The sequence below is a fragment of the Balearica regulorum genome, chromosome 15, assembly GCF_011004875.1.
Source record: "Balearica regulorum gibbericeps isolate bBalReg1 chromosome 15, bBalReg1.pri, whole genome shotgun sequence".
Lineage (NCBI taxonomy): Eukaryota > Metazoa > Chordata > Aves > Gruiformes > Gruidae > Balearica > Balearica regulorum.
The window spans coordinates 5,947,272-6,019,360 of record NC_046198.1 but is presented as its reverse complement, the minus strand read 5'-3'; the positions used below and the strand labels follow the sequence as shown (position 1 = coordinate 6,019,360).

General features: G+C 43.8%; 1 long non-coding RNA gene across 2 annotated transcripts; it reads right to left on the bottom strand.

Moving 5' to 3' along the window:
• Positions 1–22,574: 22,574 nt before the first annotated feature.
• On the bottom strand, positions 22,575–56,626 carry LOC142604041 (uncharacterized). 2 transcript variants are annotated; one of them, XR_012837935.1, is made up of 5 exons: positions 56,361–56,626; positions 48,057–48,269; positions 45,873–46,005; positions 27,818–27,997; positions 22,575–26,133 (listed from the first exon to the last, which is right to left on the bottom strand). It is a non-coding gene; the product is annotated as an uncharacterized LOC142604041 (long non-coding RNA). The 2 variants fall into 2 exon arrangements; XR_012837936.1 differs by lacking the exons at positions 45,873–46,005; positions 48,057–48,269; positions 56,361–56,626 and adding an exon at positions 35,597–40,066.
• Positions 56,627–72,089: the final 15,463 nt, after the last annotated feature.

The window sequence follows — 72,089 nt, the reverse complement described above, 5'->3', positions numbered from 1 at the left end:
CACTAGCACCAAAGGTTGACAACACGAAAGTAACAGGTCAGGGGGAAAAAAAACCGCTTCAGAGCACATTGTAGGGGCTGATTTGCTTCATCCCGCCATCCCATTGGAGTACTCACAGCAGGACACCTAGCAATAAGCTAAGTTTCCACCCACTTTCCTTCCTTAAAGTACCCCTATACAACCTTAAATAATACCAATTTACCTACTACTTCTTGGTAGAAACTCGTTCTGAGTTCACCATAGCAGCTGGCTGTCTTGACTTCCTTCTTTATAAGCCCCACATGAGCTCATATTGCTCGTGTGCTCCCTCCCTTTCCCTCCAGTAAGGCAAGGTTTGCCCCCAAGCAGGTTCAGCTGTGCTCACCCTTACCTCACCCACAGCTAGGAAGAGACCAAACAGAAACACATCTCAAGCCTGACCTTACACGACTGAAATCAATAGAAGTCTTCATACCAGCTGCCCTGCATAAAGCATTGGGTCAGAGACTTAGCCTTAAGAATAATTGGGATGCAACAGTATGATTTGGGGAAATAACTGCTCCCAACTACAATCAAAGTTGAAATTACACTAAATTTAAGTAGAACGAGCAAGAGACGTAAAGCTGTATCTCAGCGGTCTCCACTCAGTTGTTCCCACCACCACCCAGAGCAGGGAACAGCAGAGCAGGTCCCACTCACTGGCCCTGTGGTTTTGAGAGGTTAGAGGGAAACCCCCACAGCTGCACTCTGCTGCATACCAGTCCAAAGAAAGCCACAGTCACCATTTGCTGCTTTGCAGCTCCTTTGGGTTTTAAACCTAAGTTCTGGAAAACAAACACAAAATCTATGAGAATTTTCATATTGAGGAGAATACTTTCTATGTTAGCTCATACCTTCTGGAAAAATGTGCTGTTCCAGCTCAAGAACATGACTGCTTTCTTCTCACTTTGAAGTGGATAATATTGTGGGAATATTTAAGGCTCCCTTCTTCAGGAGGTCACAGATATCACTAAATCCATCAGGTGGTGTTGAGATGAGACACCTGTGGCAGTACACTGAGAAGAAGCAAGGGCTCACAGCTGGTTAAAATCTTATCCATTGTTTTGGAATTTGCTTTGGAGCTTTACTTAGCTCTGACTCAGATACTGTTCCTTAGCACTTCAATGAAGTCAAAGAAAGAAATTCTGAAAGGTTCCTGTGTACTCTGTGCTACAGGCATTGAAGGAAAGGTTGTGTAGCCCAAAGACTGCAACATTCCCAGCCCCTGGAAGGGTTTCTAGGGAGGGAACAGAAACTCCTTGGGATGACAAGAGAGACATATCTACCAGTTGGACTCTATGCTCCAGGAGATGTGCTTCCTCCCAGGACCATGCTCCAACACAGCAATGAACAGCTGCTGTGCTTAGTCCAGAAATGAACACTGCCTCAAGCTCTTCATCAGCACAGCCACCACTGGTATTGTCAGGGGACACCTTCGTATGTAACAAGGCTTCAGGATTCAGGCAATGTCCTCATGCTCTTTCCTGGCAAGAGACAAGGTTCAGGCACAGATAGGTGCACCCTTGATAAACGCATGGCTCCAGAGGGTAATTTTGACCTCCTTGATCATAGGGTGAGGTATCCTGAGCTGATGGTCAAAGCTGAAGTGGACTTCATAAAATAAAAGAAATCTTTGCCTATTGCTGCTCTAGTGAAGGGCTTAGCAATAATGAAGTAGGATAACCAGGAAGGGAAGAAATTCTACAAGCAGCTACAAATGATGGTGGACTCGGCAAGAACCTAAAAATCTGGGGGATAGATTTGTCCCTAACAGCAATAAGAAGCGAGTGAATAGCCTGTTCCCTAAGCATCCTTGATGTCTGTTTACTAATGTAAGAATTAATAAACAGCCAAAATTCTGATTACATTAGGAAAGCAGAGGGTAGTGATTCAATTAGGAGAGGTATAGTGCTTAGATGCGTGTTTTAAAATTAGCTAGCCCTGTTAACAGAAAAGCTGAAGAAACTTCAGGATCATTAGTGATTGCTTTGGAGCCGGGAGATGAACCAGATGGTCTCTTCACTTTGTCCATGAATATGGCTGTTTTATGTAGGGTCTGGACTGAGATACTGTGCGTTTGCAGCTAGGTAGATTCTGCTCCTGCAGAGAAAGTTAAGGTGTCAAGGAAGCTAGGAGTTGTTGTATGTACACAGCCTGCTGTAGGATCGTCCCTTACAGGGCACCTTAATGCTGAGAAGTAACATTCACAGAAAAGACTATTATTTGCAGCAGATACCTGCAGTTGTCCATCAAAATCCCAAAGAAATGTCTTTTCCAAACTTCCCAGTAAGAACAACAGAAATACAAAAAAACATTTATAAAGAAACACTTCAGGGAAGCTTACTTTTTTTGATTTTATTTAACAGACAGGCATGAGGCTAGATTCCTTGAAATTGTTCTGTTTTTTGTTTTTTTTAAATTCTGCTTCAATTCAGTTGAAACCATTTCCTCCTCAAGTAAACAAGAATTTATTGGATAGTACCATCCAAAAGAAAACAGTGCAAAAAGCCCACAATTTAGGGGTATTCCATGGGTTTTATGGAATTTGCACACAGAGAGGTTTATTTCAGCATTTCTTTCAATTTGGGAACATTTACACTCTAGCCTGAGACTTGGATATGTTCAGTGCCGCTTTTGTCACTTCTGTCTGTTCTTGCTATTCATACAATAGTCTCAAATCTTACTAAATTTGCTTTCCCTTTTATGAGTTTGAACTTGTAAATTTTTTTTAACAAATATATTCCCACTCTTGTATAAAAACACAATTAAAGATTTCTGATATACCTTACATAAAGCAGTCATTATTTTTATCATGACCCCTCCTTCCCAAAACAAGCGTGGCTAATCTTTCCAAAGTAAGTGTGCCTAATCTTTACAGTCTCTCTTGGAGTGCCTTATCATGACCCAATTATTCCTGAAAAAGATAGCTGGGAAATTTCTGTCAGGATGGTTTGCTCACAGAAAATGCAGTTATCACAAAACCAGGAAAGCTTTCATACCACTTAGAATGGTTTTCTGTTAAGAAAAGTCAGATCAAATATTCCCTTGTCCATCAGCTTAATGAGATTTTGTTTGTTGCCCCATTCTGTTCCTAATTGGATAAATGCAGAACCGCATTAACCCACGGTGCGCGGGTGTTGCATGGGAATTGCAGGTCATGTATTTCATTTCAAAAGGGCAGAATACTGGTTTAGTTTACATTTTCTGACTTTTACTTTGAATTCCTCCGATAAACAAAAGTAAATCTCATTGAATTTCTTGAAGTAATATGAAGATAAAAAGGAGTGATCCATGCTGTTCATCCCCACACTTTTCCACCATGCTGGATCTTCTAGGATGAGGATGGGATCCCATCTCACTGGTCTGTCCCAGGAAATCAAGGTGTTAGCCACTGACAGGCTGTCTGCTTGGACAGAAGGATTTACTAGATCTCAGCAGAGCTTTGACTAACTCTGTCTGCTAGGAAATATTTGAAAGATTTTCAAATTGCATTGAGTAAATTTGGGATTATAGCTGGGAAGTTTCTCAGTTGTCTGACTTTAAACTAGGCATGTTGCACAAAATCCAATAAAAGCCACAAACAAACAGATGCTCTTCACAAGTCATATAACTGCCATCGAATTGCTGTGACATTAATGAAACTGCCTCCTGGAGAGACTAGAAAGTTTGACATAAACCTGGCCAATCTCAAAACAATATCAGAGTATTTTAAAGATAATTTTTCCCATTTACAATCCAGCAGCACAGCCTTCTGTGAGAGATTCAGCTCCACGCTCACCCCCAGGGACCAGAACTGAGCTCTCTATCCATGAAAAATGAATGTACGTTTCAGCCAGCTTCTGAACACGGAATGACCATGCACTTTACTGAAATATTATTTCTTTTTATAACTATGTAACAGCTTAAGGCAGAAGAAAAAGAAGAAGGAACCCAATGCTGTCACTTTGGAAAGCTTTTATTGTAATCAACCTTACATTGCTTTTTGTTGTACAATAGAAAGAATGTTTAATCTCTCTTGGCTGGCACATTCCCTCCAGGGTTTTACTGCTTACAATGGGAGCTTTTGCTTTGACTGTGCCAAAAATAGTGTCAAACCCCATTGCGAGGCACTGCTTTTACTCTGGATTCATCTGGGAAGTTCTGAAGAATCAGCGACTTCATGAGATGTAGGAAAAAATAGGATTCCTTTTGAAGAAGGTTCTTATATTTCCTATATGTTTCGCTTCCCATGAATACAACCACCTCTAAAACGTGTTTCATTTGGCTGTCACAAATCCTTGCATAGTTTGTGGTTCGAATTATTTAAAAAAAAAAAAATTAAAATGATGAACTAAGGTTTCCATAACAGTTGTTCTTCATAAAATTTCCCCAAACACTTTCTGGACGTGCAGTGTCAAGGCGTTCCAGGTAGGAAGGGAGGAGGCAACAGAGGTCTTGGAGCAGAGCCTCTGAGCTGGTGTTCAGAAGTGCTGAGCTGTTTGTAGAACTGAAACTTCAGCTTTTTCTTCATGTTGGTTTAAAGGGAAGCGAAACAGTTTGTACATAATGAGCTCTGGCCTGAATATTTTCTAAAGCTCTGGCCAAATTCAACCTCTGAGTTTTTGAAAAGGTTATTAGAAAGTTAGAATGCAAGAAATTCTCTTGTACTTCCAAATTTGTGCCAGGCCTACAGACTGACGGATGGAAACTTCCCAAGAGGATTTAGTTTTGTTCACAGAGAGCCAAACAAGCGATTTTCATCCAGATGACTCCATTGCGACTGGGAGAAGTAAACAGCAAAGAAGCAGCAGCGTAGCTCTCGTTTGAAGCTCGCACAGAGTGAAGAACCACGTAGTGAGCAACGTCTATGTCCTGCACCAGGAACCACAGACACCTCTTCCATTTAGAGAAGTCCTATGAAAGAGAATAAATTCATTTATCTTGTTACAGTATTTGCTCTACTCACATCAGCACTTTCCAGACTAAAGAGGACATTTCAGATAAACATCTAGATTGAATCTCTGTATCCAGCTGAAGCCAAACAAAGCTTGTAGCTTGTATTTTCAGTCTCTGCCACAGTGGCATATAAAGGGGTATCATAAATAGAAAAATGAATGTGTTGAGTTGCGTTAACAGCCAGGTCCCCACCATGAAGATGTATTGCTGGGACTTAATGCCTTCGTTCTGTTTGAGGACTTGACAGTGACAACAGTGCTTTGTTTATGGTTTGGCTTTCACAGATAAATTTCTTCTCTTTGCCTAAGAATGAGAAGATGTTTTTTCTTTATTTATTGCTCAGGAAGAAATATTTAGTTTATAATAAGTGGATTTAACTGCTATCTTAACAGTTGTTGTACCTAACATAAAATGCATCCAGAATAGATTGCCAGTAATAGAGCTACCAGGACTGTATTTTAATATCAACTAGAAACCAATAGAAATGGTGTACTTCTTTTGCTAGGCATATTTATGAATTGCTGAAATATAAAATTAAAGGGTCACAATGTCTCTGCAGCTTTCTCAGCTGTATATTGTGCAACTCCATCAGTGGACCCCAACTCCAGTACAAGGTGATGAGCCTTGGACCCTGGGCTGAAGAGGCTGTGGTTAGTGATGGGTTAGGAAAAAATGTCTTGTTATTCCAAATAGAATAGAAATGAAAATACTTCAGTCAAATAACAGAAGTATTTCCACAAAAATTTGCTAAAAAAGGTGAGGTTTTCAAAGGAATCCAAAGAGTTACTTGTCTGGTTTTCCTGACTTTCTGTCCAGGCTGAGGCTCATAACCCCTGTGGTGCCTCTAACTGCCCAAATCAAGGTTGCTGTGCTCTCACCGCTGGGTTGGACAACAGTCGTTCATTTGTGCAGCTCCCAACAGGTCCTGTGGAAGGACTGCCATCTTCATGAGACTGTCCTGCAGGTCGGGGAGAAACTGGGACACTTGTCTGCCTTGTGTGGGTGAGTCCTGCACTGTGAATAGCAAATAACCAGAGTGAACGTGTATTTGACATCCCGGTGGCTGAAAGGTTTTGACATATACTAGTCAGGAAACATTTCTGCATGTGTCACATACAGGGCGTCAAAACCAAGCATGAAATTTTCTAGCAGTTTACAAATGAAAAAATAGGTCATAAAATAGGTCAAAAATAAATTCCCTACGCTGGCTAGTTTCTCATTTCATATTTTTATCAATCCTGATGGAGACCCTTATGGATTAAAGGAGAAAGGATAAGAAGTGGACATAAAAGAGACTGAGTTGGATGAGCTCTCATTTCTCTGATAGGTGCTAGATAGTATATATTCCATCTTGGAGAAGCTTTAGGGGGCTGGAGAGCTTTTCAGTCTGATAGAGATGTTTCTTAGTCTTGTGTTAGATACAAATGCAGAAGGCAGTTCACATTTATCCTGCTGCTCTGTAACTTACAGATGAGAGGTAATTACTCATAAGTGTGTCCTACAGATGCTCCAGGGATCCATCTGCACACATCTGACTGAGAGTAGATGGTTCTGGATGGGTTCAGAAGAGACCAGAACTGTGTGAAGAGTGGTGGAGTCAGGGGATGCTTAGTAATTCAATTTTGCAGTCTCTGAATGGAAAATAATAAAGCAATGATAATAAGGCTAGTGACATAACGACAGTTCCTTTGGAAACCAAACAATTGTACAGCCATGGAAAGCAAGGAACTGGCCAAGGAGGGGGGGAGCAGCCAGCCCACCCTTCAGCTCCAAGACAGCATCACCTATGGCCTTAGCGGGTTTGAGACACGCTCGCAACCTGTAAAAAATTCCACCACCTCTTACCGATATATCCCTGGGCTTCACTATCTTTTTTACTGAAAGATGTACTTTTCTGAACACCCATCCTCAGCTCAGCTGGCTTTGTTACAACTGAAGTCCACCATTTCTTGTCCATCCCCTACGGCAATGGTGACCACACCGATCAGTGTCGAAATGAAACCCAGCTCTCCACGGTGGCAGGCGCAGGCTGCAGCCTCCTCAGCGGATGGGCCAGCCTGGCACAGCCTGCGGAGAGCGCGGGGAGCAAGAGCGGTGAAGTGAGATGCGCAAGACGTGCAAGGTGGGAGTACAGAGCATGTGAGCTTCTATTTTGACTGACTGGAGACAACCAAAGAAAGAAACAAACCCCAAAATCATCCAGGATAAGTTAGGGCACTATACTGCTTTCTCTAAAATTAATAGTGAGGCTTCCCATTAATTCGACACAAAGAGACTTTTGCACTGACCATCACTCTTCTGCTGCTGGAGAGAATTGCTCTGCAGCTTTCTGGAGAAGGAAAACTCCATAGCTGAGACAAAGCACATCGGTGGGCAGCCAGATGTGATAAAACTGCAGGGAGCCAGCACAGGGAAAATAAGAACTTAGAAATGGAATAAACAGGTTATTTTTACAAGCTGGAAATGAATATATAACTCTGGGGATGAGGAATAATGCAGCAAGTAACAGCATTTGCAGCTCAGCATATTCCATTGCTATTAAAATTTAAAAAAAAAAAAAAAAAAGGCAATGAAAGCAGATGGGAATAGCACAACCAAAGCACCTCAGAGTTTTATTTAACCACAGGAGTATTTTGAGAAGCAGAGAAGACAGCAACCATGCTATCACAGTTATGTATCCTGCCTTCTACACGCCCCACCGTAATGGGAGTTGTGACCCTGTACTCTGCTGCAGAAGTGCTGGTCATTTTGTGCTGCCATTAAGATGCAGAATGAGAGCTGCTCTTGCTCTCTCATGGGCGCTTCTATGATTTTCCTTTCTTTGCAGTTTTGGCCAAGCCACACTAACAGTCAATCGGACTGGAGTTTTCTCTGTCCTTCAGGGTAGAAAAATTGGACTGATTCCTCTGAGAAGTAAGAGAGCCAGGTATTAATTACCATAGGGTGGATTTGCAAAGTACCAGCTGGCTCAGCTCTTTTCCTTCATTTTTCGGCTCACACTAAATCCTTGAATCTGTTGCTGCTTATCCCATTGCATGGAACAGCACATCATTCAACATTATTAAGCATGGCCAAAAAGATTCTTAATATTAAAAATAGGCAGCAAAAAGTGAGTGATCGCTTGAGAAAGCATTTCTTCACTTGTGTTTTATGATCTGCAACAGAAAATTTTGTGATGAACCACAGCTCTTTGTCACTTGGACCAGTTCAACAAAGGTTGCTCTTATCGCATTGTACTTTTCCACTACAGTGAAGTCACTGGTATTACCCTTAAAGCAAGTAAACAGCTCAGGGCAGGGGACCAGACTTTCTGCAGGAGCAAAGTCCTATATCTACACCAATTTTAATACATCCACAGTACCGGTCTGATCCCATGGTCGTACTTGAAGGAACACTTTCCTGCAATATGTAAACAGCTATGGATGGACACCGGATGGTCAATGTGCTGGAGGGTGGCAGTCAGGAACGCACACCAATTGTCACCGACGTGCGTGAAGCAGCTGCAGGTACAAGAGATGAGCACTAGGACATTGGCAGGAGGTACTGGCATAGGGCTCTAAATTAGAACCTTGGAGAATCATTTGGCTTTTCCCATCCCCTTGTAAAGAAACATTTATTTTGTTTTTGAATACATGGAAGAAGTTCAAATGAGCGCACACCACTCTTTTCTGAGAAGAGAGCCAGAGCCAAGCCTTTCTCCACAGACTAGGTCTCGGTGAAAAATAAGCTGTGAGGTCAGAAGCAGCGCAGCAAGGCACTGCAGTAGCTGGGGCCACTCCGAGCCTTCTGAAGGACTCCACGATGCCAAGCCTTTGGAAGTTGTCTCTCCTGATAAGCAGAGGCAGCAGGCTGCATTATTGTACCCTGTCTCAGCCACAGGCAAGTGTTGGCAATCGAAAATTACTATCCAAAAAATAAGACAAGATGTCGTTAAGCCTCACATGCACTTGCTCTTCAGATTCACGCTATCAATTATTCCACTTTCCTGTAATCGCTTCAGACTCTTTTATGTTTCTCTCAGTGGATTTCTCTGCTGCTTTGCATTTAAATTCACCTTGCCTTCATAAAAGCACAGCCAAACTGTAAGCAATAAATGAGCCAGACAAAAACAAACAAGCTGTTGTTTTCTTGGCTTTCTCTACAGTCCCAAGCAAAGGATGTTTTTTACACACTTTTGAGAAAGCCAACCCACTCTGCCCCCATGCTGAATAACTATTTGAAAACAAACAGGTAGGATTGTACTAGCCACCTACTCCTCAGCCTTAGAAACAGTAGGAAAATCCCACCTATCCATAAATATTTGTTACAATGATAGTTCTGAAAATAAAGTAGGCTGGAACATTCCCTATCAGGCCAGACTGCAGTATCCAGCTTTCTTATACCAATTACTGCCTATTTGGCATGCTTCAGGCTCTCTTAATTAATGGGATGAAAGGTTTTATGGGATAATCATAGAATGGTTTGGGTTGGAAGGGACGTTAAAGCCCATCTAGTTCCAACCCCCTGCCATGGGCAGGGACACCCTCCACCAGCCCAGGTTGCCCAAAGCCCCATCCAGCCTGGCCTTGAACACTGCCAGGGAGCCAGGGGCAGCCACAGCTTCTCTGGGCAACCTGTTCCAGTGCCTCACCACCCTCACGGGGAAGAATTTCTTTCTAACATCTAATCTAAATCTACCTTCTTTTAGCTTAAACCCATTACCCCTTGTCCTGGCACTACACTCCCTGATAAACAGTCCTTCTCCAGTGAGCAAGTGTATTTATGGACCAAAGGCTAAGTCATTTGTCCTTGCAGAAGAAGCCTTGAGGCTGTAGTGATTGGCACTGGTCTTGGATGGAGCAAGAGCAAAACATCTGTCCCGTACAACATAGATCCATCCATGAATCACTGAGGACACAGGGGTTCTCACTGCAGGAAAGCTGAGAGAGCAGAGATCATCTTGGTGATGACATTGCTATGGGACAAAGGTAGGAGGACAGCCATTGGCTTCACTCAAATATCAAAGATGCTGTAATTAGAGTTACTCCCATGTTAAATGGTCCCTAATGGGTTTCTCAGCTGAATCAAGGTTTGGCCGAAAACTTGTGACTGCAAATGTGGTCATTACACAATTACAACAAAAGATTGGTTTTCTCCCTCTTCAGACAGTAGGCGGATGCCAATAGCTTCCTAAAACATTCCTCAGCTGAACAGCAGTGACAAACACTCTTCTTACCTCAGAAAATCCCAAAGCACTTTACAAACTACCTGGACCAAAAGGACAAATGAGTTTTCCTCAGTTCTGGTAGGAGCCATGCAATAGCCCCTCTCATCAGGGACGAGGCATGTTTGGCTAATGGACAATAATCACGCCTGGCTTCCCACCCCAGCCATCCCATACTATCCATCTCATTACACCTGTGCCCACATCATCAGTAGGGCTCATCTTCCCCTACTCCATCAACTAGTTATATGTGAAATCTGCCATCCTGACACAACCGGAGGAGACTGTAAGTAAGAATGGAGGAGCGCTGCAGTAAGGCATTGCTAACAAGAGGCAAACTCTGTTTTTTCTCCCAATTGGCCCATTCCTTCAATGGGGCCAGTTGTGTTAGCACCCGGCTTGTGTGATCCCTCTGGGAGCTTGATTTCTGCTGGGTGAAACCAGCACCATCGCCTCTGATCGTTATTTCGGGCCGTGTGGGACAGTGACTGCACGTCAGGTTCTTGCTGCAGGCCCTTTTTCAGTTCACACAATCCATACACAGACATCTACCATAAAAGGAAAAAAATCCATACTGATCAAATGTTATCACATAGTGGCATCAATGTATCACACTGTACAGTCCTAATCTATGTGCTGTACAAAAACGTGGTATTCAGAACACGAGCTTGAGGAAACTGTTGACTTTACTGGCAGGCATTGTACAATAGAAGCTGACAAGAATTTGTAATAAGGACTCTAGAGGGGTCTGTACTTGTGGCAGGTAAAATCAAATTGGCAGCACAGAAATATCTGCTTTAAGCTCAGACCATGAGTTGAAGTTAGAGCCCTAAAACAGTGATCTTCTAGTTGAGGGACAGGTTCTTATGTGGGAGCATTTACTACAAAAACCAAAGATCTTTATCCAAATGAATGAGTGTAATAATTTGAATTATGGCTGTAAGAGAAAGTCTTTGGTTTCCATCAGCTCCTTAATCAATGCTAATTCTAGCAAGGTATCAATGAGTTAGCATTGGTCCCAAAAATTCTCGTTGTGTTCGGCCCTGAAACACCTCCTCTAGCAGCCTGTGATGTGCAAAGAGGGCCACCCTCTCCCCAGCACACATAGCCTTTGGAGACAGTCTCCTTTTAGACAGTCTCACAAATCCCAGATGAAAAATCTGTCCTCAGATGATGGAAGACAGGTTAATAACTTGCAGGGCATTTCTTTTCAGAAGGAGAATACATAGCTACAACAAAAAGACTGAAGAAAGATTCACCGTGGGGACACACTAAATGTTCCTGCTAATCTGCTCCAGAGCAACACTGAAGGGTGACATCCATGCCAAGCACAGCAAAGGAACAGCCTTTCATGAGATATGAATAGCCTGTGGACCTCACCGGCAGGAGATTTGGGCGATATGACGTCATTCTGACCATGGGTGGTGAGAACTGCACAGCTACCTCAGGTAGGGTGAATATTAACTTACTGAGGCACTTGTTAGATGAGGCAGTCTTTACTAACACGCATATTTTTTCAATTTTCCAGTCTGCGTTATTTTGTGCAGAGACTGGCGTCTAACTAGAAGCTTCTACCTGAAGAATCTTCTTTAGCATCTCTCAGAATTGTGATATGTTACACTGGCATAGCAAACACATTAATAATCATTTGGGAGCAATTTATTTCCCACAGCTCTACACTAGCAAATGCTCAATTTCATACCACCTACAGATATGTGTATATCTTTTTGTTCTAATATTGAGGGGAAAGAGATATTTGCATTCTTTCAATACGAGCAATCCTTGGCATGAATTTTTTGCTGGTCAAGTAATGCTAAAGAAGCAAACACATTGGAGTTTCTGTCTGCACCGCTGGGACTCTGCAGGCAGGCAAACTCTGTTACGGCCACAGTATTATCAAAGGAAAGCTAAATCTCCTCATTAAATCTTGGTTGTTGCTATTTTCAGGAAGAAAGACTCTCTACTGCAGGCAAAATTATGGAGAAATGTGCAAATGAGTGGTGAAGGATTGCCGAGGGCGGCGGCGCTGCACCGCTGCAGTCCCTGCCTGGGAGCAGTTGCACTGCTCAGCTGATGGCTGCAGCCAGGATTGGCTCTGGATTAATGGGTTTCAGCCATCAACCCCAATATTGGGCATTTGTACACCAGCTGGCATCACCCCATCTTACCTAAAAAAAACCCAAAAAACACCCAAACAAAAAACCCCACATGTAATTTTTCCTCCTGCATATGGCTAACATCTGTCTGGACAGGAATAGTTCATTCAGGAAGGCTTTGTTTGATAAGGACATATGCCAAAGCTCACCTTACAGAAAAGTGTCCAAGATTTGAACAGCTAAATTAAAACTAAGCAATTAAGAGTACACTCCGATGGAAGTGGCATTGAACCTGAATTTCTGTATTCATTTTTAATTATTCTTTGCATCTTTGGGCAAAATACTTAAGCCTGGATTCAGCAGAGCACCTAACCACCTAAGTAACATGTGTAAATCCTACAAGATTTGTGGTGCAATGCTAAAACAGAGCCCTCGTTGCTCTCTCTACCCCTTTTACTAGTTTGCAGTCTTTTAAAATGGATATAAAATTTGTCCTGCTTTCCTACTGTCTTACCTGTTTTTGGAGGAAGGGGAAAAGCAGAAAAGAGGGAGAGGGGATGAGGTAAAAGAAGGAAGACTGTGACATAAGGATAATTATGCCTATCTTTTTTTTTTTTTTCCTTAGAATATTATCTTGTGGGGATGCAGTTTGAAAGGAGTGTAAGAGGTGTCCAGTGATTATGTTTAAAGTACATAGAAGTAATCTAATTGGTTGGTAAAATGTTGACTGAACACTAAATATGTTTATGTTATATTAAACTAGATATTAAAATTGCTTTTTTGGTACTTCAACTGCAAGAAACTGCCTAGTGCTTTAACTAGCACTCTTAAGAAATGTTAATAAGACCTTTTTCCTGCTACATTTTAAATGGAAGATAAGCAATATAAACAAAACTGCAGACTTATTTCTTTATTCTGCTGGGATATCCAGCTATGCTCCAACTGATCAGAGAGGCTTTTGTTTACGTGTTCTGCATAAAGCTGTCCAGCAAACTTGGAATGAACTCCTGCCAGGGTCCAAAATTCAGTGTGTTCAATGGGCAATGAGAGCTTTCCCTTGACACCTGCCCCCCTGCTCTAAGCCAGCTGGGAGATGCTAATTCAAATATCAGCTTTAGACGAGTTTAGCATTCAGGAATCTAGTAAATTGACTGAAGGATACTGTAGGCCAGATTTTTATCTCAGTTCAGGCCACATGAACTGAACTCTAGCTCCCTTTCCTGGAGGCACTAACCTCTGATAAGAAGCTGTGATCGCTGCCTGGCCAGGCTGGGAGGAACAAACCAGCTGCACCCAGCTGCAGATATTTGTGCAACACATCTGTCTTTAGCTTATGATACGTTGCAAAAAAAGGTAAACCTGGGATCAGTCAGGTCTTACTGAAAGCTCACTTCAAAGGAAGCTTTAGATGTATTCTGAACTGTTTGAAATAAACCCCCCAAAAAAGCTGAAGTCTCCACTGTCCCTACATAGGCTCAACTGCCAGAATATTTAGCTATATGTAAACAGAAGGCACAATCACCACTATGCCTTTAATTCTTAAAATAAACTACTAGGCAAACATTAATGTTTTTGCAAAATAAGTTGGATTGGGGTTGGTTTTCGTTGTTTGGTTGCTTTTTTCTGAGAACAGACTGGATTGATTACAAAAAGGAAGGCAAGTTGGAAGTACAAAGTCTATAAAAAAACTAGTGTTCCAAGGAGCAAGTGCATGCACCTAGGAAATCTTTGTTGATTGTTGCTAATATCTATGATAATTAAGCTAAAAATACCCACAAAGCAATAGCATTTGCAGAGATGACTCTATTGTCTTAAGCAAATAATGAAGCAGGGAACAGTTAAATTGATCCCATGACTCTCATTTCAATAACAAAGCAGCAACAACCGTTAATCTATAGCACTCCGTTTAGATTACAAACCTAACACTGAATGGGCAATTTCATTAGAGAGAATATAGCAAAGAGAGAAATGCTGGCAGGGAAAAAAAAAAAAAGTCATCCCCCTTGAAATCAAACCATCCTGAGAATTTCTTGCTGCTCTGTACCCAGAACCGTGACCAGGGAAGAGTTCTCACAAATACCAGGTACATCGGGTACACCCTGATGTTGCTGTCGGAGAGGCTCCAATACACGAGACACGTGTGCGTCCCTAAGGACAAGAGGAGCCAAATGAGCAGATGGGGAACTGTCTTTTTTTCCTCTTTTTATTTTTGGCCCCCAAATCAACACATGGTCTGAAAGCTAACCAAACTCACCCACAGATACCAGCACTGCCTGGAAGAGACAGTTCTCTTTTTAAATTAGATCCTTTCAGACACTTACACAAATCCATAGATATCACAGGGCCTGTAGAGCTGGAGCCAATGAACATCCACAGAGTGATGCTGTAGGAGAAGGAAGGAAAGGCTTTCACCATCTCTGCTGGCAGCTGCATGGAGCTTATTGGAGTAAGAACTTTCTGTTCTCACTGAAGGTAGCAGGCAGGGCTATAAATATCCACATGGAACATATTTACTGAAGGATTGAGTGCCATACTAAGAGCCTTTTTCTTATGGTAGGACCATATTTCACAGGTACTAGCAACTTTCTGAAATAAAATTAGAGAATCAAAGAATAATTGAGGTGAGGAGTGACCTCTGAAAGCCTCTAGTTCAGCCTCCTGCTCAAAGCAAGGACAACTTCAATGCTACGGGAGGTTCCTAGGGGATTGGCCAGCTCAGTTCTGACAAATTTCAAGGATGGAGAGCCCATAGCCTCTTCAGGGAATCTGTTCCTGTGCTGCACAACTCTTATTCTGATGAATTTTTTCTGTATATCAAAGGATGGAATGTCCCTTGCTGCAGTGCATGACCACTGCACACTGCTGCAGAGAGTCTTGACTCTTATCTTCTATACAATCCCCTTTCGTTAGTGGAAGACAGTAATTAGATGCACCCTTAGTTTACCTTCCCCAGGCTAACTAAACCCATCACTCTTAGCCTCTTCTGATATACCATGTGCTCCAGTCTCCTGAACATCCCATTGACCATCTGCTGGACTTGCTTCCGCTTGACTTCTCTCTGGCACTGGGGTACACCAAAACCACAGTCTTCCAACTGTGAGACGCAACCTCACAAGTGCTGAGTTGAGGGGAATGGTTGATCTGTTGCACATGCTCTTACCCGAACAGCCCGATACGCAGTCAGGCTTCATCACCTTAAACACACTGTTCGTATTCAACTTAAGGTCCACCAGGAGCCTCAGGTCCTTCCTGCAGAGCTTCTCCCAGCCTGTCAGTGCCCAGCCCGTATTGCTGATGTTTCCCAGAGGCAGGACTTGCTGCGTTTGTCCTCGCTGAATGTCATGAGGTTCTTGTTAACCTGTTCTTCAAGCTTGTCGGGGTCTTTGCCTATCTTTGAAAACAGATCCTGGAAGTTTTGGTAACATCTTCTGTGTGCCTTCATGAAAAAAGGAGCAAATGTCTCCTAAGATTTCTGTATATATATGCAAGCTCCCAGGTGTCATGCAGCTTTACACCAACACTCTACGTTCTTTACTGCACTAATAAAGGACAAGGAAACCCCAAATCCCAACTGACATCAACATGAGTTTTTATTGACTGCAATGACCTTGAAAATACTCCAGTCATGTCAGTGCAACAGCAGGAATCGGGATGTCAGCATTAGTGCTGGAATGAAATCGTTTTAACGAGACTTTACTGAAAAGGAAGGAAGATTTAGTTGCTGCTCAAGAGGGGGGGGGCTTGAAATCTGTAACCAGTATCCCTGCTTAAAATTCTGTTAGCAGAATTTATGACACACACTGGAGTCCCATTTTTCCTCTAGTAAGAATATTTCTTTCAGCCATTCATTTTGCATTTCATGAGACACTTCTGCAGATGCAGTGAGCTATATCACTCTATTCTGCTTATATAGCATTCTGAGATCTAGACACTTCAAAACCTGTGTGTATTGTGATGACTGTATTGAATACCTCAGTGAAAGTCTACTTTCTGCATCCTTGATAATTCATTTGTATCCAAGTGGAAATATTCATCGCAGCATTTGCAAAGGCTGTTCTAAACCATGGGGTGGGTGTTCACAAAACTTAACCTTCTGTGCCTAGATTCTTGCAAGAATTCATCCTATACATGGAATCTGCTTTACCACAGGAGTTTTACAAAACATTCCCTCTCCCTTATGAAATTTCCATTTTTCCCCTCCCATCTTACAATTACATATGCATTTTACAAGTACATCATGACTGTGCTGCTTTAATTTCGTTATAATACTCAGGGAATAATTAGTTCTGTATCTTCTAACGAAGAACAAATGTATGCATTCAAAAATTAAATATTTACTTTCCAAAGAGCCATCATGAGTTGTTGTGAGTGCTTGTTTTCATTATGTGTGGAAAATTAAATGCACTCTGTATAATAATTCTGCTGGTATAATAAAGGATTATGCATGACAAGGGAAAAGTGACCCAGTTCAGTAGGAAAAAAACACACACCCTTCTCATGAAATCTTAGTTCAAATTGCAATAGGCTCAAGTCTTATCAAATATAAGAAGTTAGGACTTCTTTTACTGTATTGAGATACACTGATTGCTAAGGAGGTACAATACTAACTCAGTTTACAGATTTGAGGGAAACATTGGGTGGTACCAAATGTCACGGGTGCTATGTGAAATCTATGTAGTCAGAAGTACTCTCATTCCCTTTCCAGGTGCTAACACAGACTCAATTGAGTGGGAACTCCCCAGATAAATAAATAAATAAATAAATAGAATTTTAAAGCCCCAAAGAGTCAGGATTTACTGAATATCTAACTTCTATAGAGTGCGTGAATTGAGAACATCACAAATGAGTGAAAATCTATACCTCAGCATAGGTGGGATGGGAACTCCAGGAAGACAGCTCAAGATCAGTGAGAAAACATTAAAGAGCCTGTTTTGGATCTTACTTTAACAGATCGTAATTGTGCACAACTCATTGACACCACTCTAGATGAAATCAGCACCAGGGCTGTTTTTGTAACAGAGATGCATTAGGTAAACACATTTCCTTGGCACTTGACCTAAAACCTGAAACTCTCCTCATTTCTCTTTCACGGGACACATCAGTGGTACGTGAAACAACCCGATGCCTCTGGTAGCCGAGGCATGCAGTTTACGCGCCTGTGCAGCAAGTTCTGTTGTCCTCCACATTTGTTTGCTGGCACTGGGGAATCTGTTTTTTCATCATCTTCTTTGGAAACTTAATAATACTGGAGTGTTTGAATTTTGGCCCTTGTCTTCAGGCTATTAAACAGTTGTTTTAGCCTCTTTAGATTAGATATCCTAACTTCCAACTTGCTTTAGAAGGTTAAAATGCATAGAGAAGACCTTTAGCTTTTTGCATCAACTAATCTATTGCTAAACCACTGGCAATTTCTCTCTCTCTGCAGATATGCTAACCTCCTGTCACCACGTGAAAGGGGTTTAACAGTTTCTAGGGCACAGAATATACACGAGCACAGAATTTTGAACTGCTTTTCACCATGGATTTCACGTATAATTTGAGGCTTGCAAGGCATTACCCAAACAGAGTCACGACAGTTTTGCTTTTTCAACAAAACTAGCAATAATCACAAACACAGCATGACCTGTTGGCCAAACTCAAGTCGCAGTAAAACCCCCCGTGGTCTGGTAAATAAGGTGCGTACATCTCGCAGAGCCGCCTGGTTTAACCCCACGCCTGAGGTTCTGCCCGGCCACGCGCTGACTCAAAGGCACGGGCACAGCTGCCTGAGGGCACAAACCACCAGCCACAGGACTGGGCAGTGTGAGAAGCTGCTGTGTCCCCCCGCCTCCCTACGTAGCACTGCAACCTTTCCAAATCCCTTCCACTGCTGCCTTACACCTTCCAGTGTCCCTTCCAGGGACAACTCTTACACCATCTTCTAATCCTAGCTCTTCTTCTTCTACTAGTGGGCTGTCTCATAGCAGTGTATTTGGCTGTCTTGAGTACACTTTTCAAAACAACTTAAAATATTCAGCAGCTATGTTCCAAAATAACCTACAGTGAAATTACAAAATTATAGAATAGTGAAAAAAACCATAGAGGCTTGTCGGGGGATTTTTAAGAGCAGGCAGGGCACCTGGTGAAACACCACCACCTGGGTTAACCACCCATCTGCATCTCCACCTTCCTCAGTACTCGCCAGCCCCCCCGGCACCAAGATGCCTCAGTCCCAGCCTCTCTCAAACAAACTTGGGTTTGTAAATCGTTTTGGCAGTTTTGAAAATCAGTCAGTTTAATTAGGCTTAATATAAGAGAATTAAACAGGGATGTAAAATGTCATGAGCAGACACTTCACCAGCAGAAACTCTTACAGCTCCATTAAAGTCAAAGGAACAACAACAATTTACACCAGCTGAAAACATTCCCCAGCACACGTGGAGGCAAAAGAGTTTGTAACCTGAGAAAACAGTACGTAACTGTATAATTAGGTACCTGGGGCCTAATCCTCTTTATGCACCCTCATTTTCTTACACACCCACATACATTGTCAGAGCAGCATTGATTGGTGAGAAGACAAACACAAATCAAATTTAACAAAACAATGTGCACGCTGGGGAGAGAAGAACTGTGAGGCCACGTGTGATGATAGAGTACTCAATGCCATATACAGCAACAGTATTTTGCTTTAAAGCTCACCAATTTCCAGGAGTATAGGCTGCATTCATACACTTGATTACTCAAGCAATCTGCACCCCTCTGCTATACATCTACCTACTTATGCAAACACACATAGGTGCAAAACCCACCCATTTTCTTGTTTTATGCAGCACCTCAGTGTTTAATAGATCTGTTATCACCCCAAGCTAAACATATCCACAAGGCAATAAATGAATTAAACTAGAAAACGAGCTGTAGTTTCCCTAGTGGCAGCTGACCTTGCTTTCCGAGAGCACGTCGGCATGGGGAGCACCATCAGGCAGAGCAGCATCAATCACAGGCTGTCTGAATGGCTCCCTGCAGAGCACTGGCTTCATGAGGCTGCAAATTCAGCTGCAGGTGGGACCTTTGGGTAATCAAAGGCTCACCCAGGGATCCACAAAGGAGACCAGACCTACTTACCAACAGGGAAACTGAGGCACAGAGCAATGTAGAAATTGCCAAGCAGCAGCTGAGCACGTCCGTCCACAAAGTCCTGTAAGACTCTTTTCCCAACTCTAATAGAGCTGGTGCAAGTGTGTGCTTTGCTTTGCTTAGCTTATACTAAGTCAAATGTTCTTAGAGCTGCTAATACTGCCTTCTGGGTCTTAATGGTGTTATGCAGAGCTAGAGAACAAAGCTTGACACAGCACGGGAACCATCCTGCGTGCAGCTGCACTGCTCTCGCTGGCGTGCGCTGGGCAGGAGCACAGCCTGGTCCAGATTACTGCCCAGGACATCCTACCAACAAGTGAAGAAGCTTCCTAAGCTGCCTTCAACCATGTGGCATTGGGTTTTACGCCCAAATTTTCAGACAAGTGTATTTCTAGACGTGATCACAGTCCTGAAACACAGAGTTGTCTGAAAATCTCACCTTGATAATCTGTGGCGGGTTAATGAGTTAAGGACTGCACCGTGGCTCTGTACAGGACGCACAGGGAGCCTTTCCAGGAGCAGGGAACAGCCACACTGCCAGGTTTTGTTCCTTGGACACACATCTAGGAACTACATCATCTGCCTTGATCTTACAAAGTTAAGAGGTGCCATGGCCTCCTTACCTTTCACTGCCCAGCTATGGATTTGGTGTCTTTAATGCTTAAAAGGGAGCACATGCAAGAACTTTTTGATCTAGGATGGTGTCCTGGTTTTGGATGGGATAGATTTAATTTTCTTCCTGGTAGCAGATTTGGGATGAGAACAGTGTTGACAACACACTGATGTTTTGGTTGTTGCTGGGCAATGTTTACCCCAAGTCAAGGACTTTTCAGCTTCTCACACTGCCCTGCCAGTGAGGAGGCTGGGGGTGCACAGGAAGCAGGGAGGGGACACGGTCAGGACAGCTGACCCAAACTGGCCAAAGGGATGTTCCATACCATATGACATCATGTTCGGTATAGGAGAAGCTGGCCAGGGGTTTAGATCATGGCTTGGGAACTAGCTGGGCATCAGTAGTCTGCAGGTGGTGAGCAATTGTGCTGTGCATCACTTGTTTTGTATATTTACTATAATTATTGTTGTGATTATTATTATTATCATCATCTTCCTTTTTGATCCTATTAAACAGTCTTTATCTCAAACTACGAATTTTACCTTTTCTTTCCAATTCCCTCCTCCATCCCACTGGGGTGGGGCAGCGAGCGAACGGCTGTGTGGTTGTTTTAGCTGCCTGCTGGGTTAAACCACAACCACTGGCTAGCTCGTAACTACGAGCTGGACCCTCCTGTTATGGTGTCCAGCAGTGATTTCCTGGAAGAACAGGCAAATTTTGAAAATTAGACCCAAGACAATATCTGAAGAGCAATTATTACACCAAAGAACAGCCGGTGCCCAGATTACTCATAAAAACAAACCTGACAGTTTGTGCTCATGTTGCTTTGGCCCTGAACAGATACAAACCTGCAGCCACAGAACAAACAGTGTGGAGCAGTAATTCTCCCTCTTCCAGACTGAGTAGAAAACACCCATTTCTGTCCAATATGCTTCACACTGAGCAACAGATACTTTCAAATAGCCTTTCTGGCCAGTACCCTTCACCAGGCAGTTAATTTCTGCCTCTTGGTCCTGCAGAATAGTTCTGTTGTGAAGGGATCGAGCTGCTCGCTCACTTTCTCATACATCATCTCCAGAAGCACCATGACTGTCCCAGAACATTTCTATTATCTGGCTGTCAGTGATAAAATGAAGAACAGAAAGAATATGGCATGTTCTGTAAATTACTTTTTACTGAAAGGGTAAGGAATGGTTTGAATGGTGTCTTGAACAGCACGGCACTTTTTCCACATCAGGATAACTTTTTTTTATCTCAAGGCTTTCATTTAGGAAGAAACCAGAAAGATAGCACCAGATCTGAAAGCCTTAATTTATTCACAGAATAACTATAATAAAACTAGACATTGGATTATGTTCAAGATACAGCATCTTTTGATTTCCTGGTAACCAAACACTGCTACAACCAATGCACCGATGATGACTGGACTACCTTTTCAATAGTGGTTTCACCCTCATCTTGGAGGCAGTACCATCACAATTAAATTCCTTTTCAGCAGGTAGATGTAATTGCGTGACACCTTTGCTCATCCTCTTCACCTCCACGTGTTGTCTCAAGACTGCAAACTGTACACGGAGGTGGGCTGTGCTGCCACAGGGATGCATCATGGTTCCTCTTGGACAAAAGCACCTGCTTAGCTGTTTCATGCAGCCCTACACATGCATATGTGAATTATCTGATGTCTGCACGGCGCTTGAATCTGTCAGGAGAGCTGTTCAAATTAATTAGAATTATAATTAGAAGGCAGCTGAATTTTTTAGGAAGCCCTGAAAATTCTGCTTGCAATGTGTTATAGTGAGCTAGAGACTGGGCTGACACCCAAGGAGGGTAACTGCTTCCTTTCAGACAAACCTAACCCTAGAAATACCTTCACATTTCAGGATCTGGCCTTTGGAAACCCATAACAACAATATATATTCCAAGTATGCAGCGGGACTTAAACAGCTTGTTCGGGAATGGACTCTAATGAAACACTGCATCTCAATGCTGACAGCCCCTCAGGGAAGAATAAGTAGGAGTTAGGATTTAACCTTTTGGGCTGACAGTATGTGGCATATGTTTACGATAATCAGTGGAATTTCTGAGTGAAAAACTGAATTATCTTAAAACAAATGTGGTTCACCAAAAAATGTATTCAAACTCAGCTGCGTGTAATATGAGCCATTGTTCATATCCTGTAACATGCAACTGTTAGTGGTTACTACAACAAAAAGGGATTCAGTGCCTCTAATTGTTGTTATTATTGTTCAAACATTTTATTATCAGTGTCGTAAATAATCATGACATGAGTACAGCTATCACATTTACTGTTACTAGCTGAGCTTTTTCTGATTAAGGGCTAGAGTTTTTTTTCCAGTAAATACACCTATCCCTCTCTAAGCAGTGAAGGATGAACGAAAACTGAAAATTTGAGAGAAAAAGAAAGGGTTATCACATGAGCTTCATTCTTTCCTCAGAATTTCATGTTTCTGTACGTATAAAAGCTAGAGGCTGCAGAGTCCCTAGCCACACCGCAGATGGCTGCTGGTCTCCAGAGCAGTCCAGCTTGCTTGGTGTTACCCATCAGCCAGGGATGAGCCTGTACCTTCTCCTTTAGGCTGGAGAGCAGCTTAGTGCTGCGACTTAACGGTGCGTTCCTGCGCTGGCACAGGAGACAGGGCAGTATGTCCGAGAGATTTTGAGCTATTTAAGCAATCCTTCTGGTCTTTTCAATGCTGCTTTTAAACACCTGTAAAAGAAGCTGAGTTACTTAAAGCTACCCTGATGCTTAATCTTACAGCTGAACTTTCCAAAATAGGTTTTACGTCCCTTCAGAGCCAGACACTTAACACAGTTGTTTTATGTTTACTCAACTTCCCCCATTTTTATTTCGGTTCATCAGCAATTTCTGGTCAAGTTCCCAGATCAAGTCTGTAAATGTTTACTCTTTCTTAGTGAACAGGACTAGAAACAATCAAGTAAGAACTACTCTCTTAGGTAAAATTTTGTAAACTCTAGACATGACAAGATACAAGTAGGTAAATTAGGTTGGTGTTCACCTCATGCTTTTTTTTTTTCTTTTTTCCCCCCAAGTTGTTCCAGCTTCCTCTGAGGGTTTTCCGCACTATTTTTCCCCTTGATTCTTCCTCAAAAATATGGTGATGAAACAGAAAGAGAAAAAATACTCCCATTCTCTTCTGGCATGTCCCTCTTGCCCTCCAGCGCGCTGTTTCCAGCAGGACGCATGCAATCTGCTGTGCCCACGCAGAGGCTGGGCAGGGGCTTTCCCCTCCTGCGTTTCACTTTTGGGTCTGTTCCTCCCAGCTCAGGGTGGGGACAACATCAGCATTTCCTACGAATTAAAATGCTGTTGCCTGACCACTGCCTGGGACCTAACTACCTAATTACACCACTTCACCTCAGAGCCCTGCTTTGAGCCATTTTCACTCTCACCCCATTGACAAGCGTTCTTTTTTTATCAATTATAAAAGTTTCCTTGCCGTACTCCAGCATTTCCCTTGCTGCTGCCCTCACTCCCGCTCAGCATCTCGCCTCTTGCCGGGGAGCTGCCCCCTTCACCCACCCATTACTTCCACGGGTCTTCCACAGAGGCCAGTAAAGCCCATATTGACTTCATTTGGACATCACACAGTGTTTCTGAAATCTGCATAATAACTAGAAGCAGCAGCCCTTGTCATCCATATCTGGAGCTCCACCGAATTCCCTGGGGTCTGGGAAGATACAAACTTGAGCGGCAGCTTTCCCTGTGCCTGGGGTGCTGGCAAAGTCCACCTGGATTCTCCAGCATCAAATGAGAACGGGCTCTGTGCCATCTTTTCCTCCCCTTAGGCGGGAGGAGGGGTTGCACGGTCCATCTATTGCGGTGAATCTTGTTGGAACCTTTGAGCCCCGGCTCCTCTCTGCCAGATGTTGTTGAAATTGGCTGACTGTTTCAGAAGCTGCTAGGAGGGATGAGGAGGGATGGACAGACACACACACAGACTAGACAAAGTCCAAACCTGTACTTTGGACCTGAACTCTTGAAATTCCACTCTTTTTGGGGTATAGAAAGAGGTCTCATGGGGTTTCACCTCTTATTCTCTAGGAATCAGCAAGCCTGAGCTGGTTTGTAAAAGTTCTTGTTTGCTGTTTGCTCCTTCAAAAAAACTTTTGCTTCCTTCCTACACCATGGTAATCTACCTCTGGCAAATAAAGTGGCCTCTGATGATCTCACCTCAGGGCTACTTCTTGCTGTTGTAACAATCAGTGCAGGAGCAGCAGGAGGGCTGCTCAGACAGCTTGTTCTCAGCACACAGCCCAGAGGAGGAGAATGGAAAGAGAGGAGGAGAGAAAGAGGGGAAGAGAAGCAATAGAAAGCCTAGAGAAAAAAGAAGAGAAGAAAAAAAAGATTACCAGGCTTCTCATTTCTCCTAGATGCTCGCAATTTGCCCGGAAGGATGAAAGCATGTTATCCCAGCTTCCCTCTGGTAAACACAGCACAGTACAGACGCAGGGATGCCAGGCCCCTCTCCCGCTGGGGAGAGCAGTGCTAAAGGCAGCTGTTTCTTGACGACCCACAAGAAGCCGTGGGGCTCTTCCTCCTAGTAGCTGCAAAGGACTCTCAGCGATCAGAAAGGAGGCATTTCAAGTCCCATCTCACTTTGATTTTGCCGTCAAGCTCCCTGAAGTATCCAACAGCAGTACACAAAACCTCCTTCCTCGTAGCCAGAACAGAACAAAGCACACAGACCTTTCAGAGAGGCAGGAGACAGTCGAGGGGAAGGAAGGCTTGGGAGAAAGTGTAGTTACTTTTCTTGCTGGAGTTTTCTATCCTGTAATTTTACCTACAGAACTGTGCAGATGTGCAGTAATGGCTAGGAGGCCCATTGTGAACTACTGAACCTTGTGAATTACAAAGTAATTGGAAAAGCACAATGAAAACAAGGATTTGCACCATAAAGCATTCCTCATTCATTTATTGGGATGGCTACAGGCTTGGTTATTTAAGAGAACATTTTGCAACATGCTGCCATACTTACGAGGGGATGCTTAGCGAAGGAAACAAACAAATGATGAAGTTCTAATAAAGGGAGGTTTCATTGTAAGCAATAAGGGCAACATTATTACGGTGGTAAAGATTGAGTCTGTGAAGAAATACCCAGAGGCAACTGAATTGTACTTAGTTTTTATAAGAGGACAGATTAATGAGATGACATTTGAGGCTGTTGCACAAATCCCCACCTAGTCCTCTCTGTCTCGGGGAAGCCACCTCCTCCACGTGCAGGTGGCACACGGCAGAGCTCAGGCCCCGCTGCAGCTACCTGCACGAGCAAGGAGCCTCCTCTGCAGCCCCTCTTGGCTTTCTGCAATCCATTAGCATCCTTTTTTCCTTCCAGGCCTGATAGCCTTTGGTCTCTTGCCGTATGGACGCGGACATCTGGGGTCTAGCAGGAGATACATCACTGGGCGCTGGATAAGACCATTCAAATAATACGGTTGTTAATAATGGCAACACCTCCATGGAGTCAGTGGCAGGAGCGAGGCTTTCATCTGGGAGGAATGTGTTTTCCAGATGAGGTATTCTGTCATGGTTCACCCCTCGGCAGAGTTACAGCCGCGGTGCTCACTGCCCCCGTGCTGGTGTGTGCTGTGCAGGGTAAGCAGCGCAAGAGCTGCCGGCGTTGGCTCTGCTTCTGAGAGATGGAGGTTGCTGAGGATGCATGGTACAAAATAATTCAGAGAAGACAAAATCTTCTGCTGAAACACTGTGAGACCTCAAAATAAGTAGAGATGTTGTGAAAGCATAGCAACTGGCAGAGTTCGACCCACCGGCTCTCTGTTGGAGACCGTGGGGCTGCACAGAGCCGGCTGCAGCACCCGCCACATCCCGAGTTCCCTGACAAACGCCAGATCCATTTCAAAAAGTGAAAAAGATTGTCCTTTGCTTTGTCATTTCTCTCTAGTTCCAAATGTGATACTGATGCTCACTCTTCACACGCTCAGTAATAAACGAGGAACAAGATGATAAAAATGTTTATCTTCTCCCTTTTTTTTTTCTTTTCTTTCTATGGATTTGCTACAGATGTGTGTGTTAGTGATGGATGAGTTTAATCCTTGCCCTTTTTCTAAGGTCTGTTGATTATTTACTGGTGTTCTTGTAGTTTGCTGATCTGTATCTACAAAGGGAATCCTGTAATATGTAATGTCTGCGTTAATGGGATTTCAGGCCTGTATAAATCATCCGACCCTGATAGTCATTGTTGAATACATATTTCTGAGGCAGATAAGTTCTCACAGCCCTTTTTAAAATCCCACAAGATGCTTTTTAACCTTTTTTTTTTTTTTAAACCCTCTATGAGAATCCTCCCTCCTACTGTCTTCCCCTGAAAACTGTGAATGTTTTTGACACTTGAAGAAACCAAATCCTTCTAATGGCTTTGCTGTTGATTTGATTTGTGTTGTAGTTCATCTGCTGCATTTTAAATGTTTAGGTCATTTGTGTTTCTGCTACATTGGTCAGAAAAGACAGGCTGGCCTTTCCCCTACAGATATCTGACTCCACAAGGGTGGGTTTTTGCTTTGCAGTTGTTAAAAACTGCTGTAAGACTATAACTATTGAAGATGTGCCCATTTTTCCTACTAAATTTTCCTTTTATTACAGGGTTATATATAATAGGAGGTTCACTATTTGCAAAGATAGAATACTTTCTGCAGCCTTATTAGTATTTGGACACAATCCTGGTCCACATAAATTTTCTGAGGCAGACAGCCACTCTCAACCCTATTGTGCAAATATGGCAGGCCGACCTTTAAATCAACACTGCAGTAATTGTATTTCACATTTGTAGATCTCTACTCATCCCGAAGGATCCCACACCACCACAAGACATACTTGTGGGGTGGGAAGCAAGGATCTCCAGCGTGCAAGCTAATGGGCACGCAGCGCCCTGCACAGCACAAGGGAGAAGCGAGATCTGGAGCACGGAAACCAACTCAGCCGGAGAAATCAGCTTGGCAGCTAGACACAGCTATCCTACAATCCTGAGAAATACTTGTGCACCTAGATGTTTGCTTGTTCTTTCTAAATGTGGCAACAAAAGATAGAACCTCTTCCCACACATCTTACTCCAAATAGAAATTAACTGAAATTGCGTGATAGGAGATTTGGTTTTCTTACAACATCAAATTTGCTACCTGACTCATGAAGTGGCAATACAACTTGCATAAAAACATTGAGGAGAACCACTTTCTGTCAGATGGAGAAAATTCTCGCTTGGGAGTCAGTGATACTTCTGTGGAAGCTCTTTTATCATTTAGCAAATAATTCCTGTTTAAATACTTTGAGTGGGGATGACCTCGGACATAACAAGAGAAGATCTCTTCTCATTTCTAGTTAAGTTTGTTAACTTCTCAGAAAGTCCATTGAACGTTCAGAGACTTCTCATTTACATAGAGAAGACGTTCCCCATCATGCAGAGGAATAATGGATGCTGTAAGTGTAAGAAAACATCTTTCCCAGTCACCCACAGTGAGAGTTTACTCAAGACGCCCACACAACAGAAAGCAAACGAAGGGTTTCCATGTTTCTATTGGTAGTGCATCTGAGGGAAGCATAATGAAAAGCTATGATAAAGGCAGGCTCAGCTGGCTTTCTAAAGTGGCAGAGTGCCATTACAATAAACACTTCCTTAGGAAGCCCCATGATGCACCACGGGTTTTGTACGAAAGAACAAACAGAATTAACCCTTGTTAAGGTGTGGGTATAAAACCATAGAAACCAGTGACGAATGGCACTTTCTCCTTCAGGACTGCCATTCTAATCCATGAGGCTGTAAGCACAGTCCCATCCAACACACTTACCTGAATGTGCATGTTCCTGATACTCCAGGTGTTCCTGGAGATCCTGATGTTCCAGAGGTCCTTATCTCTCCTGGTGAACTAGTGTTGGTCCAGCCAGACAAACCATGCAAAGTGCAGTTGACAGCACCATCGCACAGATCAAGCCATAGCAGGTTCCAAACAGCTTAGAAGTGATCCAAGCTGTAGAAAAGAAGTAATACAAATAGTGCTGCCTGTTGGATGTGATTTGGGTGGAATATATGTATATCTCAACATCAAGCATATAGCAATTTGATTATGTCTGACTGGAAAATGTAGCCTTCAGAATAGATTATAAGGAAAAAACATGGCAAAGTAGGATACATCATGAAGCATTTCCCTAGTATTAAAAAACTGTTTGAGGGTTGTTATTTTCATAGATTTAGACTCCAACACAAAACATAGTGGGTTTCTACCCTGAGAGACCAGCATGGCTGTACGAGACAGGCACGTCCTTTCAATTCAGAAGCAGGAATGCATTGATTTTCACCAAAGTAACATTAATAGCACGTATCTTCACTACCCAATGAATATAAGGAGAAAATAAACTTGACTCAGGCTTTTCAAGCAACAATGGAAACATTATTGGTCTTGAAAAATCTTTTGAATGCTTATACATAGAATTTTGTTCATGTGAACAGGCAGAAGAACTGCGGGAGTCAGTGTCTGTATATACACACGCATCGAGAAAGCTTTGCAAGATTTGGGTTTATTCTTCCCAGCTCTTATAAATTCATATAGATTAGGAGGCAGAGGCTATTTCTGACCCAACAGCTAGAAAAAGTTTCTTAACTTTGACTGAATCATATACATACATTTTTTTGGTGAGAAACAAGCTTCACTGATAACAGAACCACTTGTAAATTATTCAGGCCTGACATTCACCCATGAGACAAACTAAAACTTCATTTTTTATGCTGAACTACCACGGAAGACACAGAAATGACAATAACTCCTGTTTGTTAAGATCACACCTGCTTTTGAGATGCACAACTGAATAAAAGGAAAGCTGCCTTCATTTACCACCCAAGATGCTGCTGCATTTCAAAGAGGTGATAGCCAAATGCACACAGATGATAAGAACGAACTGTTCAAGGAATGATTCTCAGCAATGACTAATGTTCGATAATAACAGCCATGAAATGAAAGCAACGTAAAGTTTTATTAAATAATTTTCCACTGCCTCCACACTGAAGTATTAGCATGTGCAGCAGAGAGCTTAACTAAATTATCAGTTGAGAAAGTAGTGTCAGGAACTATTACAAAATGTATCAGCAGTAATGAAATTCAAAGCCCATGATTGCTCTTAGAGAAGTTGTTTTATAGATGTGGAAGGGGGGAAAGAAAGTCAGTCCTAGTTAGTAACCGATGACAACTGTAACTGTCAACCTCCACCACTTCATCCACCTTTGCAGAGTCCCCTGTCCCCATACTTACGTACTGTGCCTTGGTACGAGCACAGGACAAACTGGGGACTGAAAGGCCGAGAGGATCTAGGCTATGCCTCACTGCAGTCAAACCAGGATCCTTCCAATCCTAATTACACTTCAAGGCTTCCAACACAGAGGCATAAGGGCTCATTGCTTATTCAGCAGGTAGTGTTCAGCAGGAGCAGACCTTGCCAGTTGAAAAGTGCTTCCCTAACACACCATACAGAAGAAAAAAATTGTAGCCTAAATGCATGTATTTTACAGCCAAATTTACTTATTGCAGATGTGAAGGAACCACTGGTGGTCCCGTGGTGCAAGGATGCTGGCACAGCCAGCTCTGACAGCAGAGCGTGCCACCAGCACATGTTGCAGCCCTTGGTTCTCAGCTCAGATCACAAAGACCCCAGGGATTCCAGTTCCCCTTTCCAATCAAGAAGGGAACTGTTCCTGAGGCACTTGCTCTGAGTAAAACACCTTGTGGTTTTGGCCTCCCCAGATGCCATCACCCACAGACAAACGTTTGGCCATCATGTCTCTACTAGATACGGTCCTGTTGTCTTCTTTTGACTCATTTGATTTTCGAAACACAAAGGTCTAAGAAGTCTAGCTTTATTTTCATGATATGCTGCTTTGCTGGCAATTTTTCTTAGGGGCTTTTCCTCCCTTCTCTTCATACTTGGATGCTAGCTATGGGCAGCTGAGAAGAGTGAAATGCATGAAGATGAGCAGCAATGGTCAATCAATCAGGCCAACATGCATTTAAAGATACGTGGTAGAGACATAAATGAGAGAAATGCAGACAACAGAAAATATATGTAATTGTGTACAGAAAAGAGATTCACCTAAAGATTAAATTAAAAATAGCCTCAAACAAAAAAACATCAGCTGCATGAGGTGGTTGGGCAAGAATCCATTTTGGTCTTACAGTTCTCTCCCCCGTTCTGTTGAATTATGAAGGATTATTAATTATTGCTGCTAACATGGTATTCCTGGTATTATGCTGTACTAAATAAACATGACACAGACTGCAAACACTACAACATGTTTTACACTCCCACCAGCCTATATTTCTTCACCTCTTATACACGTCCCTCAGAGTTCCTTGTACAATGCCAGTGCTCACTGAAGAACATCATCCATGAGTGACCGGCACACCAGCTGAGTTGTGAGAACTGAAGTAAGGTGGACAGTTGAGAGTCCTCCCAGTAAAGAAAAAAAAAAAAACAAACCACAAAACCAAAACAACAACAACAACAAAGAACATGGTGCAAACTATGCGGCCCACTTTTGTTCCTTTTTGTTGGGGCCAGTACCAGAACCTCCTGATGTGCAGCAACTCTCAGTGTTTAGTCATCTCAGAGCTAATTGTACATCTACTCCTTAGTTTCTTTGATCCATTATTTTAATGAGACACTGAAAGAGTTCAATCTAGCAAGATATTCAAAGTGAAGATACCTTGTTCATGACCTATAATTATCAGCCTAGAGAGGAGATATCTGAGACTAGAAAATTTGAGCAAAAAAAGAAAATTAAAGCCAGATGCCATGTCTGAAAAGAGGTCAGCCACATTCACACTGAAAATAAATTCTAACCTTCATATAACTAAATACCGGGTAGACTACTCATGAGTATTTTGGATTTATCGGCAGTTGAGTCTCTAAATTGGAAAGCACAGTGTTCAACCACAGGTGATTAGACTTCATGTAGGAAGCACTGGCTGGAACATGTGGTCTGTTATTCAGAAGGTCAGACAAGACAGGAGTCTGACTCCTGGTTTTAAAATCTTTAAACTGTTAATAGCATTCCCTGCCCAATGCTCCCATCCTTACTGGAGCCTCCACTATTGGCCCAATAAAAAAAACCTGCATGAAAACAAATGAATTTACCACCCAGAAAGATAAATTACAAGGGCTAATATGTCAGAGACACTACAATATATACACAACTTCAAATACAGTCATACTTTGCTAAAATACAAAATGCCAATTACTTTTTTTAGATGCTCAACTTAATCATTAATATCTGCTCTGACATCACTTTATACCATAGCAAATAAAGGAAAGATAAGAAATGAACTCCAGACACAGCAGCTGTGGGAAATGACAGTCTTTGCATCCCTGGCTCACTTGCTCTTCCTACTGTTTACCTCTCTGGGTCCGAACTCTCAAGTCTCGTTCTGATTAAACTCCAGATGTAAACTCCATCAGAGTTACTCGTATCTTCTTGGTGAAAGAATGAAAAAAAAAAAAAGAAACCCATGTGTGTATATATATAAAGAAACAGCAAAATCATAATTCATCTGAGGCTTATGACCATTGTGGAGAGAGATGCTTTCAGATTTGCATTGAACATAGCTGCCCAGCCCTAGGTGACTCCCTGACCTCCACACAGAAAGGATGGATCACTCTGCAACCTCACTCCTCTTGCTTGTACGCTTGCCTCATCTGAGCTGTCATGTAAGCCTCGACTCTGCTTCAAATAGTTACGGGGCAAATTATCTCTCCAGTAGTACCCACAGCGCCCACACGGTAACCGGTACGCAGCAGTGACGAAGTGAAGACATTAACCAACCTTGTTACCAATAAAGCAAGCAGCAGCTGCATGAGTGCGTTTCTCCACAACAGACCTGGGGATGCCTTCAAGGTGTTAAGAACATTTGTAACCCTTCTTCATAACTAATAATTGCTTGGAAGTACAGAAACCTAATCAGCTTACAGAACAGATCTGTCTTGGCTTATTTACAGGACACGTTGTTTTGCTGCGAGTTCCTGTGCCTGAGCTGTCAAAGCAAATTTTCTTCCCCATTCAAGTACGTACGTGCAGTGACAGGCATGTTTGTGCTAGAGCATTACTTATGCGGGCCAGAAGGTCTCAGTGTCCCCTCCACTTCTTTAAGGGCTTCTTCATTTCAGCAATAATTTGTCTGTGCTATAAATACTCAAACCTGGACTCACTTTCCAACCCAGGCACATCAATTGTCAGGGTATCATTAGAAAATACAACAGGAATATAATGCACACAGACTAGAACAGACCCACCAACTTGCAGAATGGCTACACACCACTTGAAAAGATGTTTAATATTATTTAGACTTCAACTCTCATTCCTTTCAACTCCAAGGCATCTTGGCTTTCTTTACACCATCGTATAGCTGGTACCACTCTGTTCCCAAACACTATCACCACTGGACCTGAACTCCTCGTAGATGAAGTGTGCAGTCCTGCTCGGTGTTAGCACTGGACTAGCATCTTTCTTCCTGATACTGCCTCCTTTTAGCTCCATGTCCCAAAATGCAAGAATTAAATCCAAGTTGTGAATACAATTTTAGTCCCTAGAATGAAAATAATCCGTCTTACTTACTAGAATGCAAATCATCCATCTTACTGCTTACCCCTTCTTCTCAAAGTCTCCTCCTTGTATTTCACTGAGGAGGGAGGGTCACACAGTAGTCGCACATCCTGGCTTGTTGCCTCCCCTAAACAGCCTGTGCAGCTGAGAGATTGTCCACCACAACTGACAAGCAAGTACAAGCAAGGTTGCTATGCCTTCTTGAAGGGTGGCCACACAAGCAAAGATGTACCAGAATAACTGCTGAATAGTAGACTGATGGGAAATTAAAATCCCACCTCTCCATTAAACAAACCATCGCAGTATGTTCTGAGATCTGTTTAGAAGAAACAGACTAAACTATATCTTTTAAAACCAGAGTGTACCTTTGAACAAACTGAAAAGGATTCAGAATCATCTAATGGGGTATACGTGATTATTGTTGCTGAAAACTTAGTTTCATTTGAGTTGGTTTCATTACAGTTTACAGGCAGGAATGTCTGGACAGGTATGGAAGCACAGAGAGAAGATGGATCATTTTGGTTTGATGCTTCTCTGCTTCTCCTCATTTCATGTAGTCAGCAGAGACTTCTCAAATCATGAGGTAACTTACAATTTCCCAAAAGAATTAATTGTGCCAGAGAAGTATCTCACTGTTCAGTCCTGGAAATCTCCTTAGGTTTCCCACACAATGTTGGATGTATGATTTGCCACCAACATGAACTAGCAGATGCAACCATCATTCAAAAAATCTAAGACTCATTCAAGGATTTAAAATTGTGCAATTACAATTGATTTTTCTGTCAAGTTTGTGCATTTCCAATAGTTTCTAGAGGTTTCTTGTTTCAAGACAGTCCAAAAATGACAGGCCAGACTTGTTTCTGCTGTATATTAATCTCCCTGTGTCGATAAGGTTTGGGCTAGTGATGACAGAATTTCAAATGAAGTGTAGTTTCTTTAGCCTTGCTTTTACAGAACACCCGAAGATCAGCTTTCCACACTAGTTGTTAGTGTCCAGACTGCAGAATGCAGGGAAACATTAGACATTGCTGGAAGCAAAAAATCAGTGCAAAACTTGGTTTCATGACATATTGAAGTTCAGATAAATGCCTGGTTTTACTTGGAAACATCAATTCTCAACTCCTAAGCTTTAAAAAAAAAAAAAAAAAATCAGAAGCAAAAACTATATACAGCCGCTGAATCTGCAAGGCTGATTATGGTCGGTAATATGAAATCTATAGCTCAGAGATCAAGCCTGGTCTTGGTAGACCTCTACCCTGGTCCTGATTTGATTCTTGAAAGATGTGAGAGAAACCATGAAAGAAGTGCAGATAGCCAAAAAGGTTTGGCTTTTGGTGGAGGACAAATGCAGGATTTAGAACTCCACAAAAGTCATGGAACTTGGGCTTTTTCTTTGCTCTGGCAGCTCTTAACTTTTTCTTGCCCTCTGGTTGCACTGCTATTTTGATTAGTTATCAGCTATTAGTTAGACCTACAGATATCTCCAACTAAAGTACATTAGGCTTATTTAAGCACCTAATTTAGCCAAAACCTAGTCAAAATCAGGTACTCTGAATTGCCATTCATGCCCTTTCCCAAGCAGCTACTTCTCTTCTTTGAGCACACAGAGAACTTGCAGTGCCTAAATTAGATGTCTGAGACAGTGGCATGAAATCCTTCCTACCCTCCTCCACGTCTGGCCATAGCGTAGGTTCAGTATGAACCAGACCTCTCTCACCACAACCATCATACAAGTAACAATTGTATTCTTATTTCCACAGAGCCTGTTTTTCCTTTCACAGGAAAGATGCATTACATAAATTTGTAACATCATGGAGAAATCCATGAGAATCAGCAAAGAGGTATTTCCTCCCCTCACTTTGGTATACTTACTCTTTCCAAGGAATAAACCTCCATTCGGCTTTGCCGTATGTTGCCTTGCATGACCAGCTTGTTCACACGTTCATTTCAACAGGCACCAGATTGCCTCCCAGCATTGGTTTCAGCTTTTCTGTCTCTTCACTTTACGATTCCCTCTCTGGACTTGGCTGCTTTGTGCCTTATGAAAAGAATATGCAATTCCCTCAAATCTATGTCCCAATTCTATCTAAATTAATCAGCATGCTTTATTCTGTTTGCTTTTCCCTCTTGGAGAATGGCCTCATCATACCCTTTATTCATAAAACAGATATCATCTCCAGTCCCAGAATGTCTTTACATCCAGCAATACATTTTATCTCCTGCAGAGCTCAAAACATCAGCAGCGTTCTCGGTGCAGTCTTAGAGTAGAGCTGCATCGTTTCGTAAGCTCTGACTCTCACTGCACTCCTCCAGCCTCCCTGCATTATTGCACCATTACGCTCCTCTGCGTTGTGCCGAGCGCGTGCTGAGCCACACAGTTATGCGCACGAATGCTATTTGATGGCACATCAGTAAACTAATTTCCAGATAGCTATTAGAGGCAGAAGGCATCACCACTGAGAAAATGAAAGGCTGACACAGTTAAATCCGTTTCAAAAGTGCTCTGGAGAATCTGTGGGTTACATGAGTGTACTGACTGTGTAGCTACCTGTTTCACCTAGACAGCCATGGAGCCAAACTTCTCTGAAAGCCAGTAATAGCAGACGTCTAATTTTCTTAGGACTCTTGAAAACACTACCTAAACCCACCGTAAAGCTTTGTGAACTGAAGTAGTGATGGAATATTGTAAAACACCTGGAGATCTGATGATTCTAGAGAAGGAAACTCTGCCATCCAGGTCTTTCATCTTATGACTAGAAGAGCGCAGCCGATATCGTGTATCTTGCCTCAATATGCAAATGTTTGCAGCATCTTTTCATTGGCTTCCACAAGAAGAGAGCAGCCACAATAATCTCAGCCTATCTCTATGCTTTAGCTGCTCTTCCCAACTGCTCACAACGTTCTAGGTCTTCCACACCCCAGCTATAAGAAAAGTTCTCAAAAAAATAAACCCAGTATATCTGAGAGATTAAAAGATCCTCACCTCCAAATGCTGCTGGAGGTCGGTACATCTTGTGGTTGGGAGTTGTTCCATGACTTGAAATACCTGAACTCCACTCATGGCTTTACTGCAGACCTTCATAACCTTGGGTAAGTCATTTTGCTTTTTCTGCTTCCGCTCTACTGGTTTGTTTTTCAGGTGAAGGATTCCTTGGGAATGGATCTGCCTCACACAGTGTGTTGAGATACCACTGCCCTAAGCTGTAGGATCACAGGCTTGACTGGGTAGTACACATTAACAAAGAAAAATACTGCAAGTAAATGTTTCCTATCAGGACTTACTTAACCATTAAAATTTTATAACACATACTTTTTGCATCAGAATTACATTTTTCACTTGAAACTAGGCAAAGGGAATGTCCTGAAACTCAAGAGATTTGAATTGATTTGTCGTTAACATCCACAGGGACATATTGCAAGGTCTGGTTCATATGCTACCTATCATCTTCCTGACTGCTGCACATTTACAACAGATGGGCTTGACTCTCGTGAGACTCACAGCTATGTTGCGTGCCCTGACATAGCTATGACAATTGTTCCTAATCCTCTAGGATACCTTGCTCTCTTGTTTTCTAATATCTTCTGAGAGAACATCAACATCTGCATATCTGCTTTCTGTAGTGATCTGACAAAGCAGAGTGACAGTCCATGTCCTACCTCCTGTTTGCAGAGATTTTGCTCCGAGGTCAACATTCTGTCTGGCAATTTTTTTCCATCAATTCTCTTTTCTTTACTGCCTAGGAAAAGTGTCTGTGGCAAACCCATGCTATTTCATTAAAATCTGGTGAGTGTTAGTCAGAAAAGGGCACAGTCATTAAGCAAAACTATTGGTAATATGTTCATCTCCCAAATGCACAGTATTTTTTTCTTACTGTGACTTATACATTATGAACATTGCAACAGTTGCTCGTGGAACACGTTCACACTTACATATCTCCAGGCGTACCTTATTCCAGTTCACTACAGGTGACTCCTAAAGCCCCTAGGGGAGACAGAAATTAGATTTCAAGGACATTTTGGGAAGATATTCTGAGTAACCTAAAGGCCTTTTCCTTCCATGGATTACCATCCTGACACCAGAAGCTGCAGGTTCCGGGTTTAGTGCTTTCTATGAAGACAGATAAATTGCAGCAAGTGAAACTTCACAATTAAATAGAGGAATCAATACATAGGAACAACCAATATATAGGAAGAAAACTCTAGTTTAAACAAGAGCATTAATTTCACGGGTAGAGAACATGCTTGTGCTTTAAAGGACTTTCAACTGTATCCCACCTCCAAGAGCCCAGGCGATTACCAGCTTCAAACATTTGTTCCCAAGACGTAATCTTCAGTGTCGACTTTAGAGGTGACTGCTCTTTCTTTGTGAAGATCCCCATGACCTTGAGAATTTTAACATTAAAATTATCTTTGTTCATGCTGTAGTCTATAAAAATAATTTTAGTACTGATAAGGAACTTTTAAACAAAACAAAAATAATTGGCACATTGCTGGGACTTAATAAAAATATCAGCTAAACACATATAAGCTCTACAAATCATCTGCAGAAGCAGATGGTGGTAGCTCACTGAGTTTGTCCCTAGTAGATGTGCAGAAGTATCACCTAAAGCATATACTATCCTGAAACAAAGGAAGAGCAAGCAATAACCATTTTCCTCTCTGAGGTGCGTGGGGCATAAGCAGGTTACCTTAAGCAGTTACCTTTATGTGGGCCAGTAGAGCAGCAGCCTTGATGAAACTGAATACAAGATCTGGAATCACACAATCACACCACATAAAAGATTCTTTGATTGTATGCAAGCAAAAGAATAACCATTTCATGTTCTTTCCTGAAGGTGACAAATGAGGAAAACCCATGCTTACATCCTCAGGGACCTTCCTAACTAAAAATAGAAAGGCTGCAGCAGCAACATCCCCACACGGTGTGTATAATCTATTTAAGCACTGTATGGGGATTGTCTCCAATTCAAAAAAAATGCTCTTGACATAACTTACAGATATTTTAAAGACTGGTGCCAATGTTCTTGAAAGGATTATAAACTATTGCTGCCTACAGCTTGGCATTTCCCCAGCCACATGGGAAATATCTTTAACTGTCTGAAGGAGATTAGAAAATAATCAACAGCAACTCAGCTGACACATTCAAAGCTCATGAAAACTAGAGTCAGGTAAATCCAGGACAGCAAGGCGAGCTCACAGTACGGCTGTAACACACTCACTGCCGTGCTTACTGTTCACCTACCCTAAAGTAGCTCCCTTCCAGTACGATTCAATAACAGAACAGTTAGTGCAGGCTCTCTACCCTCACCCATGCCTTTCCTGGACATGTTGAAGTGTCAGCTGAGGCCAGTAGAGTTACGCCTCATGCCACCGGTACGCCTCACCTACCTGGGGTCCATCTACCTGAGCTGCAGCCACAGCCACGGCACAGGCGTGCCGTTATGCCCGTTCCGCAAGCAGGCGAACGTCCAGGGCTGGCTTACCGCGTCACTCGTTAGGAGACACACAAGTGACTCAGAGATACTCTGCCTTCTAGTCTGGAGTCCCTGCTCCCCTGCCGAATCCCCTCTGAGGACATCTGTTGTCCAACGTCAAAAGCAGTGGTACAGCAAAGTTTTACATAGTTGAAGGCAGACAGCATGAGATTTTTCCCTTTGTCTACTCTAACTCAAAACTGAAAGCCTGGATGTCCACAGCGCCTTGGGACAAGTCAGAAACAATTACCTTCATACCAGTGCAATTACACCTGCATGAAACGAGAGCTTAAGATCTGAGAATGAAGTCTTTCTATTCTGGGGAACAGCCTTCAGCAGCAATTCTATGTAGGGGTGTTTTGCACACAAAATTGTCCAGCGGTCCTGTGGCCACAAAGATTGTAGGGAACTGCATTTTCGCTTTGCTGCTTAGCAGGGATCAATATCATGTCTGAACTACCAAAATAAGCAAAACTCTAAATTCTTTAATTCACACGAAGCAATCAAGGTGAGTGTTCTCTGTGGAAAAATACTCGGGAACAGCTTGAGATCATAGCAAGCATACTGTAGAATGAAGAGACGTGACCTGTTTGAGAAAAAACAAAGCACGTATCATCTTTCCAGAGGGTTTTCCTCAGGTTCCAGAGATAAATACAATGCATAGGATTGGTTCTGTCTTTAGCAACACTTGTGGGTATGATGAAACCTTAATACCTATGTTTTGGGGGAAAAAAAGGTTTTGCTACAATCTAAGTCTTATAAAATCTTAGTTCTTGAAATTCTTAAAATTCCAGTTGAATTTCTGACATTTGAAAAGTTGAGTAAAATTACATGGGTGAACTTTTAGGCTATAATCCATGCAAAAGCTCAGTTACTAACAGAAATGCTGCTTCAAAATTGACTTGATGTCTTTTCTCCTAAAGCTGTTTTTAATGTAATAAAGAGTAACATCATTATTGCATTGTACAATGTTGGGGACCATAGAGATGACTTGCACAGAGAAGGGTTAACCTGAGATGATACAAAATTCTCAGACTTCTACAAAGGAAAAGCAATACAACTCATTATTTATTCTATAGAAATACACAAGAATTCCAAATATGAAAACAATTAATATCTGATACTTGCTTCCTTAATCTTTTCCACATTTAAGGTAAGAGAATGATAAAAAAAGACAGTATTTTACTTGCAACATTCCCAAAATGTGGACTCACATTTCTCCAAAGAAGGTGGAATGGGAATGGAAAGGAGTCAAGGAGATGCAGAAAGAAAATATGACATTACTCATGAGTCTTCCCACTGTTGTTCTTTAGAGCTTTCTTCAGCTGATCCTGCCTGAACCATTAACAGCAGGTTTCGCTGTTGGTGCAGCTGGCCACATATTCACCTGACTTGAGGTACAGCCACAGCAATCTGTTTCAGCATGGGGAACCCTGAGTTCTAAAAAGTGCAATTTCCCCTTACAGCCATAACGAGCAGTAATAAAATGGTCACAGCATATTTCATTCTATACCCAGATGCCTCCAAAAAGGTGGTGCAGATAATTCACCTGAACGTTCAGATTTCAAATGAGTGCAGGAGTGAGGAAAGCTTGGAGGAGGGGACACCATCCTGCACAAAAGGGATATAAATTTGCATTTAGCCCTAAAGAGACAACTTCTTCTTTGAAATACTGAATGCTCCAGTGGCTTCACTTGAAATACTGAGCGTTCAGCAACATTCTTCTTCCCAGGGTCACACAAAGTTTATCTTTCCAAATCACTCAGTGCATCTATAACCAAACTGCATCTTGGCTTTAGTCCTAGGTTTGTATCTTACTGTCTGTCACTTTGTTCACAGGTTTATAGGAGGTCAAAGCCCCTCGTCCTTCACATCTTCTCGCACTGAAAACACATCTAGTTAAAGCCAAAAGATGACTGATGGAGCTTCTCACGCATGACTAGAAGATTTAAGGTAATTTCACAAAATCAGTGGCAGGATGTTTTCCACAGAGGTTTATGTTCAGCTGCCAAGTGGTCACTCATGCAGATTAGCTGTCTAATAAGTAAAAGTGTTTCAAGGGATGCACTCAATAGCCCTCCAGATCATTTTATTAAAAGTTGTAACAATGTCTCTGGTCAAATTTAGTTCTTGCTGTGAAAGCTATTAGGTTAATCAAAATATGAGGGAGTCTACCATCTACTTTTAATTAACAAGGCACAAGTTACTGTGTACTCAGCAAGATTCTGTCAAGGTTAAAATTAAGTGCTCATCCCACGACCCATGATCACAATTTGCACTTGAGGATCACGCAGCAGTGGCAGCAAATGAAGGCTGTATCTCCAAGCATAAATGCGGCTGTTGCTGCAACGCTCTATAAGGTGGCCTGAGCTCACACGACAGCTTTAAAACCATAAGACCTCACTGTTCAGAAAGTATTTAAAAGTGTGTTTAAAATTAAGCACATATTTCAGTCCCATTAAAATGAATGGTTTTTAAACATATCCTTAAATCTCAATACACCCATCAGTAGTTTTCCGATTAGACCAGATATAAAGAAACACTTATTTTTCTGAGCACCTAAGCAAAGCAGTGGCATGGGCAACAGCATCCAGAGCCCGCCACTGTGCAGAACTGCTTGTACGCATCATTTTACATATCATATCCACTTTCAGCCCAAATCTTTGCATAATCCTGCAAGTGCCTCTTCAGGAGTCTGTTTTGTTTATATCAGTCACTTCATTAACCTGAAGACAGCTGCTACCTTCGGTAGAGGGAATGACACATATCTGTAGGCTGAAGACTAATATTTGCATTACCTTCAGTGCCTCACAGGAAAAAATAAACAATTTCTTTTACAATGGCTTCATTTCTTTGACTCACAATTTCAAGACAGGGCTCTGCATCAACCATTCCTTGCAGCTGCTTCTCAGGTTCAAGGATGGCTCTGTAGAAGTCTCTGAAGTAACTGTATTTTTTTAAAAAAGATAATTCTTACAGTTAGGAAAAGTTAAGAAAAAGCTTACAGTTACTCACAGTGAAAGGCTGTGCTTCACATAGAGCAGCAGCAGCAAAGGCAGAACTGTCTGTACCACCACCAGTGTCGCTGAAGAACTGGACCTTGTTGTGACTCCATTTTAGATAATCAAAATATCTGTTTGATATGAGGACCAAAACCCTGGCATCCATAATGTGATGAAGCCCCTGCACGGTGCGTCCTTACACCACTAGCTTGTCGGGCTATATAACTCCCTGAACCCAACACGTGAAGTTCTCTGTCACAGAAGAAGGTGTTACTGTAAGAATCAGTCTTAAAACAAGAAACTTGCATAGAATTCCCATTCACTTCAAAAGGCACTTACACATGCAAAAAAAGTACCGTTATAGGTTGTGCTGAAGAAAAAAAAAAAAATATTATTGCATTTGAAAAAAGGTGAAAAAATTGAGTTTGAAAAAATTCAAATTTCTTTGAAAATGCAAATCGGGTTCCGGGTCCTAATACTGGAAGATATTTAAGTTTTAAAGCAGATGATAGATAAATTTTGCAACTGATTTCAGGGACATTTATTAAACATATCCTGAAAGTCAGGCACATATTCCATTGTCTTGCTCATTCATGGGCTAAAATTATTAGATCTCTCTGATGTCTGGGGGAGCTTGAAAACTCATCAACTCTTCTGGAATAAAACACTGATAATTTTTCCCCAGGTTCAAAGAAACCAGAGAGCGATACCAACTCTGCATTCAAATCAGACCATGAGGATTAGGCAAAGGTAGCTATTATCTCTCTATGCAAAGCGTGTTTGTAACAAAGGAGAATTAAAGAAAAAATCTTCCATTTCAGTAAAATTTTATGAGAACATGAAGAACAGTAAAATCTTTATCTCAGACACCTTATGCAACATCATCCTCCTGGGCGAATTCTACTCTTTGGTTTTACAATATTCAAGAAACCATTCTTTTCAAAGTGTTAAATCTGCAGGGTTACAGTCTTATCTCACTGCTTTTAAAAAACAATCATCCTGATTAAGACATGTCAGTACTTGCTGGTACTCCAGAAGTAAATCAGGTAATACACAGTATATTTTATTGGCCCAGTTTTAAAAGTGTTGAAAAATCAATAATTCTCATTGATTTTAGCTTGGTTTCTGAAAATGTGGTTTTTATTTAAGCCAATAGCAAATCTCCAAGTTACTTTATAGTGTAATATTGGGGCTTAGATCTGATGGTGACTGTGTGTTTCTATTATTAGGAAGTCATTTGGACAATATCGATTATTCATAAGCTTACGGTGTATAAATCCAAACGAGTGCAAAGTACAACTCCAAATCATTTGTAAATCCAAACATAAACAGACTGCCACAGCCAGATGCAAATTAAAACGTCAGCTCCCAGCTCTGGATCGCATGTTGCACAATATTCAACACTGCTTCCAAGTCTCAGCACTGGGAGAAGTATTCTGTCCCAATGGCTGTCGCTTCTGGCTGTGAAGATAACCTGGAACTTGCATCCCATATCAGGGCAATAAGGATCTATTAAACCCAGAAAATAGCTTTTTATTTCTAAATTTGGGAATTTTTAAGTCAGTCCAATAATTCTGGTACCATGCCTAGAACTGGTCAAAAGTTTTAAAATAGAGGTGTCTTTCCTATGAGAATAGTTTTATTAATATTAAAGCTTCTTGTATCACACTTGACATTTTCAACATTCCCGTTATGGAAAAAAGGCATGCCTTTTAAAAACATACCATAATTTTGGCAAAAATATTACTGAAATATGATCAACTTAATTTAAAACAAAGCATGAATTTTCCAAGTCCTGAACTTTCAAAGAGTTTCCATATAGCACAAAATCAGGTTGACGCTTTCTAGCTCATGGCCCGTCAATATCATTGTACAAACATCATCCCACCGTCTCTGAAGACCAGCAGCGAGCACCATCATGCTCACCTGCAATTATCAACTATTCAGATGCTGATAGAACAGATGGGTCTGCAAACCCTTCATGAAAAACAGTATAAAATTACGGAGGCATGAGAAAAAAAAACTTACTTTCTGTTAAAAGTTTTGTTCCTTCTTTTACATCAATTTTTCAGTTTTCCCTAGGAAAATCTATTAATTTTAGCAGCCTAACAGCAGGAAGAGTAATTACCTGTTTGATCTTCTTTGCTAGGGACCCACTTGTTAGAGTACCTATGGAATATGTTGTTTATTTCTTTGGGAAGTATAAATATACTTGAGAATATCTTTTTGCACCAAAGTTTCTGGTGGGAGGTCAAATTTCTGACATTTCTTCATTTCCTGGATTGTCTATCACATACTTCAACATTGCTGATTAACGTCAGCCACATCCTGGTGTTAGCAATTAGAAGGATGGTATTGGGTCTGAGTGGATTTGATTGTTCTAAAAAAAAAAATTTCCCTATCAGCTGTTGAATTCAGAAGAGTATTTTCTTTCTCCTCTCCTGGAAACCTGCCTTTTCTTTTTTCTTTTTTTTTTTTTTCTTTTTTGCCTTCAAAAAGCAACAATATTCCTAAACTGTCCTTCCGATTTCTGAAGCAGGTGATTGTCCCTCCCTTTTTTGAGGAATTTGGTTTTAAGTTCAAAGGTAAATTGCTATGGAAATGGTACCTGCAGGCATTTGGCACTGCTGCTGCCAGCTCTAGAAGAGTCCCTGCAGGATTTATTAAAGGATAGTAAATGTCATTCACGACAGAATGCACGCGTTATGCAGAAGTTCTGCAAGGAGACTGAAGAAATTTATTTCATCTTTACACAAAAGGTTAATTACAAAGCCTTGGGAACATGTTTACTATTTACTACAAGCAATAAAAAGCCAACTTTGGACTCAGGTGGCACTGTAGCCTAAAGATTAAGCTTTCTACTATTCCAATTTTGCAGCTGAATAAACTTTGACATGGAGGGGGATCCCACCTGCGCTCCCAGGGACCTGCACGAGAAAGGTGGTGTCCTGCGTCCCAGCACCCATCCTGCTCGCTGCTCCTGCTAAATGAACACTAAGGGACACAGCCAGCTCAAGGAACGGAGCCAGCTGAGGGCACAGCCCACCGTGACGTGGGAATCACTGGACACGAGCACAGCCCCTCGCTGCACGAGCTCTGCGGGCACGGAGGGTCGCTCCTGACGCCAAACACAGCCTTGGCTTTTACTGGATCTTGTAGGGCCAGCTGGCTCTCACTGCAGCATTCCCACAGGCTCGCCAGAGCCCTCTGACATGCACTCTGCAGAGATTATGTATGACAGACTTCCGCGATCGGGTTTTGGGACAGCTGAGCAGGCCGGCGAGAGGAGCTTAAATAATGCAGTTGGCCGATTTGACCAAGCCAAATTCTGCTCTTCGCTTTCTCCCTATTTTCTGCTTACGTCGCTTCACGATGCGCCTGAGTTTCATGGGAAGGGGATTTGTTTGGCTTTAGTTTTTGTCAAAATAATCTTTACGAGCTGTTGAACGTGCTGCTGCTTTTCGTTGTTGCAGCAGATACCCATGGACAAGAACGTCTGGGGCAGGTCGGCCGCGGGGACCCGGGCAGCCTGAGCACCGGCCGCCCGTGCTCTGCAAAGGGAAGGTGGGAAGCTGCGAGTCCCGCGTCCACTCCCGCAGCGCTGCGGGCAGCTGATGCTTCTACCCTTGGAGAGGTCAAATGCCTCATAACAGGAGCATTAGAAGCTCAGCACCGTGCTCTGCACAGCTCAGGCTTGGCCCCATAATTCACATTGCACACGCCGCAGTATGAATGCAAATCTGTCGCCCTAAGGGAGCCACGGGCACCGCGAAAAAGTCAAGGGGGTTTGTTTCTTCTTTTCCTGTCATTGCAAGGATGAAATCCCACACCAACAAAATTAATTTATTCCTTTGATGAAGGCAATAACCAGAAGAAAAAAATGGTAGGAAAAACAAATCTGACCTTATGACATTTGTGACATACTGACAAGAATACAAAATGGCAAGAAGTCCTATTTTTAAAAGCCGTCATGCTGCTGCTGTCGGACTGCACTTATGTCAGCAGTAACCCATAGCGGCTTTCTGGCTCGGCTAGCTCTTCCATGGCAGAAAACTGCCTCCACAATATTCACTTGGAGCAATAAGCTGGGCTACCCCTAAAATCACCACAACTACCTGTGCCTCCCTCTTAAGGTCTCTCCTAGGGAAACTGAAGTTTGTGGTTAAAATAATCCAGTTTTCATTTTATACCTGTGAGTTTAAAATTAGTCATGACTGATTCTGCTGAGGACTCCAGATCAGTAGAGCATAGAAATGGAGGAAAGCAATGCAAATAAAAAGCCAAGGCATAAATAGGACTTACACGTTCACAGAAACATGGAAAGCTTCAAAGAAGTCTTTGTAAGATTAGCTCCATGGTCTTACATTGCAAATGAAGGAAAGTTATAAGGAAAATCAGCATTTTCTTGGGGTCTCCAGGTTAAGAATATATTTTAAAAACTTGAGATTAATGAGATCTGGTGCACTCACTTAAAGCAGGAAAAATTCTTTTTTAATTACTCAAAAGAAAAACTCAATAATTAATAACCACCAGGAACAATAAATCAGCCAGCGTAATCTCATTTCCATTACCCTTATTAGCTAAAGAGATTGGTCGATCAAACCCAATTTCATTCTTCCAGAAATAAATATACTATTATTTTTAGCCTCATTTCCCAAGACAGTGAAGTCAGTGTACTCGGGCTGCCTGCCTGTTTGTCCACTCTGATAAGTTTTGAGCCCGCTGGCCAACTTCAACTTAAATTAATGAAGACATGGTGGTTTCAGAGATGTTAAAGTCATACCTGTTTTGTGAACAGTCTCTGGCCAGGAAGGACTCGAACAAATGTCCCCACTTTGAAAGGCAGTAGCAATGCGGTGTGAGACCTGTTCACCTCGTTTCACAGGTATGGAGAGCGGATATAAATAGTTGCATGGCTGGGCACAGGGAGAGGGAGGGAATAGAGAAGATACGTGAGGATATAGAGAGGGCTTAGAGGCATTGCATGGAGGGGTCAAAGAAACATCAATACGTAACTAAGGAAAACTGCAATGGTGTAAGGATAGATAAATAAATGAATAAATCCAGAAGCAAATTAGCTAATATAATTAGCCTCACTAATTCTGCCACTCCTGGAACAATTTATTACTAATTCTTCACTAACCCTGATGGGTTTTTGCTACACCAATGCCCATGCAATCATCCTCAAGCAAGCCCAGCTTCAACACAGGAGATGGTTACTGGAGCTGAGGGGAGTCCTCAGGCTGGTGTTTTGGCTAAAACCCTTTGAAAATTTCTCTTTGGTATCTGGCATCTGTATATGTCAAAGAAAAGCAAAGGTTACATCCAGACTCTGTTCCTACTCCTAATCCGGAGGGCCACTGCCACCCAGCAGCAACACAGCAACAGCAACCCAGGAACTGAGCTCAAGAGCAGGAATGGTTTTACTGGAATGATGGGCACTGGCAGAGAAAGGAGTTGACTACTTTGGAGAAGCATCCTTCCTTAAAGAGGGAACCTCAAAGCCTGGCAGCGTGAGCAGCCATCGCTTGGCTCACAGAACAAGGAGCCGACCTGGTGATGTCCCCTCCTCTCTGCTTGCAAGTGTATTGCAAACGCTCGTCCTTTATCCCTTCCGCTCTTAAATTAGATTTTGTTTATGACTTGTGCTGGTTTAGCAGTTTACTGCACGCTTGTTACGTGCAATCCACAGAAGACAAATTACTCATAGCACAGGGGCTGAATCATATCTGCCTTAGCTTGTGAGCATTATGTAATAAAAGAAATACTGTAAGATAATCTTCAGAGATACCGTGGTAGTATAACTAACATGACAATGCTATGAGTAAAAGCTTTACGACTATGAATAGCCATTGTAGAAGACTAGACTGAACTTCACTTTAGTTACGTTAATGAATAAGGCAGATGGGAAACTGTGGAGGAGAGAAGATTTAGGAAAATAAATTATCTGGGCCTTTCCCTGAACAGAGGACAGAAAGCCCACTTAGTCACCAAATAGCCTGTAGATGTATTTGTGATATTATATAGGATAACTTATTATCAGGGTATTTTTATTTATCCTCAATACATCAATTTAATATTAATAATATCCAATTATCTAGATGCCGAAAATTTTCTTTGAAAATTTCCTCAAACTGTCCCTGAATTCCCACAAACTAGGGGGGGACAGTCCTTAGCCAGCTGACAAGCAGGTCATGTTCTCTGAAGAAAATTCCTAACCATCTGATTACAACATATGTTACGGTATTACTAAAATATTTACCCAATGGAAACAGAGCAACATAGCTTTCTGTTTGCAAAACTCTCCTAAGTCCAAAAATAGGTTATGACTTAAAATTAATAGGCACCACATTGGAAGTCAACATAATACACCCTGACCAAGTCCCAGTAAGTCATGAGGTGTCACACGTCTATTTTTAGCAGTAAATTATGTTTTTTCCTGGGCATTGACAATGACTATTTTCATGCATCAGTTATATAATGTGACTATTCATTTACTACGTAAGGTGTTTTACATAAAATATTGTGAAAGCATTTGTAGCAAATAATGCAAAAACGATGACCAGCATTACCCAGAGGTTGTGCTGGAACAGCGAGGTGTGCTTTACATAAACATCACGCCTTTTCAGCTGAAGTCAACCAGCAAAGAAGGGATGACAAAGCAGATCGCGGTCGCAGCATAGGAGCCAGCTACTCCTGCAATCAATTCCATGTTCTCCATGGTCAGAGCACTTGTGGTCGACAGTATTGGACTCATACTGGGAAAGAAAAAGTCTTTGATCAGTCCGACAAGGAAGGAGTGAGCACAGCCCACAGAATGTCTGTTAAACTACTGCTTTTAGGGCAAAGACAGCACTCGCCTTGAATGGTGGATATAGTCCAAAGAAATACGTCAAGAACAGCCCAGGAGCAAGAGAGCAGTCCCCCAGGAAAACAAAAAAAAGGTAACAGCAGAATCGAATCTGACCACTTTCAGAGTTGAACAGAACTGGCAAGGAAAAGGTACAGCAGGCCCCAACCACCAGGAAAACAGTAACATTCCAGCATCAGGGTGATTCCCGGTCTGCCTGGGAGGAATGAGCTGGGGAAGGACCATGTGGGACACAGCACCCAGCTGGATTTCCTGTGCCGTGGATCATCACCAGGGGATTGAAAGCCACTGTGAACATGGAGCGAGAAACTGCAAGAAGAATAAAGTCAGCATTTGCAAACTCGCAGGAAAATTCTTCGTAAGGACCTGACACGTTTCTAGCCACAGCCTGCTGCAATGCGCCTTGGTGGTTTTGGGGGGGGGTTCACTGGTTTTTCTTGTTTGGTTGGTTGTTTGTTTTTTTAATAATCTTGTTGTGGATGCCCCCCTCCCTGGAAGTGTTTAAGACCAGGTTGGATGAGGCTTTGGGCAACCTGGGCTAGCGGAGGGTGTCCCTGCCCACAGCAGGGGGTTGGAGCTAGATGATCTTTAAGGTCCCTTCCAACCCAAACCATTCTATGATTCTATGATGTGAAGCATTATCACATCCTGCTTTCTATAGCAATTACAGTAAATGAGAGAGATGAGCCTCAAACATCAATGGATGCAAGCAGCACTTGACTTTGGGGAGCTCCAGATCAATTCTTTTTAGTGTGGACTTATCTTGAGCTAAACAAAAGAAATTTGTTAGAAAACAAATGCAATAGAGAGTGGAATGCAAGATGTCAAGCAATGTAGATGAAGGCCCTGGTAGTCCTTCAAGGAGGACGTGACACATTACAGAGCGCAGATACCCAATCTCTCGCAACATGAACTGGACCTGGTGTAAACTCAGAGTATGGTGTTCAGCCCACACCAAGAAAGATCAATCCCACAACAGCTTAAATATACGTTAAACAGATTACCTGGCCAACACACCATTTCACATGGTGCCAGCTCAACTTCAGCTAGCTTCTAACATGTGACAAAAGGCGGGCAATAAATTCCAGGATGCCGGCATGACATCCTGCACAACGCCCCCGGCACTGAGCAGCTCTAGCTGCTGCCAATGTCATGCACTATGATAAATTCAGACTCGTTTCTTTTTGCTTTAAGAAGAATTCAACAACCAAACGGCGACCTGCTGAGATGCTCTAAAACATCCTAGCCCAGACTAGGGCACGGATATGACCGAGGAGCCCTCCTCACTCTAAATTCTGGCATTACTTGTAGACCCTTACCAGCTTTGTTATCAGGGACACGCGGATACGTAACAAAGCTGGAGACCCGACGTGCGTCGGTGTGGTGCTGTGCTGCTGAAAGCCTTCACGGCTTGTTTCTACCTCTGCAGCAGCTGAATCCACAACTTGCTGTTATAGGCACCAGATATTCAAATCCAATAATTTTATTAGTGTCTCACCAACAATTGAGCATTTTCTGTATTCTTTTGTCTAGCAGGATATACTCTTTTCAAGGAGTAAAACTTGTCTTTCCTTAACACAAGGAAGTCAAACAACCAATTAAAACAAAGTAGATTATCCCTAAAATGGTAGTTTCTCTTACAATTGCTCTGCTGGTTACTCTAGACATGTGTACAATGGCTTTACTAGCTGATTGCAAGTAAGATCTTGTCTAAATGGAGAGGAAGATGCATAAACATCTGCCAGAAAAAATGCTATGCGATTTCCTGTAACACTCTTGTTTATTTTAGTCCATGTTTAGCCTGCAGCCCCTTATTCCACACAACCTTGATTAACTTCTAGGACTAACGTTATTGTTCACCAAAGTCTAAAGCAAAATATTAATCCGGGGATGTAAAACACTTGTACATTTTTTACACCTTCTGTGGTGCAGCACGCATAAAAGGAACGCGATTTCTGTTTCTCCGTTTCCCTGGGGCAATTGCTGCTCCAGAGAACCTCACCCATCTGTTGAAAATACTTTATTCCTTACCTTTTTTATCTGCCTGTAATGTTGAAAACAAAACCAACAGACCTTTGCAAGACAGCCAAACTTCAAACAGCCCCGGTGCAGGAGGCAAACGCCTATGCAACGCTTCTGCTCCCGGTGGGACAGATTTCTATTGCATCTTCGCTAGCAAAACCTTAGAACGATTTCACTGTCGCAGAGTTGTTAGAAATTCATGAGAGCACGGCAGAGATCAGACCGGGGCCCATCTCGTATGGCACAGTTTTGCATGCCATCCATGTAAGGCTCCTCAAGGGACCATCTCTTAAAGCCTAAGGACAAGAAAAGCACACAGTCATTGCCTCCTCGGAGGGAGCGCACCCCGTTCTGCCTGCTGCCATTCTCCGGGAACGCAGAAATACCGTGTGTCGGAGAGAACAGCCCCACAGGGCAAAGTAGGCAGGTAATGGGAGGCTGCAAATTAAACTCCACAGCACCGGAAGCCACGCAGCACTCGCACATCTACTTGCAGCAAATCCTACAGGGATACTTGTAAATGGTTTGGGGTTTTTTGGTAGGAGTGATGTAATAGTTGAATTGGTTTTGCACAGATCATTGTTATAATGGGGTAGCAAGAAAAGGAGGAGGGATTATGCTCCCTCCTGAGCCTCCTGTAATTCAGATAATTTTTTCAGGATAACCATTACCTGGGTGTAAGACCTTTCTTTTCATGCATTAGGGAATCATGTTTTAATTCCTCATTACCACTGATGGAAGTAATATATGGAAACCCCTGCACGCACAGATAACGTGGGACTTTGCACCCATCTTTGCCAGCTGCCTCCTCTGTGGAGTTACTGTGCTCCGTGCTGTACTCGAGTGCCTGAACAGCCTGCGCACGAGCTGAGCTCACTCTCCACATTTAAATTAACAATTTTGTGTATCATTACGTGGACTTAATTTATTCTTGATCTTTGGCTTCTTAATACAGAAATTGCAATAATAAAATGCCAGTCAGGAGGCTGGTTTTGTCAATAGATCAGTACATTTTTGTATTCCAAATTTTAAGCCCTTAAAAGCAGTCCTACTCCACCGCATATTGAATCCTGTGGGTGTTTCTTATCTCATCTACTTCTCCTTGTCTCATTCTGTTGGAGACCCTCTCTGTCGGATAAAGTCATCAGGTCTTTGGATAAAGACGAGCAATTTCTTCTGCTTGATTAACTGCGTGACTTAATGCTATCAGCTGCATTAGGGGACAGAAGCATGAGACAGGCTATCAGGGAATCAGAGTCAGCCACACAAATCTCTGCAGCAGCACCATGAGGTTTGAATAATCAATTGCATGTTCCCAGGGAGTTTGCCTGCAACAATAAAAATATTTCTTGTAGCTTTCAAAGGAAACGCGTAGATTGACAGTAGAGACACACACACACAAAAAAATCCTACAGCAGCATCTTTTATATTTGCAGAGCTTGAGATGGGTAAGGTGCAAATTTTTAGGAATCCAGATGTGAGAACATGCAATTAAAAAGAAGATACATGTAAGTAACTGCAAATATTAAAATGAAAGAAGATAATATTGGCTCTATCCAGGTGCAACTGGGCAGAAGAGCATCCATCAGAGAGTAAACTCTCAGCTGCCTGAAACCTGAGAGAGTCCTGCCAAGCTTTTCACTAACTAATAACTCAGTAAGTGCTTAAGTAAGTGTGAGGTCTAAGCCAATGCTAATCTGCTAAATGGCTGTTGAGCATTCACGAGAGCGCTGCCCACCTCACCAGGAAGGTGTTGTGAGGTCCCAGAGAGCGGCACAGCCGTGCCAGGGGAGGTACGCCAGCACGTGTTGAACATGGCATGGCAGAACCCAGACGAGAGCCACTGCAGCAACAATGCGCTCGGCCCCTTCTTCACCAGCCGCCCGCCTTAAAGATGCATTCATACATCTTTAGCTCATGGACTGCTCAGCGGGAGTGAGGTTTAGAAGTTTTGCTGGGAGGAGATAAACTGGGGTATGCTGGCTACGTCAGATAAGGCTTTTGCTTTTAAATCAAGCGGTTTAGTTCAAATCAGTAATAAATGCAAGTTATTTTTGTCCAATGGCTTCATCAGTCAACTCCAGTACATCAGTATCCACATCAAAACTGTCATATGTGGTGATATCTCAGAAGAGGAACCAGGACTGATAAAGTCTGATAAAGTCAACCAGGGCTTCACAGAAACACTTGAAATTTGGAGTCCAGGCCAAATACCCAACTTGGTCAGCTCCTGTCTGAAATTAAAACCCTTCTACCCAGAAGGCAGAAAAGCCTCCCAGAATAAACATCATCATGGCTAACAAGAGCATGGAGTGAACTGCAAAATAATTAAACTCATCATGTGTCAAGGAAAACCTGACTGATTGCTGTAACTCTGATTAGTTGCTCCCCCTGCTCTAGAGAGCATTAGCATGAGAGCGGAAGATAACCTTGATATTTCAGTAAATATTGAAGCTATCTGTTTAGCAGCGTGGGTGAGGTTATCAGCCCAGAAGAGGCTTGTTTCAGCTAATTACCACAACCTATTCCCCCTCCTACAGCTGATACATCCGTAAGGGTGGAGGCATGGTTTCCCCACACAAGAAACCAGCCCCGTCTCAGGCACTTCCGAGCAGCTGCTGTACTTCATGCTGTTGAGGACACTTCCTTCACCCCGCTAGACGGTAAGAGACTTACTCCATTCTCTGCAGTAACTGCTTTCCAGAGATTAGGAGTTTCATCCCTTTTTTTGTTGATTAACAACAAGAATTTACATCTAAGTCAATTCCCAGCCCTGCTGCACTTCAGCCATTTGGCAGGAGCACACCAAACCTAATATTTGGGAAATTCATGAGTACATAAAGTTCCCAAACAAGAGATATTCATTACCTGAAGCCCAGCCTCCAGACCCTTTTTTTACAATGCTCAGCTCCAGCCATCTTGCATGCTGCAGGAAGAAGCAATAGGTCTCACTACCCAAGTAGATTAACTCTCCAGAGCTTTTCTAATTAGAGACACCAGCTCCATGCCAAGGAAATGTGCTCGCTACAGCTTATTTTAGCTCTGCAGTTCTGACAAACCAGTCACTTTTCTTCTTATGATCTTGTGTAATTGGAAGACAAACTTTTTCTGAATAATGAATGCTCAGAGATACACTGCTCATGAAGCAATGTGTTTTCATGATAAAATTAGATCTATAAAATGATAGCTTAACAATAACAGAGATTTTGCTCCTGTAAGTCACAGAAGCAGAGAATGGTTGAGGATGGCAGGAGGTCTCCACTCCAACCCCTGCTCATGGTAGGGCTGATTTCACTGTCCGATCAGGTTGCTCAGGGCTTTGATTGTCTCCAAGGATGGAGGTTGCACCACCTCCCCGGGCCCCTGTGTCAGAGTCTGACCGCTCTCATAGTGAGAACATTTTTCCTATCTGACCAGAATTTCACTTGCTGCAAACTGCTCACGGCCCCTTGTCCTTCACTGTGCAGCTCTGAAGAGAGTCCAGCTCTATTCTCTGGAATTTCTCAATAAAGAAATACCATGCTATCTAATATTTGAATTGCTACTATTTGATGCTCTCCACATTTTAAGCTTTTAAAAACTGGGCCTTATTTTATTGTGAAAGTTACAGGGTAGAATTGCAAAGAGATGCTTTTTCTACGCTGTGCATGAGGATCCCTTCTGCAGAGCAATGTGGTGAATTAACACCCTCAGCCAAAACCAGCCCTAACAAAAACTCATGCTAGTCAAAGGAATGAACACCTTCTGGCTTACCTTGCCCTTCCACTGTACTTTGAGGAGTGTTTGGTAGTGCTGTTGCTCCTGGGAAGCTCAGCTCATGTCAGCACAAAGCACCATGCCTGAGTCTCAGCAGCAATACAGGGCATCGGCCAAACCGTGATGAGGATTAACTTGTTTTCCTAACTCCTTTTGAGCTTTTTTTAACTTGTACTGGGCCAAAATTAGTGTAAGTTTCTAGTTCTTGCAACTTGTCTCTAAACGCACACAAAATGTTGTGCCTAGGACCTTCTGCACCCATTACTGACCATGTGAAAGGGAGAAGTAAAATTGTTGTTCTTTCCCATCTAAAAAGGGCAATAAATGTTTTCTTCCCTATATTCCACCTCTGACAGCGTGACACAGCCTCATATCCCACAGCTGCCCATCCACCCAGGAGCAGTGGGGTCCTGTGCGCTCAGCCCCCAGGCTGCAGAGCGTTTCAGAAGTTATCAGGCTTTTCCCTCCTCTTCCATCATTAGTTCACAGGAAGATGCCATAGATACACATCCTGACCTTCACTGAAACTTAAAATTTTATCTAGTGAAGCTCAGGTGAATCCTTCCCTGGCATGATTTCTAGCTGAGAGACATCTGCTCAGCTGCAGCCCATGGGATTTGCCAGTCTCAGTCCTCCTCCTGGTGGGGAGAGATGTAATGGCTCAGCACCGGAGAAGGACGCAGAGGAGGAACTGGGGATGGGACGTGCCTGGTGAATGAGCCACCCCTACCTCCCATCAAGGGAAGTTTCTCCAGATGGCAGACAAAACACAGTCACGGAGCCAAAGAGAAGCGCCTTCCTCCTGCTGTAAGTAGTGATGTGAGAGCAGCACAGAAAGGCACTGCTTCCCTGCCCAAAGGCTGCTCCATAGCAAAGCAGGTGAGAAAAATCCGGCCAAAGACCTGCATCTCTTCCTCCACTACCAGCTTTGACCAGCTCCAAGCTCCCTGATGTGCAGCATGGCGCTACCAGCAAGTAAGCAGAGGAATGAGCAAACACTGTCTTGCAATGGAGGGCTGAGGAGCCAGAAGATGGAGGTTAAGGGTGTACTGGCTCCTCAAAGGAGCAAACCAACAGCAGGGCAAAGCCAACACTTTGGTGGGGAGGAGAAGCCCAGCACAGAGACAAGATTTCTATTTGCCCTGATGGTTTCTCTCCATGTGTTACTTGTGTGCCTCAAACATCTGAACCGAAATCAAGAGCCGGGACCTGCGCTGCCCACTGTTCCCACAGGCTGATGTGACACCACGCAGCACAGAAATGAGAGAAAAGATGGGAGCGATTAAAAGGTCGATGCAATACAGCGAGATTAATAGAGTTTTCTGTGCTGTTTCCCTTGGATGACATCGAGGGCTCAGCCCTTTGTCTCAACATACCACTGCAACTTTTGGTAGGTTTTTAATAGAAAAAAAAACCATAGGGACATTTTATTCTATGGGTTTCCTTTTCTGCTTTTTCTGCTTCCATCACTGTCTTTAGAAAAAGTAGCTAGAGGAGTTTCAGCTCTTGCCAACCACTACATTAAAGCTATATAATTTGGGGTAGCCCAAAGCATTATTTGTAGCCAAAACAAGCACAGTTTATAACTAAGCCTTTCACATCAGCAGATCACAGGCAGGGGGTTGAAAAATTGATTGCATAGCTAAGCACATATGCATCCCACCTATACATCAAACATTAATTTGAAGTGTTAAATGTCCACAGCCCACACACTGCATCCCTCACGCTACAAAGAGAGGAACTTTTGAGGTGGGCTGAATGACACCCCAGATGTGCACTTCACTCTCTGCTTCCTGCAGAGCGAACCCAGGGGGGCTGGCGTCCCATCTCAAGGAATAATCGCCAAACCTCAGGTGAGGTGAACCCAAAGCCCTGTCCCAACATCCATCACTGCCACCAACAGAGTCAGTAGCTGAGCCTCTTAGTCACTTCTGTATTATTTAAAAGCTCAGCTGCTGATTCTAGCAGTCTGTCACATCACAGCATATTGCTCTTCTCTATCTAAAACGGATGGTCTGGGGTGAGGAAAACAGAAGACGCTATTTTTCTTCTCTGTTTGAGCTTTAACTTCACAGAAGTCCTTCTCCCCCAGACCTTTACACACTGCTCTTGCATACAACGCACAGGCTAAGACACTAACCCTGAAAGAGTTCCCTGTAGCACAAATTCAGCAGCAGTACCAAAGCGCACGGCAGCTCTTGTAATTCGCTATCTACTAATACAACATTATACATCAGTCAATAGGTCAGAAGATTTCACTGCTCACTGATTTTAGGGAAATGATTAACTGAATGATAAAGATTAATTTGTTACATGATCTGCTGGGACACTAATTGTAGGAGGAAAGAAATTGTTGACTTGGATTTAACAGAGGAATGATTCCCATTTATATATGTGTCTCTATATATAATAAGATGTAGGAATATATGGACCTCAGTTCCAAATAGCTGCAGCATGTGGCATCAAGTGGCTTTGCAGTGCAGCGTGAAGTCGATGCCACCAGGCGCAGCAAGCTCTGCAGCTGAGCCCCTCCGCTCTGCAGCGTGCTGCAAACCCTGCAGCAGCACAAACAGCCCCACACCACATCTGTAGAGCGTCCCTGTTGGGGCAGGCTATATGTACCGGTGCTGGTAACGCATTCTGTGCTCAGTCTGAAAACTTCTGCTTGGGGATGGCTGCAACGCATTTCAGTCTGCTGAGTGAGAAGCAGAGATTTAAGTTAGACTGGAGATGAAGGCTGGAGAAAAGCAGCATGGACCTTCCCTCTTTTGCATCCCTTCTGCACTGGTGGAAAAGCAGCACCACTCTCACCGAATGCAGAGATTTTGGAGCCTTTAAGTGGTAAAAGGGAATGAAAAACCAGAATAAGGCACTTCAGTGGACACCAATGAGCCTGTGCGAGCTGCGTTGCCCTTGTTGCAACGGACTCAGCAGGGAGCAGACACAGCGTGTGGCCACGTGTGGGTGGGTGACAGCACACAGGTCAGCGCAGCATCACACATGATGCAACTCCAACATGACCGAGCTGCAGCTACCCTGCCAGCAGCTGCACGACTGGTTTCAGCATCTCAAACCAGCTGAGGTGGCTGTGCAGCATGCTGTGACATAGATGTGCCCCAACAGCATCTGCGTCACTCCTGCTCACGTTGCCAATCTCGGGACTCATCTCTGCATTAGCACGTCTGCTGGCTCTGCCAAGCCACGATGGGTTTCCCCCTTAATTCATCTGCCTGAAAAAAAGAGCAGAGTTTTCCTTTGGGGTTTACCTGCAGCCTCACACAAGCACTGAAGAGCACACGGCACCCGGCGCTAGTGCCACGCAACATCACCGTGAATTTGATAACACCAGCACGAGGAGGGGGATCGCTGGCAGAGAAGACCCACCAACGACGGCAGCGGCTGGGGAACCACGATGGGTGCTGACTCCCCCCATGGCCACGTGCCCCCGAGCGCCGGGCTGCGGCGTGCTGGCAGATCGCGTACGGGGCTTGTAGCACAGCCAAGACAAAGCGAAAGCCACTGCAGCGTGAAAAGATTGGCATCCGCCCAACGGGGCTGCCGCTTAATGGACTGGGTTTAGATACATATATTTGGACAAGGAGCAATCGATATTGTACAGAACAGCACAGCACATACATTGTCTCCAGCCAATTATGCCGCACTCTCCGCTATACAATATTCATTTTAACGTTACCCTGAAAGGAGGGAGCACGGCAGGTCAGCCAAGTAAAGTGACAGCGGTTGCTATACGACCCAGTCCTCATTTCTTTGAAAACCCACGTCAATACAGCACAAATCCTGACAACCAGGCCCTTACAAAGCACAATTCTAGGAAATCCATTAAACCTTTACTCGGTTCACTGTTGCTGTTTTCTCTTGCCAATGCCACGCGTGCCATTCGGGCTCTGCTCCATGCCCAGCACAGCATCATCCCTTCCCCACCTGACACCCACTGGTAACAGCACACCCCAGCTCCCTGGAGTCCCAGGGACTCAGCTCACCCTCCTCTTCCTGACCAAGCACAGAGTTTGGGGCAACACAGGTGCACAAACTGAGGTTGGATACATGGGGGCCTCACCCCGTGCCTGGGTGTCTGACCACAGATTCACCCAGCACAGGGCAGCACCCTATGGAAAGCTGTATTATGGCACAAAGGATGCTGCTCTGAGCCAACGTGCCCATCCTCAACACAGCACTGCAGTCTGCTGGGTCACAGCATCCTTCACCTCTTTGCACTTCAAGTTATAATCTGTGACATACCATAACCATCCTTTTCTCCCAAACTTCATCTGTCTCTTCAAGGCCGAAGCTCCCCTCACAGCATCTTCAGCTCTTGTAAGCTAGTCTTATACTATCTGGCATCTGTTTTAAAACCTCAGAATGACAAAGGAAAAACCCAAACAACTAAAAAAAGCAATTATTTTAATGACTCGCTCTGCGTTCAGAAAGATCCTTAATAGTCTGAAGACCATGATTCAAAGGCATGGCTTTCACAGGCAGCTGGCCAGCACAACACACGCTGCTGCAATGCTCTGTGTGGTACCTGGAGGTGCCTCTCTATCCCAAATAATAGGAAATTAATATTTTCAAAAGTGTTCTGAGGCAGGAAGCATTACAGAAGGCAGCAGAATCAGTATTATTTATATAGATCTCATTATTACATACTAGAACTGCACACCATTGCTGTAATAAAGTGTTACCCAGGAGACCACTGAAAAACCTGAACAAAATCCTGTAATATGCTGGGATGAAATAAGAACACAAAAGGAGACAGCCTTTCAGATCATTTTCTGTTATCCCTTTAAACAGAGCCGCTTCGACATATGCTGTGCTTCGCAGGGGATTGGCACATCAGCAGAGCGCTCTACGACAGCTGCAGGACTCTAAAAAACACCTTTTCCCTTCTCACCTCTATTTCTTGGTTTAATTCTTCCCATTTTGTTTTTCTACTGATGTGAACATGCCTCTTCCGTTGGAGGATTTGGCAGGAAGAAATGCCAGGGGGTAGTCCTGGCAGGTACTGCCTGATTTGAAGGCAATACTGAACAATCTTCATGCAGAAGATCCCTAGCAGGGACAGACTGAGCCAAATTCCTCCTGAAAGACCAGGATACTGCTCTGCAGAGCCCCACAAGCTACATCGTGCCCTCTCTTTTTAAGCAACCAGCTACAGAAATAGCAGCAGCACATGCTGCAGAAATAAAGCCAAATATTCCCTATTTTTGGACTGTGTCCAAAGGGTGAGCAGTTTCTACCTGTGTTTTATCGTGGTGGCTGCGGTGCCGTTGAGCAGCCGGGGTTTATGCCGCAGCACTGCCTATACGTGGTACGTACAGCTGACCTGGTCGTGGCTGTGCCTCTGCCTGGGCACGGCTACAGGCTTGGCTGGGGGGTAACAGTGGTTTTACATCTACAGCCAAGGTGGCTCTTTATTTCTAGGCACAGGCTGCTCGAATGCAGTGGCCCAGGAGCTGCTGAACCGCTCGCTTGGCTCCCACTGAGGCTCGCTCCACCGCTGCACCCAAGAGACGCACACCTCGGGGAAAGGGAAAGCCAAGATTATTTCTGCTCTCGCCGAGGGACCTGCAGGGAGAAGCTCGTTAGTATTGATATAGAAACCCAAAATCAGGCCACTTCAGTCCCTCCTATTCGTAGAAGCAATAATTCTCCATAGGTGCTTAAGTGAATACGGAACAGAACACATGCAAAATAACCGCATTTCAGATCTGGATCCATTTTAGAACAATTGTAGGCAATTATCAACGTTTGGTGATTTGCGGCAGCATTTTCAGTCAGCATCTCGATCACACCCATCAGAGGCCCTGCGGAGCAGCTGGGCTGTTCCACCGTTAAAGGAGCCGGGCAGAGGTTAAAGCTGGGAGCCTGCAGGCACGGACACGGCCCCAGCCCACCACCACCCTCCCCAGGGAAGGCAGGCTGAGCCGGGGAAGCCTGCACGCTGCCTGCATGCTGCCTGCACGCTGCCCTCCCTCTGGTTAGGCAGGCTGGGGAGGGAGCGAGCCGGGACAGGTGCAAGCCAGCCGAATTAAACCCATCCAGCAGCACTCACAGAGTGGGGGCCAGTCAAAGCAGGTAGTCGTCACCAGCAGGGTCGTTGTATTTTAACTCACAGCGTATTTCACAGTACTGCTGGGACACTGACCTCTGGCCAGAATCCTTTCTCTTCTGAAAAACTCTCATTAAACAAACTCCTAAACAAGCAGGTTTGTATTAACTTCTTGGCAAACACATGAAGACAAGTTGCCCAAGGATAGCCCCGAGTGGTTCATGCCAACTGTTAACGCGTTCAAAAATATGGGAGGATCCATCTGGAGACTGTGGATAAAGCTCAGTATAGGCCATTACTTACAAATAAATGGAGTACCTGGGAACTAAAGGTCAGTTAATCTGCATATCATCATCAACCATGGAAAATAAAATGTCAGATAAGCCAGGTATTTTAGTTGCGTCGGTACTTTGACATAGACCTAAGCCTGAAACAGACTTCCATAGGCAGTAGATTTTCAATCTAAAAGTGCTTGACACTAAAAAAAGGTACCCAAATTATTTTAAAACTAGTTAACCAATAGCTACTACATGATAAACAAATAGCCAGTTTCCATCCTTGATCCCACTTGATTGGGTGCATTACTCAATTATCTGGGAAATACATGAAAGCATTACTGATACCGTTTGTGCATGGAAGTATTTAGTGCAGGTACAGCATTAATGATGGGAACAGATCTGGAAAGCTGGGTAATATCAGTTTATTTGAGCAAAGTGCTCTGAATAGCTGCAAATGGCACATTGCCTGTCTATGGTCCAAGTACATAGGTCATGCTAATAGCATGGTCGACAGTATTTTGACGTCGGCAATTTAGAAAAGGAAATGGGGAGGTTTGTACAGAACCAGCCCCACGTGAACTGCTCGTGTGATGCTGTTACTAAGAGGGGAGAAGCAATCCGGGACTACATGAATAGGAGATTAACAAGCAAGTGCAGGGAAATGGTGTTATTTCAGCATCCAGTATCCGTGATACCGTTGCTAAATGCCGTGAACAGCTCTGGTGACCATATTTCAAGGGTAGTCTTGAAAATAAATGAAAGATTCAGACAAGACTCAGAAGTTATATTGGCTCTGGAAAAGTTGCCTGATAGCAAGAGGTTTTTGTAGCTCAGGCTATGCAGTTTTCCCAAGAGGTGGTAGGGATAATTCAACCACGGTCTACAATTACCTCCTGGAAGAAGAAACTCTGATAGCATGCGGCTCCTAGCCCAGCTGAAACGGATGCATTGCAGCAGCAGTAAATGAAGTAAATATTTTAAAGCAGAGGGCAAGCAGTCACTGGAAGCACAGCCCTGGCGTGCGATCGGCTCTGCTCCGCTCAGCCAGAAGCACGGTTGACATGTGGAGAAAATGCCAGGGCTCAGGTTGAAGTTACGAGCCCAAAACAGAAGGTGCAGGCGGTGTTTGGATGTGCAAAGTGGCTCCTTCTGGCTTGGACACCTGAGCAAGGTGGGTCCCAGGGGTCCTGCAGGTGAGAAATCCTCCCCAGCCATGCTCAAGTGCTGTCCCCAGCTGCCCCATCTCTGCCCCGTGTGCGACAGCGTCCCTTAACAGCACCAAAACTGAGGTTAACGGCAGTGGGAAAACTTCCAAGTGAATACAAGAAAAGGATGCTTCACGGAGAGTACTTCGGGAGCCGACTGCTCAGACCGCCTGCCGGAACCGTTTGCAACAGAAGACAACCGAGGTCTTTTGGGGATTATTCCTCTAAGGGGACACATGAACAACGTGGATGCGTCTGGGCTGTGTTGCTGTACTTTCCCGCTGAGACCGTTGCGGGATGCAACGCGTTACAAACTGACAGATCGTACACAGGACACTGCCTCCAACTGAAAGAAATCGTGCAAAGGGACTCAGCCCTGCAGCTGGAAGAGGGTCCCCAAAAAATGACAGAACGCTCCTGTAACAGTATAAAACCCGACTGGGCCACTGTAGATCGCCTTAGAGAGCGCCGAGGTTGCGAGATAAAAGCAAGCCTGATGAGACCCGTGCTGCCTGCGGAGGGACCGTAGTTACGGAGCTGGCATGCTGCAAACTTCACACGACCTACGCCATCAGCACTGACAGTAACGCAGCCCCAGACAACATTCACCAGTCAGCACACGCTTAACCTCAGCTCGGGCTCCTAGAAAAGGCAGTCGAGCTCAATATTGCTCCTCGGGGAGGTCAGTGCCACCCAGCTCTGAGCCGCCCAGCCTCTCCCCAGAACCACACTCAACCCCACGAAGCCTCCGCAAACCCACCGGCCGGGAGGAGCCTGGCAAACCCCCTCGCTGCTGCCCGGGTGTCCGACCCGGGACCCCCCCACCTCCCCAGGCAGCTCCTAACGCCGACCCGGGCTGAAGGCAGAAAAGCTCGTTCCTGCTCATTAGCCCGTCTGCTGGGGTCAGGTTATGGTGCACGAGCAGAGCACAGGAGGACTCATCAAGCCTTTATGCCTAATTATACATAAACGAACTACCCTCTCCGGTCAGGTGTCTGTTGTGCTTCCCAAAGCACCGCAAGCGCTTACATCAAACCCCCTGCGCGCATTAGCTGGGGGGACTCTACACGTGGTCTAATTAAAAGGAAGGGGAAAAAAATGTGACAAGGCAATGTTTTGCATGTCAGAACAGCAGTTTGAATTCAAGTTTGGAATTTGATAGAAAGCTTTGACTAAAAAGAAATAAAGGCTGGCACTGTGAAAGAATATATTGTTAGTAATGGAGGTTTGCAGCGTGAGATCTTTTCCAGGCAAAAACTACTTGTTACAATAAATGATCGAAAAAATTCAGTATCCATGTGCATCCATAAAATAAGAGTTACAAATAGATTAGGTTTAAAACAATCCCGGGGAAAAAAAAGAGAACTCATTTTCAGTTAAGTTTCCGCATATCCTGCCCTCTCAAATCACTGTGAAGAGCATCCGTACAGCCTCAGAAATCCCATTATCTCTCTGTTCTTGTCATAAAGTCAGCAGTGTTTCTTTGATAAATTACATTCTTTTCTATCATATTATTTTACTAGAAATTACAAGTCAGATCTCTTCTTAAAGCCCACACCAGTAAATTGGATTTTTATATATATGTAACTGGAATATATACATGTATATAGTATAAATATAGTATACGCACATATAGATGGGATCATGATGTTCCATTACCAAAACAGTGCTATCATTTCTATAGCTCTTAAAAAGCCTATTGTCATCTGTGATTCACGTGTTTTCAAGAGCTCTGCTTGTCACTCAGAACTCTATACCTCCTTCATTTTTCTGGTTAAAATAGATTTTTTTCCTTTTTTTTTTTTTTTAGTTTGTCTATGCGATAAGTTATTCTGGAACGGTTATTCTTGTGCGGATGCCCTCAGTCTGGAATGAAATGCTTTATCATTTTGATTTAGCTTTATCCATATGCTCAAAACTCTAAACATTTCCCTTATTCCAGATGAGGAAACCAAAGACCATAGCAAGCAGCAAGCCTGACTTCCAGCCCACATGATGGATCAGTCCAAACATCCTAACGTTGGTGCTGAGCTCAGCCTAAGGACCCACATGCTCCATTTACACAAATGCTCATAAATCAGGGCCTATCCTGTGTGCGTGCTGCCCTACAAAATTAGTTTTTGATTATTTGGGCTTGTTACACTAGGCAAGTTTCCCACCCTCTCCACATAAAAAGTAAACCCATACGCAGAACACATGGAATTAGAAACAATCTTCCCAAATTTCTGCCATCTTCTCAGCTGGGGAGCAATGAATCCAGGAACCAGACTTTTGCTGCATTGATTGAGCACATTAACCAGCAATTTTATTGGGACAATTTCAAACATATGAGACAGCAGTGCCATTTCGGTTTCCTTCTGAACAGTTACCCACTGACCCAGCCTCATTCAAGATTTAGCGTTCTCTCTGACATGCAGCCCACACGTCTGCACACATGTTATTTTCCCCAATAAGTCTTTTTCAAAATTACTAAGAATGCTGAAATATATAAAAGAACAAAAAAAAATTACTCAACAAAAAATAAACCATAGGAAAAGATGTTTCTAACACAACAGCAAGTTTCAAGGAGCACTGTGCCTCCTCGGCACATCCTTAGTGATGCAGTGGGTGATGTGGGCTGATGCAGGCGCATGCCTCTGTTGAGACATTCAAGTAAAAGAAAAAAACGTGTGTGGCACTTTGGTGCTTTCTGTGCGTTATCCGCCTGAAAAGGGAAAAAGCCGCCCTCTCTCCCTACCTGCCAGCCCCACAAACTCAACATTGCAGACGTGGCTTCACGTTAGCAATTCCCATCCACCTCTGCTGCCGTTGCTCAGCACCACTCCCGAACTGGACTGCCCTCTCAGAAATCATCTTCTGTGAGTTCAGTTGAACCCGTTCACAGCGGGGCCAACGGTGCCGATGCAGGAGGAGTGCTGGGTGCTGCTGTTGGGAGCAAAGCAGGCGGCAGAGGGGAGGGGTGGGCAAACCTTGAGTTTCCCAATACTCGGAAGCGCAGCCCAGGAGCCTCACTCTTGCACCAGCCGGGATTACATCCCCTACCTGCAACTCAAACACCACAATCCTGACATCACTGAAAAAGCTCCTTAATAACAAAGTGCACTCACACATTAGCTGTATGTTGATGCCTTTCTGGGGGGGCGGGATGACTGGTCCAGCCAAGAGGAGAGAAATGTGAGGGGAGAGAGAAGACTGTGCAAGCACCATCACAAGACAAATGCCTCATCGTTGTTCTTGTGGTGTTCATCACATCTGTAAGTCAAATGCTGCACCTTCACCCATTATAAAGACAAGCAACTGAAGCACATGTGGGAACAGATAATTCCTGTATCAGAGAGGTTTGGGCACTGGGATCACACAGGCTTCCATCAAAAGCCCACCGTGATTTTGGCAACTTGCCTGAGGGCAGGAAAGGAGCCCGTGGCAGTGCAGGGAAATAACCCTGAGCAGCCCCAAGTCCAATTTTGGAACTGGCCGTTGCTTAACACAAAAGTGGCTTTTTCAGGAAAAGCTTCACTACAAGACTTTAATCTTATATGAATTTACTTAAAATTAGCTTGTGCTGTACAAGCACGTAGGAAACAAGCAATTAAGGAATAGCATAGAAAGACTAGCCATTCATTTTCACATGGTTAGATTTATTTTTGCAGTAACCTGGGTGATGGGAGCACGAGCTCTCAACTTGCAAAGCAACCGGGCTGCAGCTCCTGGGGCTGAGCCCACCACCACCGGGCAGGCACCAAGGGGTGGGCTGACACAGGGACCCCCCGCACACATGCACACACACTGCCCGCTGCGCTGTCCTGCTGCTTCCCCCCCATCCCCGCACCAGAGGCCAGGGCAAAGACTTTTGCACCAAACCCAAGGCTGCCGCAGCTTGCCCTGGCCCCGCAAGCGACGCCCGGGTTCATCCGTCCTTTAACAGCGGCTTTGGCAAGACCCAGTGCCCAGGTTGGGACAGCAGCAAAGGAAACCCAAGCGGCCCCAGGATGCGCTGGCAAAAGCGACAAGGGTTTTGCGTGCAGCGTGGCACAGTGTAGATCCAGCTCAGGAGGCTGCAGAGGTGCCTCTGATATCCTCACCTGCCCCGGGGAGGCGGCGCATGAGTCACGGCCGTAGGTAGGTCAGGCTGCGAGGCGCTGCCAGCAGAAACACGCCGAGCAGCCCCAAAAGCACCCCCGCGGGAGACAAGCAACCAATTCACCTCTCTTTTCCCAGCCAGCAAAAATGAAAACCCAGCCGGGAGCTTTATAGCCTCTTTATGTAAAAAATAAAATGGAAATAAACTTTAGAATGACGTTAACTAAAACTTTCTAAAATAAAACTTCCATTAAAAGGGAGGCTGAAAGCAAATCTTTCTGAAGCTGCTGCATCCTCCACCGTACTCACACTTATCACATCCTGAACCCCCCCAGAGGAGCCACTGCCTCCCCCTGCTCCAGCCTCCCGTTCCTTGCTCTAGTTAAGACAAAAGGGAGGGATCATTGTCTGCAAAGACAGACTTGTGGGGAGGCCGAGCTCCTAACAATCAAGTCACACTGTCAGGTTAATTAGCACATAAATTAAGAAATGTTTTGCATGCAGTAGCACAAGACACAACCGTGGCCCTCCCTGACACAGCACAGAAGAAAGGTTGTGGGATGGAAATGAATAAAGCTCCAGGGAGCAAGGGCACGACTTTTTGCCATGTCTATTGCCCTCGGTGCAGACAGTCTCAACAATCAAAGCAAATTAAAAGTTTTACCCCATTTCTACCCTAGCATCTATTTCTTCCTTGATTAATTTTTGAGTTTTCTACTTTAAAAGTTGGGACATATTTTCCAAATATTTCCAAACTGGGCACCTAAACTGTGCTTCAACCATATTACTTCTGGGGCTGGGAACCACCGTGCAGCTCCGCTCTCAGGTCAACCCCAACAGCAAGTGCCACCATGTCAGGAGAAACTGGTACATCTGGTACCACCCTCTGTCCAGCATTGCTCCTCTCACACCATGGCAGGATTTTTGGATGATGACATCACCATCCAAATATTTTTTTAAAGTTATTTCTATTAATTTACTAAGAGCCATGAATTAAATACGTCACTCGATGCCTAGAATGCGAGAGGTCAAAATGTGTCTGTGTTAATAAACAATTCCACTCGGTTGCCTGAAGTTTTCTCAAGGCCCTTCTTACCTGAGGATGGCACAATCATAGAAGAGACTTGAATAAACTTATTATTCCAAATGGAGAAAAATGAAAACGATCTTATCAGTAATACTGAGCCAGCCTGCCAGAAGAAAAGGAGGAGGGGGTGGGAGACAAAAAGCATGATTAATGATGCCTTAATCTTTTAATGCAATAATTTCTGCCTTCAAGGGACTTCTGGTAAATACCACAAAGAGTCACACCAGGAAAATCCTATCAGCATTAATCTTGCTGCTGGGCCCTGCCAGGTTTTCAGGGCAGCAGATCACAGTCAGATGCTCCTTGGCACAGCGAGGGTATTGCTGGGGCAGCAGACAGACATGAAAACCTATTTCTGCTGTAAAAGCAGCACAGGTTCAAAGGGGACCCCATCCGGAGCTCTGCCACCCCCTTACACACTGCCAGAATCCTGAAATTCCTCTTCTCCCCATGTCAGCAGCTCCTCTACAGAGCCCGAGGCCATTTCTGGTGCTCCACCACAGCATGCCCAGGCCAGCTCTTACGCACAACGCCCTGGTTGCTCCGTGTCAGGACTGGACGGCTCCTTCACGTTACTCACATCCGGCATGAGCAACCCTGTGGTCCATCCAGTCACACCTCCTGGCCAGCGTGACGAGTGACAACCCACTGGGACCATACCCACCGCTCTTCTGCCTTCATCCCTGCAGGGCAAGCAGCCCTGGAGGAGATGGGTATAGCAGCCAAAGGCAACAGATTTTAAAACTATACAAACCAGGGTCAAGCAGCTCTGAAGAAAGAGTGGGTTCACATGAACCCACCATGAACGGTGCTTTTCAGAGTATCTGTTAATTTTAGGAGCACCAAGCAATGCAGCTGAGAGTTTGAACTACAAGTCAAAGTGTTACCTGAAAGGCAATGCTTTGTGGAAGGGTCCACAGACAGGGAAAGGAAGGACAGGGATTGAGAGAGGATGGGTATACGCAAGTAGGCAGGTTTTCTTTGGACACATCCCTGGCCAATGGATACCAGAAGTAGGAAAAGTGTTTAAACCATCATGTAATTTTATTTAAATCTTCCAATTTGCACACACTTCATCCTCTTCTACCTTGTCTTGGCAGTAGCAGACCTTGAGGGCAGGGGTTTGAAGGACAGAGCAGCAGCTTCATAAAACCATTTCCCAGAGGTCTCATCAGCCCTGAACAGGCAACAACTGCCAAGTGGACACAAAACAAGCACAAAACACAGGTTTGGCAAGCTGAACCAGTGCAAATTGGCAAGAAATAGCCGCACACGTGATGTCACCCATACTAGAGGCGCAGAAATTGAAGGGAAGGAGAACTTCAGGAAATGCATCCAGACACGCAGGCAATCACGCCAGGGATGAGTAAGAGCAAAGGAAGGGAAGTGGTGGAAGCTGGAGGAGGAACGGGTGAGCCATGCTCACACCATCACCCCGGGCAGCACACACAGGCACCCAGGGCAGAACTGGTGAAAATGGGCATTGGATTGACAAACCCACTGCTGCTCTGATAACTGCCACCCAGCAAAAAGCTGCTCACTGAAAACATCTAAGCAACATGTACTGGTGATTTGTACTTGGATGAGGTCATGGCCAAGTGCCCCAGCATGGGGAAAGGTGGGTCCCCGCAGCAGCTCAGGGTGCTCTCCAAGTGGCACGTGAAAGATAAATGAGTCACCAACGGTCAGAGAGGGCTCAAGTAGAGCAAGCTCACAAGACAGAAATATCTCAAGTAAATTTCCCCAGACACCATTGCCAGCACTGATGCCTTCAGTTAAAAGGAGTCTCACTCCAAGCGAAGGCCACTGACAGAGTTCCCCCAGGTTTAGCAAATGCTGATCAATACTCAGCCACATAGTTCCTCTTGCAGGCAAGGGCCATATGGCTAGGCAAAATTCTCCCTTCAGCAACACATGCTAAGGAAAGGACACCACCAGGAAGTTATACCATGTATTCATCACCTTTCATCCCATCTGGGCCAATAAATTCCACAGTTTTACAGTAAGTTATGTAGGGAATCACATACGCATGTTGCATATGCACCCTGGGCATCCCTGGACATCTGCTTGGCCAAAGATTAAGGTGCTTGATTTTCCTCAGTCTGAAGTCCATGCCAGGAACTCAGACCATTGGAAAGATGGCACCAGCGGTATTCTGCTTCTGTTGGGGATGTTGGCGTTTTACTGCAGTTTAAAAACACACATTGCCGTTCCCAGCTCCTCCTCGCTCTTCGTACTTCCACCTCACTGTATTGTCCTCGGTCATTTTAGCTCATCCCCATATATCCTTTTCTCATCGTCCCCAAACTGCCTTTCTCAGATCCTGCTTTGCATTTGGTGCCCCCAGATACTTCTCATCCTGCCTGAGAATAGCCAGAAAGATAAACTCACAGAATGCAATAAATTTCCCTGTAAAAGTAAGAAAGCACTACCCTGGGACAGCTCTATTTTCTGCAGTACGTCAGTATCTAAATAATAAGCATCTTTGCTTATTTTTCTAACCCCTTTGCTTACTTGCAAGCCTCTGAAGGTTGGGCTGTACAACGTGTAGTGACCCGGGGGACAGAAAGAGCGAACGAGCTCCGATGGGCCAAATATCCAGTACCAGAAAGGCTCAGAAGCAGCACAGCCTACAAGGACAAGAAATAGGTGAGTGGTGGAACTGGTTAAGGGGAAGATCAGGAGGTCTGATTGTGCTGCAGCTTCCCAAAATACACATCACATTTATCAAGTGAACGTTAAGGGACCCAGCACCTACTCCAGGAGTAAAAAACCTATTTCTTCTAAGGTCCCAAAGCTCATAAACCCTAAAAAATCATATCGATGTAATTTCTTCTCCCCCCCCCCTTTCCTGCCCATTCACATAACCAGAGTTGACAAAATTACAACTAAAGATCGAGGCTCCTGCCTGCGATTGCTGAAACTTCGCTCTCCACATTCATTTGCAAAAGGCCTTTTCAGACTGCAGAGTGCCATCTAGATGAAGGAAGGAGGATTTGCTGCGAATCAGCCAGCTGGAGGTAATAAATCCTTCGGGGATGCATTGCAGAATGCCAACAAGATGCTTTTCAGAACAGCTCTTTGCAGACTGCAGATGTTTTGTGGCAATTTTTTTAAAGTACTAAAATCCTCCTGTGGCTGAATGAGCAATGCTCTCAAATGGCTTGTGGGATGAGACGAGAACCCTTTTAGTTTAGTATTTGAATATTTATGCATTCTCATAGAAAAACTTCGTAGGTCCTTATTTTTTTCCAGGTTTTTTAAGGGTTCACCTGGTTCAGATGGACACTGAATCTGGACAATTTTGAGGGTGGGTTTCCAGGCAGACCCTCGTTGAAGAACACATGTGGAAGGGCACAACTGGCCCTGAATTAAGTCCTACACATAAATGAATGAATTTTTTACATGTGTGCAAATATTTGCCTATGGAGAGGTATTAGAAGGCATAGGCTCTACAAGCGGTTTAAGACAGGCTAAAAATTTTGCCTATATCACAAGTTGAAAAAAATTTGTCCAAGATAACTAGAGATGCAGTTGCTGCGGCAAAAAGGGACTGCTCCAAGAGATGGTGCTCCCACAAACCTGCCGAGCAGCAACAAGGAACCAAACAACATACACATCTGTGTTCTGTTCTCCTCTACTGAGAAAGCAACCATGTATTTACTGACTAAGCATATTCATTTCTGTAAAAAGTAGTAAGAAACATACAGGAAAGTCTCTCCTAACTTGTTACACTTCCCTTACACCAAGTTGTGTGTGAGGACAGATCTCTGAAGACCAACCACCCCACAGAAATACCAGCAGCTCCGTAGCCCTTCAAGAACAACACTAGAAATGCAGTGACCTCCTAAACACGCTTGTGCAAGACCCAAACATGCCTTCGCTGCCCGGGAGGTTCCTTCTGGTTTAGACAAGCCTAAGGACAAGGTGATGCTGCAAAGGTTGTTGAGGAGGATGAAATCCCCACTGACCTGCTTGGGACAGAAAGGCATCTCATCTCCCACCATCCCATCACCTTCGTTAAATCCAGCGTGGAAGTCAGCCCATTGCACCTTGCTGGCTGCCCTCACCCAAGCTCTCCCTCTCACAAGACAACCTCTGGCTTAAGGAGAAATTCGGCTGAAGGCAGAGCGGGGCAGACAGCAAGCACCAGGAATAGGAATCGCCTTTCTCCTGGGCCTCTGTGAAAACCCGACCTGACAAATTCATCGTTTAAATGAAGTAGGACTGAAATAGCCAAACAACGTCTTGTATCAAGAGTCCACATTTAAAAGACAGGCTGCAGCAGCACAAAGCCGCCCTCCTGAAGCACAATCATTTCTTTGGCAGTTATAAAATGATACACCGGCACAGTGATGTAATAAATAATAGAACCTGGTGAATAATGCAAATAAAACATTTTCCCTTCCTATTTTTCATGTTTCTAAATATATTTCCTTCCATTGCAGTCAGGCCCTTCCTGCTTTGCCTTTAACAAACCTTCACGCAAAGCGGAGACAAATTACAAAATTACAAAGGGATCTGGGAGAGGAACAAAGGGGCTGCTGCCACCCGTGCCTCGTCCCCCTTCCCTCTGCCGCACTTTGACAGGACCAGGAAGCTGGGGGCTGGATTTAGATTCGGCAGGGAGGTTCTCCCAGCCTGTAATTATGCCAGCACCTTCACGAGCGCTTTACTTTGGGTCTAATTAAGACTTATTAAAGTTGAAAACAAACAGAACTTGGTTCTTTCCAACACAATAGACCCTTTATACATGCAAAGCAAAAATATGAAAACAAAAAATGGAAGGAAATTGAGGAAAAAGAGGTCTGTGCCCAGCATTTCGACTCAGGACAAGGAGTCCTTCACCAGCATCACCATCAGAGATGGTGGCTGGAGAGACGGAGCCTGACCCAGCACTCCTCACCCACTGGTTAGAGGCCACTTGCTAATTGCTCCCCAGAGCACTTTGTTAATGCTGTGAAGCAGGAAGGAAATGCAACGTTTCGTATCTTCTGATGGCTGAGAGACGGGGGCAGGAGGAGAGGCAGCACATACGGGCTCTCGGGGTGAAGGGCTGCACGGTTTTACAGTCAGGAGAGACTGCAACAACCTGAGCTTCCCTTGGACAACATGAATGTCGCCTTAGTTTGTGTATGGAATACCTAATGCAGGTGCAAAAAAAGGACACTAAATCGGAGTTTTTCAAAAAGCAAGAGCTGTACCAGACGCGGGCAGAACAACTTGCCTGTTAAATGGGAAGGAGACAGGTTCCACCCAGTCCAAGTGTGCACGCAGCAGTTTAGCCCCAGCCCTTTGATCTCCCTCTCTCCAGAGACACACAGACAATTAACGCGGTTCATTCACCCTGTCGTAGGCTCCTGTCTCACACTCAGAGCATCAGCTGACGCGGGCGCCGAGCTGCAGTAAATCCGACCCTGGGCGCGGGTCGGGGTGCTGAGCCCAGCACAGCTGCTGGAGTGCCAGTGCCCTCTCCTGTTCAGCGCGATCCAGCGTCCCTGCTCCTTCCACAGCGCGTCTGCACGCCTTCAGAGCCTGGTGGGAAACGTTCCCAGGCGTAGCCTGACATCCTGCTGCCCATTAATAAAAAATGGTATTTATAAGGTTAGGGAAACGTGAAGACGCTGCAGAACT